Source organism: Myotis lucifugus, unplaced genomic scaffold (genome assembly GCF_000147115.1).
Source record: "Myotis lucifugus unplaced genomic scaffold, Myoluc2.0 scaffold_109, whole genome shotgun sequence".
NCBI classification, from domain to species: Eukaryota; Metazoa; Chordata; class Mammalia; order Chiroptera; family Vespertilionidae; genus Myotis; species Myotis lucifugus.
Genome location: NW_005871157.1, coordinates 562875 through 634048, shown reverse-complemented (window position 1 = coordinate 634048; position 71174 = coordinate 562875). Strand labels below are relative to the sequence as shown.

The following is a 71174-nucleotide window of genomic DNA, read 5'->3' as shown; positions in this document are numbered from 1 at the left end:
TGCAAGAAAAATAGGTGGGATGGAGACTATAATGGAGAGTTCCTGACTAGTCTGAAGGTCATAGCCATTACTCCACCCAGGTTAATTGTTGCCAAGCATAAATATAAACCCAGTGTAGCCACAGCTGATTTTTCAAGAGAAGCTGAAAATCTAATTGTTATATAAAATTTTGAAATTTGGCAATTGATTCAAAAATTAAAAAACCCAGCTTAAGGAAAAAAAATTATGTCTCTGATTGTAAACAGGCCACCAGTTTGTGATGCCAACTTTATACAAATCCTTTCATTTCTTTATGCCTCAATTTTCTCATCCTTAAATTGAAGAGATGAGACACGGTCTCTAAAGCCTCTCTCAGTTTTGACTCTAGATGAGTTATATGGCAAGGAAGACCTATTAATAACTTCTGAAATCTTTTTCCATTCTCTTCCAGGGGAAAAAAATAAATGTTACAAAGTCAATAGGTCTTACTAGTTGAAGAAGTATCTTTTCTCTGATAAAGTTTAACACTTTTAGAGGCATTAAATGAACTTACTTTTCTTCATTAGTCTCTGAAGACATCCCATCCATTTTTGAAGAAAACCTTTTCTGTAACAAACACAATATTAGAAAAGGTGAGAAAGAAGAGTAAGTACAACCCATGAAGAGATTAAGAGCAGATATTTTTGTTGTTAATCCTCACCCGAGGATATGTTTTTCCATTGATTTTCAAAGAGAGTGGAAGGGGGAGAGATTGGTTGCCTCTGGCACACACCCTGACAAGGACTGGGGACTGAGTCTGCAACTGAGGTACATGCCCTTGACTGGAGTGCCCTTGACTGGAATCGAACCCACTCTTCGGGCTGACACTCTAACCACTGAGCAACCAGCTAGTGCTAAGAACAGAATTTTAACTTCAGTATTACTTTCTGGGGAAAGACAGAAGGAAAAAAAAAAAAGGATGAAAAGCTACACTATGGGGCCATAAGACCAGAAATTTTGAGAAGTTTAAATTATATACTCTATTATAATCAACACTCCTGGAAAATTATATTTAAAATTATCTATATATATAAAAAGCCAGTGACCGGAACGCTGTAACCACCGAAACGACCGGTCGCTATGATGCCCACTGCGGCCAGCGAACTGGCCCAATCAACCTCTCCCACCCCAATCAAGGACGGGGCAGCTGGCCAACCTCCCCGCCCCCTGCGGCCCTTTCCCTGGCCAGCCCTGCCCCTGATTGCCTCCCCCCACCCCCAGCCCAATAGGGTGCAGGGCTGGCCAGCCAACTTCCTGCAGCCCCTCCCAAAGGCCGGCTCCACTTCTGATGGGCCCCCACCACACTGATTGGCCTGCAGCCCCTACCCCCCACCGGCCCCGCCCCTGGTTGCCCGCCCTACCCCAATAGGGTGTGGGGCCAGCTGGCCAACCTCCTGAAGCCCCTCCCCCAGGCTGGTCCTACCCCTGATGGGCTTGCCCACCCCGATTGACCCGCAGCCCCTTCCCCAGGCCAGCCCCGCCCTGATGGGGCCCCAATAGGAGCAGGCTGGCCAGACCCCATCCATGCATGAATTCGTGCACTGGGCCTCTAGTATTTAAGATAAAATCAGTGACTAACTCTGAATGGGATGATATGGACTTTAGTGGTTAAAATAAAGGTTTGCCCTAGTTTATAAAAATTTATGGATTACATAATAATTCAATCCCAAAATAAAGTTAATTAGGTATCAAACTAGATATGCATATTATGCATGTTTATCTTATGAAAATATAAATATTCAGCAAAACTATTTTATGACGTGAAAATAATGTTTTAAACAGTGCAGTTGATGCCCTAACCAGTTTGGCTCAGTGGATAGAGCATCAGCCTGCGGACTCAAGGGTCCCAGGTTCGAGTCTGGTCAAGGGCATGTACCTTGGTTGCAGGAACATCCCCAGTAGGGAGTGTGCAGGAGGCAGCTGATCGATGTTTCTCTCTCATCGATGTTTCTAACTCTCTATCCTTCTCCCTTCCTCTCTGTAAAAAAATCAATAAAATGTATTTTTTTTAAAAAAAATAAACAGTGCAGCTGATTACACTTACAATTCCACTCAATGAGTGATTGTCTTGGAAAAAGTGTGAAATAAGAGGCATAACCTGACATTTCCTCAATTGGTCTTAGCTCTTCCCTAGCCATTACTATATGAGATTTTTACTTTATGCATTAACTTTTAAACCTCACCCCTGGGTAAGAAAAAATTCCATTAAAGAAAAAAAAGAATACTAGAGATTTGACTCAACAATATTAACATTTCTATTACAACACTAAATGAATACCATATACTCAAACTGTTAGAATCCATGTTCTTATTTTAGCAATAAATAAAAACCCTGTTATTTAAAAGATATCTTATTTTATATGCTTTCATCCTATGTAACAAAAACAATTTAGGAAACGATTCTTCATAATGCACCTGAAATTCAAACTGAAATAAAAACGTTTATTTTTTAATATCAATTTATTCAATCAGCTATACATATATATGAGGGCATTTATTAGGATTTGATCTCTGACCCTCTCATTTTGTCCTCCATTACTTTATGCTCATCCATTCTTCTGGTATCACTTACCCCCTTGTTCACAGACAACACCCATATCTAGTTAAAGTAATATTTTTAAATTTTAGTTTTTTGTACATAGTATAAGAAGTTGATTGTACAAGATTAGTTTTTATAAAGCATCTTCAATTTCCTCATTTCCCCAAAGCAACCACTTTCACTACTTTAAGCTAACTATTTTGTATTTTAAAAAAGCTCTTTCCGCCCTGACCGGTTTGGCTCGGTGGATGGAGCGCCAGCCTGCGGACTCAAGGGTCCCGGGTTCGATTCCGGTCAAGGGCATGTGCCTTGGTTGCGGGCACGTCCCCAGTAGGGGGTGTGCAGGAGGCAGCTGATCAATGTTTCTCTCTCATCAATGTTTCTAACTCTCTGTCCCTCTCCCTTCCTCTCTGTAAAAAATCAATGAAATATTTTTTTAAAAAAATTAAAAAAAAAAGCTCTTTCCTTGCAACCACCTCCATCTAACATACACAAGCATCCACCCTACCCCACCATACACAGATAAATACAATACAAGAAAAGTTGCCCAGCCAGTATGGCTCAGTGGTGGAGTGTCAACCTATGAACCAGGAGGTTCAGGTTTGATTCCGGTCAGGGCACATTGATGCCCGGGTTGCGGGCTTCATCCCTGGTGTGGGGCATGCAGGAGGTAGCAGATAAGTGATTCTCTCTCATCATTGATGTTTCTATCTCTCTCTTCCTCTCTGAAATCAATAAAAAATTTTTTTTTAAAAAAAGAAAAGATTGCCCTAACCGGTTTGGCTCAGTGGATAGAGCGTCAGCCTGGGGACTCAAGGGTCCCAGGTTCGAATCCGGTCATGGGCATGTATGTACCTTGGTTGCAGGCACATCCCCAGTAGGGGGTGTGCAGGAGGCAGCTGATTGATGTTTCTCTCTCATCGATGTTTCTAACTTCTCTATCCATCTCCCTTCCTCTCTGTAAAAATAAATAAATAAATAAATAAATAAATAAATAAATAAAATATATTAAAATAAAAAAGAAAAGATTACACTACATTAATATAAAAATCCTAAATAAATAGCAAAAAGGAGCTAGCAATTTGTAAAAAGGATATATATCATGGTCATGTTGGTTTTATTCCAGAAATGCAAAACTTATTTAACATTAGAAAATTAATTTTATAATTGATCATACTAACAGATTAAAATGAAAAAATCATATGATCATCTTAACCAATAAAAAAATGTTTGATGAACTTTAAACATCCTTTCATGTTTAAGACAAAAGAAAAACTTAGCAAACTAGGAATAGAAAGTAAATCCGTTAATCTAATAAACAATATCTATTGAAAAAACAATAGCAAACATCAATTTAATAGTGAAACTTTGAAAACTTTCCCTTTGAGACCAAACAAGGGTGCCCTAGCAGGTGTGGCTGAGTTGATTGGAGCATTGACTGGTACGCTGAAAGGTGGAGGGTTTGATTCCAGTCAGGGCACATACCTACTAGTAGATACCTAGATTGAAGGATCTCTCTCTCTCCCCCCTCCTTTCTCCCATCCTCTCTCTAAGACCAATAAAAGAGAAAAGAGAGAAAGATTAAACAAGTATGACAGCTATTTCCACTTCTTATCCATCATCAAGTCTTAATAGTTCTATTTCCAATATATATTCCAAACCCATTCACTTCTATTGTTAGTACTACCACCGTAGTTCAAGCTACCATTATCACTCGTGTACAATACTGCAATATCCACCTCACTGGTATCCCTGTTTTCACTCTTATCCTCCCCTTCCCGCCCCCCACCCCCCGCTCATCCTTTTCCCACTTATTAGGCAGTTATCTTCCCCTACTTAAAACTCTTCCATGGCTTCCCATCATACTGAGATAAACTTCACCAGGACCTACCAAAGCTCTACAATACCTGATCCCTATCTGTCCCTCAGACTTCATACTGTCTCTCATATCACTGTCTTCCTTATTCACCATGCTGGCCACACTAGCATTTCTATTCTTGCACACACAAAGCTCTTTCCTGAGTCATTAAATTTATATTCTCCCTTGTCAAGAAAGCCAAGAAAAGCACGCTTTGTAGCACTGCATATGTCTCCTTTGTAATATTACCACACTGTAATTTAAGTCTGTTATGTAAATTAATTTATTCCTGTTATCTCCCCAAACAACCCTTGGCCCAACAGTAAACTATTTTTTTAAATGTATTTTATCGGTTTTTTACAGAGAGGAAGGGAGAGGGATAGAGAGTTAGAAACATCGATGAGAGAGAAACATCAATCAGCTGCCTCCTGCACACCCCTACTGGGGATGTGCCCACAACCAAGGTACATGCCCTTGACCGGAATCGAACCTGGGACCCTTGAGTCCGCAGGCCCACGCTCTATCCACTGAGCCAAACTGGTTAGGGCAACAGTAAACTATTGAGAATAGGGCTGGTGTCTCTTAAGTTCAGAGTCCAGCATAGTACCAATTTGCTGAATGAGTAATTAAGAAATAATTCTTAAAAGTTACTTTATGATCACTCACTTGCATATTTTTTCTCTTTTTGAGAATATTTTAAAATTCAGTAACATATTCAAATTCACAAATAATGATATTAAATACTATCTAATCAGAATCACCTAAACATCTTCACTGTTTAAAATTAGCATTGAGCATCATTCCTGTCTAATCTACAAACTAGCTGGCACTTATGTGGAGAGATTAAAAAATTATTTAAGTCTCCTTTTAAAATTATTCTATTTATCACATAACTATAAGTTCCAACTTCAACAGAAATAGGAGACCCTAGATTCCCATGTTAAGCCTCATTTATAAAATTCTGTTATAACCTGGCCAGCTTGGCTCAGTGGCTGAGCGTCGACCTATGAACCAGAAGGTCACGGTTACACCTGGGGTGCTACTGTATACTCAGAGGTGTCCTGAGATATTTTAAAGTTTGTGAGAAATGGCAGTTCCCAACATGTCAGGCACCGCATGAACTACTAGCTCAAAATAGTACCTATTCGTATTACATTAGTTTTGATAACATATAGGATGTCCCCCAAAAATGTATACACACTTTGAATGATTATAAAGTCAGAATTTATTAACATACAGTTCATTTTCAAAATTTAAAAGAATCTACATAAATGAGTATTTTTTTTTTTTTTGTCAATGGCTGTTTTTAAACTGATGACCATTCTGGTCCAGGCACTGCTGAGAACTTGAAGCAATGGAATCACAAACATCAAAAATCATTTCGTTGAGTATTTGTGTGTCCTCAATTCGTCGAATGTTGCCAGTATCCCCATAAAAAGTCTAGTGGATAAATTTTTTGTTGTTGTTCAAAGCTTAGTCTAACTTCACCCTTTATTTCAAATCAGTTAAATCTGAAAAGGACTGAAAATTAAGTGTTAAAGTGTAATCAGCTGTTAAAGTGTGAATAAATTTTGGGGGGCGACACCCTGGGAATTATAAAGGCAGTGTTTGTACTTCAACTGCGTTTTTAGACTTCCAGTAGCATTTTAGGATGAACTTCCTTTGTTCAAAGCTTAGTCTGGCTGAAAAGAAACATTAATTGAGCTATCAGCTGTTAAAGTGTGTATACATGTTTTGGGGACACCCTGTATTATTGCAAAGCTGGGTCTTTAGCAGATGCTGTGATATAAAGCAGTTCTTTTAATCAACGTAGTACAGGAAATGAGGGAGGCAGTGGCCGATCTAACTCCAAGATTTGAGAAGCTGTGCAGTGCTCAACAGGCACACATATCCAATCTATAATAATAAAAGTGTAATATGCTAATTAGACCAGACGTCCTTCCGGACCAAGCTACAGAGGGCAGCGGGTGGGGGGCAGCAGGTGGGGGCCAGGCAGAAGTGGCAGAGGCCCGAGGCCATCGTGGTGGTGGGGGCCAAGCTCCTTGCACGAATTTTGTGCATCGGGCCTCTAGTTAGTAAATAATTGTGATTAATAAAATTAAGCCCTAACTGGTTTGGCTCAGTGGATAGAGCGTCGGCCTGCGGACTGAAGGGTCCCGATTCCGGTCAAGGGCATGTACCTTGGTTGTGGGCACATCCCCCGTAGTGGGTGTGCAGGAGGCAACTGATCGATGTTTCTCTCTCATCAATGTTTCTAACTCTCTATCCCTCTCCCTTCCTCTCTGTAAAAAATCAATAAAAATATATATTTTTTAAAAGAATAAAATTAAAATATATTTTCCTTTAATTTATGCATATTATTAATTTTAAAAGGCTACTATGTAGTTAGGAAATACATTTGTTTCAACTTAATAGCAACTCTTTAAGTTGTCTGGACCTAACTATTTAACAAATGGAACCCATAAGTATTTCCTTTGGCTGAAAATTAAGGAACTACTAGTCTAAATAACCCAGAGGTCTGCAAACAAAGCTACTGGGCCAAATGAGGCCTTCAAAGTGGAGTGTGTGTGTGTTTGTTGTTTTTTTTACATTTTGAATGGGTTGTAGAAAACAAAACACAACAAATAAAAAAGAATATGTGACAGAGACCATGCCAGCGACCATGTAGTCTGAAAAGCCTGAAATATTTACTTTCTGGCTCCCTGTCCACTCCTGTACTTACACTAGCAATAACTAGAGTTAATGTGTTCCATGGTGACCAGTGACAGGCCCGCCCAGTGCTGTCCGACACAGTAGCTATTTAAACTTAAGTTAATGAAAATAAAATTTAAAATTCCCTCCTTCAGTCACAGGGGCCACATTCCAGGTGCTCAATAGTCGCATGTGACTGAAGGGTGCCGAGCTGAACAATGCAGATGTAAAACATTACCATCATCACGGAACCTGCTATTGGACAGCTGTCCCACCAGTATCCAGAGTGGCTAATACAGTCAGTCTCTTACTTATCATCAAAAACACCATCAGTACTACCAGGCCAAACATTTTTACTGTTTTCATCTCTTTGACATCTTGTAGAACATTCCCAGCCATCACACAGTCACGAAGAATTACACTGCTTTGAACTTGACCTTCAATTAGCAAAACCTTAGGGTACATTTACCTCCATACGTCATTCCTCCAAGGTACAGCTCAGATGCCGCTTTCTCCAGGACGCCTCCTTTCGTTTCCACAGTCAGAGGTATCAATCAGGCCCTCCTCTGTGCCCCACAACTGTGACTCGCCCTATGGTCCTTTACCTGGCTGGTACCCTAATCATTTGTGCACCCTGTTCCCTTTCTGGACTGTGGGCTCTTTTAGATTGGGGACTCTGAACCAGCTGCTCCCCGCCCTAGCCTAAGGCAATATGACACCCGATACATAATCTGAGGAATTCGATTGATCTACTTCAATTGAAATGAAAGCTTCAATCTTAGTATCTAGAGCAGCGGTTCTCAACCTGTGGGTCGCGACCCCTTTGGGGGGTCGAACGACCCTTTCACAGGGGTCGCCTAAGACCATCGGAAAACACATATATAATTACATATTGTTTTTGTGATTAATCACTATGCTTTAATGATGTTTAATTTGTAACAATGAAATTGGGGTCACCACAACATGAGGAACTGTATTAAAGGGTCGCGGCATTAGGAAGGTTGAGAACCACTGATCTAGAGCGCAAGTTCTGCTGAGTCTTCTCTGACATGTCTGTGAACTTATGGGCAATTTTCAAAGATTTTTTTTTTTCTTAAACTCTAGTACTAAGGTAAACAAGCAAGAAAAAGGAGCTTTCGCTCTGAGCTAATAATGAACAGAGGAAGATTTGTGAAAGCTTATATTTGGAGGACTAATACCGGCTTATTTGCTAATGTTATTTTATCTGCCGGAAACGGAGAGCCTGTTAGGTGCCGGTAGCACCCCAAACTCTGTAAATAAACCACGACAGGCCGAGAGTGTGAAATCACTCGCTGCTGTCACGTCACTTAAAGACAAAAACAGACGGAGTCGGAAACACGAACCTCGGGGAGCTACGCAGGGCAAGAGCGGCGGGTGCGAGACGGGCCGAGATCACAGACCGCAGGCCGCGGCGGCGCCGGGGACCCCGGGGTGGGGCGGGAGCTGCTCGTGGGGAGGGGCGGCGGCAGCAGGAGCGGGCCCGGCGCTTTCGGGGCTGCCGGGCTGAGAGGCGCGTCCCCGGCCTCCCGCCCCCGGACTTTCAGAGCCCTCAGACGATCCCAACTGCCCCCCGCCGTCCCCGCCGGGAGCCCGGAACGAAAGCCCGTTCTCCTTACCTGCGAGCCTCCCGCCGACAAATTCTCCTCAGACCTTTGGGGGTCCGTGGTCCTTAGGGAGCAGCTCTCCACGGCCTCGGCGTCTCCGCGCAACGCCGGGCAGCCTCCGGGCCGCATTCAAATCTAACCGCCCAGATGCTGCGCAAGCGCAAAGCCGCTCTATGCGTCGGCTCCGCCCCTTGGGCGCCGGGGCAGCCCCCTTCCGAAGGCTCCTTTAACCCAGCTTCCTTTCCAGCCTGCACGCCGATTTTATCTCCTTCGGGGTTTCTCGTTGTCTACCAATTTTTTTGTTGTTGTTTCCCTCATTGCAGACCTCCCATATCGTGGGAGCAGCCATCTTCTTCTGATTACTTGGTATAAAAAAGATCCGCGCTTTGCTTCCGTACAAAATGGCGGCCATCATAATATTGCGTCACTGGCCCTGGTATTACTCCCTATAGCTACCGGGAAGAGGTAGGCTTCTGGGACGAGGTGGCCGAGTGGTTAAGGCGATGGACTGCTAATCCATTGTGCTCTGCACGCGTGGGTTCGAATCCCATCCTCGTCGGAAGTAACTTTTGCCTCAGATTTGAATAGACGTATTTATTTGCGGAAATAAAATAGTTGAATAGATTCCAGTTGTGAGTTTACTAGTCCGTTTACTTTAGCACCACGAATCTCAGGTTTGAGATATTTAAAAGACAGCTTTTGGAGCGTTCTGAATTCACAGGTGAAGAAAAGGGAAGGAATACCGACAATGCAGCTAAAAATGCGGAGCCGTTCATCAATCTGGATGTAAATAACCCAGATTTTAAGGCTGGCGTAATGGTTTTAGCTAACCTTAAGACTCAAAATCATAATGATTGCCTGGTAATGCTTACGGCAATTCGCATTTTGGTGCAGGAGCGCCTGACACAGGATGCAGCTGCTAAAGCAAATCAAACAAAATAGCAATTGCCCGTTGCTTTAGATAAGCATATTCTTGGTTTTGACACAGGACATGCAGTTTGTTTTTTTCTTAAATACATTTTCATTGATGTCAGAGAGGAAGGGAGAGGGAGAGAAAGGTAGAAACATCAATGATGAGAGAGAATCATTGATCGGGTGCCTCCTGCACACCCCCTACTGGGGATCAAGCCCCCACCCCAGGCATGTGCGCTGAGGGGAAATCTAACGGTGACATCATGGTTCATAGGTCCGTGCTCAACCACTGAGCGACACCAGCTGGGCGGGGAAGATGCAGCTCTCAATAAAGCTGCTCAAATTCTGCAAGTGCTTCCCTGGCCAGGTTGCCGAGGTGGTTAGAGCGCCCTCCCCCTACACCAGTGGTTCTCAACCTTCCTAATGCTGCGACCCTTTAATACAGTTCCTCATGTTGTGGTGACCCCCAACCATAAAATTATTTTCGTTGCTACTTCATAACTGTAATTTTGCTACTGTTATTAATCGTAATGTAAATATCTGATATACAGGATGTATTTTCATTGTTACAAATTGAACATAATTAAAGCATAGTGATTAATCACAAAAACAATATGTAATTATATATTCAATATGTGTTTTCCGATGGTCTTAGGCGACCCCTGTGAAAGGGTCATTCGACCCCCAAAGGAGTCTCGACCCACAGGTTGAGAATAGCTGCCCTACACCAAGTTTACAGGTTCAATCCCCAGTCAGGGCACACAAGAATCAATGAATGTGTAAATAAGTGATAGACACTGATCTTAACCTTTCCCTGAAATAGGCTCTCTCTCTCTCTCTCTCTCTCTCTCTCTCTCCCTCTCTCTCTCTCTCTCTCTCTCTCTGACCTTTGCAGATGCTGTCCTTACTTCTCTCTGGAGCAGGCACCCACTCACCAATACCTCTTTCCCATCTACCCCTGCCTGGCTGGCTCCTGCTCCTCCTTCATCATCAAGCCTCCCCTAGTCCTGCAACCTAAAGCTTCCTCAGATTTCCTTTCAACTAGCCCATGTGTTCTCTTTTGCTTCAGGACCTTTGGTCCCCTTCTAGATGCTCCAGTAGTCCCTGGGTTTCCCCCAGCACTTGCCAGACAGTATTTAAATTGATCAATAGTGCTGCAGCCTCTAAAAACGGCATCATTTTTCTGAGTTTTGCCTGCTTCTTGCAGTGATAACTTCCTATAGAAAATTGATAGGCCTATCAATGTGCTGAGTCTCTACAAATAAAAAGTAAGTGGATTCTCTTCTCAAAGGAAAATCTTCAGCTGTGGAAGTTCTGAAAAGACAAAGCACTGGAAGTGTCTAGAGGTAAAAAAGAAAGAAAGAAAGAAAGAAAGAAAGAAAGAAGAGAGAGAGAGAGAGAGAGAGAGAGAAGGAAAGAAAGAAATTTTGAGTGAAAACTTACTTTTCTATACCTCATTTCTGTACGTGTTTTTATGTAGTTCATTTGTGGTGTCTTTCATATGAATTGCAGTAAGACTTGCTCCAACAGTCCATTTTTTTTTTTGCATTTATGGTCTATTCATCTATGAGAACCATTTTTACCTTTTTCTAAGAGAATCAAAAGAATCAACAACATGCTAGATTATTTAAAAGCCCCCGGGGAGTGTGGAGGGAATACTTGAATTAGTAATGGAAAAAGCAATTTATTATAAACTAAGGGAATATGAAAGTTAGAGGCGCCATCTACTGGACAGCAGCTACCGCAAGACTTGCACAAGATACGTAGTTCTAAAGGAATGGCTGCTAGGTTTGGAAAGATCTCCATTACTCTCCCAAATTTGTCAACAAACCGCAGCTCAAGGAAACCACTCTCCATCAACACCAGGGTTCTTCTCCCCAAGTCCTATCCTGAATCATTGCAGGACCCCCCAACCTCTGGAAGGCCACTGGAGAAAAAAACATTGCAGTCAAATGCATTACCAAGATACTGCAGCTCTCTTAACAAACACTTCAGTGCCCGGGAATAGTTCTTCATTATCCCAGTCCAGTTTCCAGAAGAAGATGCATTATGTTTGGAGAATGAGGAGCTCTGCTAAGAACCGTCCAGTATTTAGTTGATGATGGTCTGCAGCTGGGCAGGCCCTTAGGGTGTCAGAAGCCCTATATGACATAGCTCTGAAGAAATAATTGAAATCAATGATTTTTATGTGTTTGTTTGTTTGTCTACAGTTTTATTTAATTCTTGCAAGAAAAACCCAGACTCCAGGCTGCAAGACTTGCAAAGATTGATTCTGAGAGGCAGGCAATGACAGAAGTGAGTTCAGTCTGTTTCTTACCATTAGTAAGTGTGGTCCCACTGGAGAACCAGCTCTGGGAAAACAGCCATGACAAGGCCTGGAGAGGTTCAAGAATGAATCCAGGCTTTCTGCTTTGAGTCTGCAAGACCAACCCAAAACATTTATCTTTGCTCAATTCATTCCCTGAGCAGCATGCTATCATGTAAAAACATCCACCTTGCTATAACAGCTTCTGGGAATGTCTACTGAGCTAAAAATGAAATGATTTTTTTTTCATATTGAAGACCAATAGAGCAAAAACTGAAATCTAGTTTGTATTAACCTTGCTTAGGAAAGACAAAGTGAATAAACGCCAATAGGCTAGGGCAGTGGTCGGCAAACTGCAGCTCACGAGCCACATGCGGCTCTTTGGCTCCTTGAGTGTGGCTCTCCCACAAAATACCGACTTCTGCGCATGGGCCACGAAATTTCAATCGCACTGTACGTGCGCGCCCGCACGTGGGATTTTGTGGAAAAGCCACATTCAAAGGGCCAAAGAGCCGCATATGGCTCTCGAGCTGCAGTTTGCCGACCACTGGGCTAGGGGAAAAGGGGAATAACACTTTTGATATCCATGCTTTGTTTGCTGAGATAGCTATGGATAGTTAACAAGCAACAACCAATTACACCTTTCCTTCTCATCATTTTGAGGAGGAGGAGCAATGCCCTACATTTTAAATGTCATAGTAATTTTTTTCATTGGAAATCTCCAGAATGAAGTAAAACTGGCTTAAACCCAACCCCATAGGGTGAAGTTAATGTATGAAGGCAAGACCTGGGGGCATAATCTAATGATTCCATTGAGTTAGAAACAGAAGCAATAATTCCTTTTTTGATTGTGATACTATGAAGTAAGTTTTTCATATATCTCTTTGGACTAAATAAAATCCTTAACTCTTGAGTACTTTTCCCCCCTCTGCCTTTCTCAAAGATTGTTATCTGAATGTTTTTGACTTTTTTTTTTAATATGTATTTTACTGATATTTCACAGAGAGGAAGGAAGAGAGATAGAGAGTTAGAAACATCGACCAGCCGCCTCCTGCACACCTCCAACTGGGGATGTGCCCGCAACCAATGTACATGCCCTTGACCGGAATCGAACCTGGGACCCTTCAGTCCGCAGGCCAACGGTCTATCCACTGAGCCAAACCGGTTACGGCATTTTGACTTGTTTTTGTCAATTCTAGATCAGCTTCCCAGCCAGCGTGGCTCAATGGTTGAGCTTCGACCGATGAACCAGGAGGTCACCATTCGATTTCTGATCAGGGCACATGCCCGGGTTGCAGACTTAATCCCCAGTAGGGGCTGTGCAGGAGGCAGCCAATCCATGATCCTCTCTCATCACTGATGTTTCTATCTCCCTCTCCCTTCCTCTCTAAAAAAATCAGTAAAAACATATTTAAAAAAATAAATCTGGAATTTTTCAGCCCAACTTGTGGAAGCTGTACAACAAATATTCCGCATAACTGAATTGCAGCTTGGGTTCTTCATTGCCAGGATTCTCCTCGTTTCTGCTTCTTCTGGAGGGAGGCATATATTCCAATAATTTATCGGTTTCCTTAGATTTGTTTCTAACCTTTCCATGTCACCACAAAATGAAACTGTCTCCATCAACAGTGTCAATGACTTCAACTGTATATCAAGACTTTCCACTGGGGTAGTCAAGGACCTGAGGTCAGGGTGAACCTGCTCACAGAAGGCACAAACCTTGTAGAATGCACATTTTTAGAGAAGAGGGTGCCGCCTGCCAAACACACTGTAAGAGCCGATCCATACAGTCGGGATCTGCTGGGTTGAAGGTCTGTTCTAGGTCAGTCTGTTCAGTTACCAACTCTACAAATTGCTGTATTCCTTTCACTGTTTATTAGCTTTTTAACCCAGATAGTATCTTCATGAAAAGGGCAAATTCTTCATGAGTCACATCTTCTAGGACCTTTTTGGGTTCAGTTAGTATAAGTTCTTTTACTTCCTTTGTTAAGACTCCATCTGGTAAAGTCTTAAATTTTGTAAAGATTATGATTGCTCATACTCTAAGAATGTCCTCTCCTTGAAGAATTAGGCTGAATAAGCCACCTAAAGTTCCTTTTGCATCCATCTTAAATAAAGTTAACAAGGCATGTTCACGAAGTTAAATTCTGCAGTCATCTGCAAAAGTCGTATTAGAATATCTGCCACTGGGGGAAGATTTTCTCTAGTGGCAAATTGAGGAAGCTCTTAACTGCTTGCCAGCAAATTGATACATCTTCATTCTCACAAAGGACTGTGCATTGATAGCAGAAGCAGCCAACTCTGAAAAATGCTTAAAGAAGTTTGATATAAATTGAGCTACTAATCTTTTTTCTTTGGCACCACCTTTTACACCATCCAATATCACTTGATAGGTTTCCTTCCCCCACCCCCCCACCCTCAATCCTTACCCAAGGACATGCTTACTGATTTTAGAGAGAGATCAATTGGTTGCCTCCAGTACATGCCCAGATGGGGGATCGAACCCGAAACCTAGGTATGTGCCCTGACCTGGAATCAACCTGCAACCTTTTGGTGTATGGGGTGATGCTCTAGCCAACTGAGCCGCCCGGCCCATGTGCTCTGTGCCATTGGCTAGGATGCCATAATCCTGGTAAACCTCTTCCCTGGTCAGAATGGTCAACAGGTCCTTGTCGTTGCAGTCCTCACCAGTGCCATCACTGCCTCTGACGAGCCCACGAGCTGCACTATTAAGCTTTCAGCTGCAGCCAGTCACTTTACCAGGCAATTCCTAATTGTTCTGATGTGCTGAATGATGATAAAAATGTTGCTGTTTTGAAAACATGAACAAGCTTCAAATGAAAGGAAAAGAAGAGAGTATACAGAGTGTTTAGAGGAGAAGTAATATTATCTCTATTCTCAGAAGTCATGGGAAAAAATACACATAGCTACTTTAAGAATCCACAAAAAAATAAAAAATTATTAAGCTAATAAATCAGCAAAGTTGCAGGATATAAAATCAACACAAAATCAGTTGTAATCCGATACATTAGCAATGAACAATCCAAATATAAAGTTAAGAAAACAATTCCAGCCCTGACCGGTTTGGCCCAGCGGATAGAGCGTCAGCCTGCGGACTTAAGGGTCCCAGGTTCGATTCCGGTGAAGGGCATGTACCTTGGTTGCGGGCACATCCCCAGTAGGGGGCGTGCAAGAGGCAGCTGATCGATGTTTCTAACTCTCTATCTCTCTCCCTTCCTCTCTGTAAAAAATCAATAAAATATATTTTAAAAAAATAAAAAATAAAAAAAAAGAAAACAATTCCATTTAAAATAGCATCAAAAAGAATAAAATATTTAGGAATAAATTTAACAAAGGCGGTATAACACATACACTGGAAATGACAAAACATTGCTAGAGGAAAATGGGACTACATCAAACTTAAAAACTTTGTGTATCAAAGGGCATAATCAACAGAACAAAAAGAATGAGGATGGGAGAAAATATTTACAAATCATATTTCTGTAAGGGTTAACATTCAGAACATGTAAAGAACATGGATGGAATTTAACAACAACAAAATCAAATAACTCTACTAAAAAATGCACAAAGACTTGAATAGACATTTCTCTAAGATATACAAATGGCCTAGAAGCAAATGAAAAGATACTCAATGTCACTAATCACCAGAGAAATGCAAATTGAAATTATGATGAGATATTGCCTCACACCCATTAGATCCCTACTATAAAAAAAAACACACACACACACAAAAAACCCCCCAAAAAATAATATGTTGGTGAGGATGTAGAGAAATTGGAAGCTTTGTGCATTGTTAGGATTGTAAAATGATGCAGCTTCTATAGAAAACAGTATGGAAGTTTCCTCGAAAAATTACAAGTAGAACTATCACAGGATTCAACAATCCATTTCTGGATATATACCCAAAAGAATTTAAAGTGGGATATTTAAGAGGTATTTGCACAGGCCTGGCCAGCGTGGCTCAATGGTTGGGCATTGACCTATGAACCAGGAGATCATGGTTCGATTCCCAGTCAGGCCACATGCCCAGGTTGTGGGCTCAATCCCCAGTTGGAGGTGTGCAGGAGGCAGCTGAACAATGATTCTCTCTCATCATTGATGTTTCTCTCTTTCTCTCCCTCTTCCTTCCTCTCTGAAATGAATAAAAAAAATTTTTTTAAAGGAAAGGGTGTATGGGAAATCCTATTTCTTAAATTAGGACTCATTTTTAAAAATATATATTTTATTGATTTTTTTACAGAGAGGAAGGGAGAGGGATAGAGTTAGAAACATCGGTGAGAGAGAAACATCGATCAGCTACCCCCTGCACACCTCCTACTGGGGATGTGCCTGCAAGCAACCAAGGTACATGCCCTTGACCAGAATCAAACCTGGGACCTTTCAGTCCGCCAGCTGACGCTCTATCCACTGAGCCAAACCGGTTAGGGCTAAAAAGTATTTTTTTAAAAAGAGGTATTTGCACACCCATGTTAACAGCAGCACTATTCACACTAACAAAGAGGTGGAAGCAACCTGTGCCCATAAATGGACCAAGGGATAAACAAGATGTGATATACACACACAGTGGAGTATTATTCAGCCTTAATAAATAAGGAATCCTGTCATGTTACAACATGGATGTACCTTGAGGACACTATGCTAAGTGAAATAAGCCAACCACAAAAAACTAAAGTGTATGATTCCACTTATATGAGGTATCCAAAGTAGTCAAATTCATAGAAACAGAAAGTAGAATGGTGGTTGCCAGGGCCTAGGGGTAGGAGAGGAAAGGGAAGTTGTAAAATTTCAGTCATGCAAGAGGAGAAAATGCTGGCGATGTTTCACAACAATGTGAATATGCTCAACATTACTGAACTGTACACTTAAATTGGCTAGAATGAAATTTTTTACCACAATAAAAAATTAACTTTAAAAAATCTCATCACCACCCTGGCTGGTGTGGCTCAATTGGTTGGTGGTCATCCTGTGCACCAAAAGATTGCTAGTTCATTTCCTGATCAGGGCACATGCCCAGGTTGTGGGCTTGATCCCTGGTAGGGAGGGTGCAGGAGGCAGCCAATCAATCTCACATCGATGTTTCTCTCTCTCTCTCTCCCTCTCTCTCTCTAAAAATCAATACAGCATATTCATTTATTTATTTTTAAATCCTCACCCAAGGATATTTCTTCCATTGATTTTTAGAGAGTAAGGAGGGAGGGAGGGATGGGTAGGGGATAGAGAGAGAAAAACATCGATGTGAGACACATCAATCGGTTACTTCCCACACATGCCCCAAGCCACGGCCAGGGATGGAACCTGCAACCGAGATATGTGCCCTTGACTGGAATTGAACCCAAGACATTTTGGTGCACAGGCCAACGCTCTAACCACTGGGCCCACCTGCCAAGACCAAACCATATTTCTGATAAGGGGTTAATATGTAAAAATATAAGGAAGTCAACTCTATAGCAAAACAAACAAAACACCCAAATAAGCTGATTTAAAAGTGGGCAAAGGATTTAAATAGATGTTTCTCCACATAAGACATACAAATGACTAGGTTCAGAGAACTTTCAGGGTGGTGAACAAGAAGGCATCCACATATATAGGGGGTGGCATACCCTGAGCAATATGGGGTCAGAAGCATCCGTGCTCAAGACCCTTCCAGACCTTATCCTATATATCTCTTCACCTGGCCATCGATTTGTATCCTTTAATATCCTTTGTAATAAATCAGTAAGTTAGCAAATAAACTATTTTCCTGAGTTCTGTGAGCCATTCTAGTAAATGACTGAACCTGAGGAGAGGGTTGCGAGAATCTCTAATTTATGGTTGGTCAGAAGCACAGGTGATAAGCTGAACTTGAGACTGGCAATGTAGGATTGACCCTCTCTCCAGGCAGACAGTGTCAGTATTGAGTTAAAACTATAGGTCACCTAGCTGTCTCAGAGAATTGCTTGGCGTGGGGAAACCACCACACGTTTGAAGTATAGAGTATTCTATGAGTAGTGAGTAAAGGAAAACAAGATGTTTTTAGGTATCTAACACAGTCAAACACATAGAAGCAGAGAGTAGAATATGATATCAGGGGTTGGGAGCAGGGGAAGTGGGGAATTGCTATTCAATAGGTATAGACTTTCAGTTATGCAAGATGATTACATTCTAGAGATCTGCTGTTCAACATTTGTATTTATAGTTAACAATACTGTACTGTACACATAAAAGGGTATATCTCATGTGAAGTGTTATCACAAAAAAAGGAAATTAAAACTTTTATGAATGAAAGGACACTATCAATAAAATGTACAGAAAACCTATAAAATGGAAGAAAATATTTGCAAATCATATATCTGATAATGGTCTCATATCCAAAATATATAAAGAACTCATAACTTAACAACAAAAGGGAAAACAACCTAATTAAAAAATGGGCAGTCCTAGCTGGTTTGGCTGTGGATAGAGCGTCAGCCTGTGGACTGAAGTGTCCCGGGCTTGATTCTGGTCAAGGGCACATGCCTGGGTTGCAGGCTTTCAATCCCCAGTAGTGGGCATGCAGGATGCAGCCAATCAATGAATCTCTCTCATCACTGATGTTTCTATCTCTCTCTCCCTCTCCCTTCTTCTCTGAAATCAATAAAAAAATATTTTTTTAAAAAATGGGCAAAAAAGAGCCCTGGCCAATGTGGCTCAGTTGATGGAGCATCATCCCATATACCAAGAGGTCACTGGTTTGATTCCTGGTCAGGGCACATGTCCAGGTTTTAGGCTCAATCCCTGGAAGGGAGTATGCAGGAGGCAGTCAATTGATGTTTCTCTCTCACATTGATCTTTCTTTCTCCCTCTCTCTTCCTCTCTCTATAAAATCAATACAAACATTTTTTCATATGGGCAAAAAACCTGAATAGACATTTCTCCAAAGAAGATATATCAACGGCCAACAAGCACATGCAAAGATGCTAAACAGTATTAATCAACAGAGAAATCCAAATCAAACAAGATTAAAACTTCACTAGGGAAATGCAAATGAAACAGGATTATAAGACTTCACTAGGTTAACTATAATTAGAACAACAGAAAATGAGAATTGGTGAGGATGTGGAGAAATTGGAAACCTGTGTTGTCGATGGGAATGTAAAATGGCTCAGCCACTGTGGAAAAGTTTCATGACTCCTCAAAAAGTTAAACATAGAATTACCATATACTCAGCAATTCGACTCCTTGGTACATACTAAAGAACGAACTAAAAATACAAATTCGAACAAAAATTTGTACACAAATGTTCATAGCAGCACTATTCACAACAGCCAAAAGGTGGAAATAACCTAAATGTCCATTAACTGATGACATGTAGTGTACTCATACAATGGAATACTATTCAGCTGTAAAAAGGATTGAGGTACAGATGCATACTATAAATTGGATGAACCTTGAAAACATTATGTTAAGCAAAAGACATACACAAAAGATCTTTTATTGTATGATCCCATTTATTGTTTTATAATTTAAAAAAATGTTTTTATTAATTTCAGAGAGGAGGGGAAAGGGAGAAAAGAAAACATCAATGATGAGAATCATTGATCAGCTGCCCCACACTGGGGATCAAGCCTGCAACCTGGGCATGTGCCCTGACCAGGAATTGAACCATGACCTCCTGGTTTATGGGTTGATGCTCAACCACTAAGCCACACTGGCTAGGCGTATGATTCCATTTAAAATATATATTTTATTGATTTTTTACAGAGAGGAAGGGAGAGGGATAGAGAGTTAAAAACATTGATGAGAGAGAAACATTGATCAGCTGCCTCTTGCACACCCCCTACTGGGGATGTGCCCGCAACCAAGGTACATGCCCTTAACCGGAATCGAACCTGGGACCCTTGAGTTCGCAGGCTGACGCTCTATCCACTGAGCCAAACCGGTTAGGGCACGTATGATTCCATTTGTATGAAGTGTCTAGGGTAGGCAAATCCATCGAGACAAAAAGTAGATTAATGGACCCTGGCCTGTATAGCTCAGTGGCTGGAATGTCAGCCTATGCACCGAAGGGTTACAGATTCTATTCTGGTTAAGGGCATGTACCTGGGTAGCAGGTTCAATGCCCACCCTGGTCAGGGTGCATGTGGGAGGCAATCAATGTGTCTCTCTCATATCCATGTTTTTCTCTATCTCTCTCTCTCTCTCCCTCCTTCCATTTCTCTGAAAAATCAATGGGCAAAATATTCTCAGGTGAGGATTAACAGGGAGAAAAAGTAAATTAATGGTTACCAGTAGCTGGGAGGAAGGGGAAATGGGGAATGACTGCTTATTGGGTATGGGTTTCCTTTTGGGTGATGAAAATGTTTTGGAACTAGAAAAGGGTAATGGTTGCAAACACTGAATGTGCTAAATGCCACTAAATAGTATACAATTACGGTTAATTGTATGTTATGTGAAAAAAAAAGGCCCTGGCCTGGTAGCTCAGTTGGCGTCTCAATACACCAAGGTTGTAGGTTCGATCCCATCAGGGCACATACAAGAATCAACCACTGAATATATAAATAAGCAGAACAACAAATTGATGGTTCTCTCTCTCCCCCTTCTTATCTCTCTTAAAAAAAGGAAGAAGCCCTAGCTGGTTTGGCTCATTGGATAGAGCATTGGCCTGCAGACTGAAGGATCCCAGGTTCAATTCTGGTCAAGGGCACATGCCTGGGTTGCAGGCTCAATCCTCAGTAGTGGGCGTGCAGGATGCAGCCAATCAATGAGTCTCTCATCATTGATGTTTCTCTCTCTCTCTCTCCCTTTCCCTTCCTCCCTGAAGTCAATAAAAATATATATAAAGAAAAAAAGCAGTAAGAAAACCAGACACACAAGGTATAAGGTATAAGCAAAAGATATACATTTACAAACCAAAAAGTTCCCAAACTAGCTGGAGGTAGCAAGTATAAGCAGTTCCTTTAAGTGCCCAACTTTACTCCTTATAGAAACATTGAGTACCAGCCGAATGAGGTCAGTTCCTACTCCATGGCTTCTTCCAATCCAAGAATTAATCCCGCCATAGGCCACAGCTCTCAGTCCTCTTGCCAGTCATCCTGTGCCCAGGTAGGCATGGGTGAAAAGTACTCAAAACCTGGCCCTTTATAGCGCAGGGCGTGCAGAAACATCACAAGGTCCTGGGGCAGGGGGTCCTGTCGCACCAGTCGGCACTCTGCACAGAGGGGGTCTATTTCTTGATTCACAACATCTGTTTCAGCTGCATTCCCTGGTGCCAGGGCCTTTGTGTCCAGACCCTGAGGGGCTGCCTCAAGTACTCCATCCATCTTTTGAGCAGATGCAGCCAAGGCTTCTAGGTGGTCCTTGCCCAGCTCTGAGGAGGGAGCTGTAGAGTCTGTGAGTCCTGGGGACAGATCACCTTCACAGAGATCTAGCACGTCCAGGCTCTGTTTGGCTTGGTGTTCTGCAACCAGGTCCCGCAGCAGTTCCTCATCTGTCTTGGGAATGTGGCCACCTCGGCCCCGGGAGGGGCCCCAGGCCCCTGAGTTGTAGATGGGGTCATTAAGGATGGGGTGGCCCAGGAACTGGAGGTGGACTCGGATCTGGTGAGTGCGACCTGTGAGCGGCCGACACCGCACCACACTGGAGTGGCCGTTGTAGCTCAGTCTCTGGAACACTGTCTCACAGGGTTTGCCCCGAGTATCTACGCGGCACACCCCTACCTTGTAAGATACTACCAAGATGGGTTCCTTGCAGGTCACTTCCTCGGAGGGGAACTCCCCCTCCACCCGGCAGACATATTCCTTTTCCAGCTACACAGGAGGGAAGAGGGAGAAAATCAGCACAAAGCCTAAACTCATGAAGCCCAGACCCACTGCAAATGGTGAGGAATGCAACAGTGCCAGGCAGAAGAGGATGCAAACCCCACCGCCACCATTTGCCAGTTTCAAGATTTTGAGTACATTAGTTAGCCTCTTTAAATACCATTAACTTGTCTAGAAAAAGTAAGATTAGAAAAGCATTAACCTCAAAGGGCTGTTACAAGGATTCAGTAAGTTAGGCTCTAATGTACTTGGTACTTAGTCTGATATACAGTAAGCACTCAATAAATGTATCGTAATCAGATCCAGAATTACAAGGCTCAAGACCACAATCAGTACCACTTAATTATTCTACCCAAGCCTCTTCTAATTTCATTCACAATCTTTCCACCAACGAGGCTCTCCCCAAAACCTTGAAAACCTTGCTCAGCCTGTTGGCACTGTAAAACTTCAAAAGAACTGCCCTGGCCGGTTTGGGTCAGTGGAAGGAGCATCGCCCTGCGGACTGAAGGGTCCCAGGTTCGATTCCGGTCAAGGGCATGTACCTTGGTTGCGGGCACGTTCCCAGTGGGAGGTGTGCAGGAGGGAGCTGATTGATGTTTCTCTCTCATCGATACTTCTAACTCTCTATCCCTCTCCCTTCCTCTTTGTAAAAAATCAATAAAATATATTTTAAAAACCCCCAAAAAACTTCAAAAGAGCTAACTACCAAGATAGGCAGTGTATGCCATCTCTAAAAACCTCTTGAAACATAAGAGATAATAACCTGTTTTGGGTACTTTAGGTGTTGACCTCCCTGAAGGTAGGAAGCCTGGCCAGAAAAATACGAAGGCCCACTTCAGATAGAAGTCAGTGTTGCCCTTTTGACACAGCATTTGTGAGCCCAGAAAGTGACCTGGGTGAAACAAAAGCCAGGCTCACCTGCCGGTCCCGAACTTGCTCATGTATCCTCTCTGAAACAGCTGCTGTCTTGGCAAACATGAGGACCCCCGAGGTAAGGCGGTCGAGCCGATGCAGTGGGTGTAGCTCCTTAAGTTGGTGCTCCTTGCCCAGGATGAAGATGACCGTGTTGTGCCGGAAGCGGCCACAGGGGTGGACAGGAATGGAAGAGGGCTTGTCTACAACCACCATGTCTTCACTCTCAGCCAGCAGGCGGATAGGCTCTGCCGTGACTGGTGGCTCATGCCTGTGCACTGTGTTCCGCAAGAAGTCATTGTCCTGCCGATGACATAGGCAATTGTTCAGCCCAGGGACTAGCAACCTATAATCAGTCAACCTCACACACGGCTTCCTCTCTTATTTATTGACATGAAAGAATGGTCAAAGTATATCCTTACACAAAAAGCGGTATGCACAGTGCATATTCATTTTGTAAAAATGCAGACAGACAGACAGCAGGCACTGAAAAAGAACTAGAAGGATAAGGCACAAAAAGGTAAATGGTACTATCTCCAGGTGGTGAGATTATGGATGGTTTTTTATTTTGCTTATTTGTATTTTCTCTACAATAACGTTATATCTAAAGGTAATTTCACTGAACTTCACTAAGCCTTAGTTTCCTTATCTATAAAATGTGACAGCTAGACCAGACGCTTGCTTTTCAAAATTGGGATGGGAGAGAGGATTCAAGCCACTCATTCCCCAAATGTTGAGATCGCCTTGTCTCCCCTCACAACCTGGTGAGCCAGGGGTGTCTGGTACCTCTTAGCTGTGAAGGAATTTTAAAGAAGGGTCAAAAGCACTGGGCTAGACAGCTCTAGTCTTTATCCCGGACAGTTCACAATTCTATCATCTTAGTCTCTATAATAAATAATTTAAGTAGTTATAACAGCACAGGCTTTGGAGGTGGCACTGTTGCCTTACCTCTGTGAGGTTTACCTTAATTTAGTTTCCTCACAGGTAAAAATGAGGTGGCAATACCTACCCCACAAGGCGATCGATAAAATTAAATGTTATTAAAGTTCTCAAAATGCCTAACTCTGTACCCACTAAGGAGACATAAATGATAGCCTCCACTGTACTATTTGTACAGAGATCCACAATGCAAAATAGAACGTGACCAATGTCCGTGCCAGTGGCACAGACTGCACAAGAATTCCAACTTCTATGCTTTGGAAACAAGAAAACAGTGTTTCTGAAGCACTGAGGCTACTTGCGGCGATGGGGTGGGAGGAGAGGGCTTTGAGACTGTTTCAAGTGAAAATGAGAAAGCCTCGGAATTACCCCGATTTTACTCCAGTACCTATGGCCACTAACTCAGGGGAAAAAATCCCTGCCCCTTTCCTGGTCCCCTTCCGACCGGCCCATCAGGACTCCACCTTGAGCACGATGCTGAGGTCTTGGACCGGCTCCTCGTTGAGGCGCAGGCGCCCCGCTCGGACCGCAGCCTCGTAGTAGGCCAAGGGCTGGGCTCGGAACTCGGTACTGAAGACGTGCAGCAAGCTGCGGCCCACCCAGCGGCCTTTGCAGTAGGTTCGGAAGTCAAAGTAATAGGGCCGCACTTTGCGCAGGCCGCCCTCGAAGTAGTAGCTGGTCTCTGCAAAGTGCTCATCGCCGAAGCTCACCCCTGCCCGCCGCTTCTTCGGGGGCGGCACGACGCGCTCCCCGGGCGCGCCCCGCCGCTTCTTGCGCTTGCCCGGGCCCGGTGCTGCAGCCGGGGCCTGTTCCTCGCTCCCCGCCACCTGCTTCCCTACCCCCGGGGCCAACTCCACTCCCGCGGCTGCCGGCTCCGGGCGCCCTGGGGGTCGCTCGTCCCTGGCGTCGCCGTCCGCGTCTCCGTTTAGCTGAGCCGGAGCCCTCAGCTCGCTCGCCGCCCCCGCCCCGGTGGAGAGCATGTCCGCCATCCGGCCTCCACGGCACCCCAAGTCCTGGCAAGGCTGCGGCACGGGAGGCTCAAACTCCGCGGCACAAGACCCCGGAGCCACCTGCAGCCGCCCAGTCTCATAACCACGTGGGCGCCACTGCTGGGTCGCGATCTGAAGACGTCACTCAGCACCAGCCAATCGGCGAGGCCCAGTGCGAGGCGGGGACAGCGAAGGGAGGAAGTGAGTTGAATGACTGGCGTGGCGAGTTGAGAGGCTGACTCACCAAAAGCATTGAATTCATGTAGATATACTCAAAGTTCCTTGGGTATGGAAAGCTCCTGAAAGGAACATAGTGAAAACGAACAGACTTTAAAACAAAACGGAGCGCTGAATTCCGAATATGCTGGGAATATCTAAGCATTGTGTTGTATGCTTTAAAGAATGGAGCTCTTCCCAGCGTCCCTTGCATCTTGCACATTGGTGTATCCTCTGGGCTCTATCGGGCAGGCAAAGCCTTTGGCACCCGAGGCACACAGCCGAGGAAGCAAGCATCGTGTCTGACAAGATAGAATTGGAGGCATCTGATTCGGGGGCTCGCAGGGGGGGAGGTTCTTGTGCCAGTTCCCAGTCAGCAACGCCAGCTGCAGTGGCAGTGTGGTGTTATTGTATTTATATACCACATCTTCGTTATCCACTCACCTATGGGTAAACACTTAGGTTGCTTCCATATCTTAGCTACTGTAAATAGCCAAGTTTGGTGAGCAGGAAATCAGAAAAAAGGACATAAGTGAGTCGAGAGACCAAGGAGTAGTTTTTTTTTCTTCTTTATCTTTATTGCTGAAAGTATACATGTCCCCTGTTCCCCCCCCATTGACCCCTTCCTCCCCACTCCCACCCCCTCCCCAGGCCTTCACCCCACTATTGTCTGTGTCCATGAGTTATGCATATATGCATGTAAGTTCTTCAGTTAATGTCTTCCTCCCCCTACCTTTTTCCCTCTGAGATTCGTCGGTCTGGTGCATGCTTTCATGTCTCTGGATCTATGTGTATTTTGTCAGTTTGTTTTATTCATTCGATTCCACATATAAGTGAGGTCATTGTAATATATGTCTTACTCCGACTGGCTTATTTCACTCAGCATAATTCTCTCCAGGTCCATCTGAAATCCCTCTTTTTTACAGCTGTATAGTATTCCATTGGGTAAGTGTACCACAGCTTTTTTATCCACTCATCTATTGATGGGCACTTAGGCTGTTTCCAGATCTTAGCTATTGTAAATAATGGTGCTATGAAATAGGGGTAGGTATTTTCTTTCTGATTGGTATTTCAGGCTTCTTAGATATATTCCTAGAAGTGGGATCACTGGGTAAAATGGCAGTTCCATTTTTAATTTTTTTTGGAAACTCTGCCTGTTTTCCATTCCCACCAGCAGAACGTTGAAAAAAATGTAGTAGGGTTCCTTTTTCTCCACATCCTTGCTAGCACTTGTTTGTTGATATATTATGGCCATTCTAGCAGGTCATTTTAATCATACTCAATGGGCAAAAACTAAAACCATTTCCCCTAAGAACAGAAACAAGACAGAGTTTCACCACTTTTATTCAACATAATATTGGAAGTCCTAGCTATAGCAATCAGACAAGAAGAAAAAATAAAAGACATCCAAATTGGAAAGGAAGATGTAAAACAGTCATTATTCACAGATGACATGATACTGTACATAGAGAGTCCTAAAGATTCCACCAAAAAACTAGATTTAGTAAATGAATTCAACAGTGTAGCAGGATACAAAATTAACACTCAGATATCAATGGTATTTTTATTCACCAATAATGAACTCTCAGAAATAAAATTTTAAAAAAACAATCCCATTTACCATTGTAACAAAAAAAAGTAAGATAGTTAGGAATAAACTTAACCAAGGAGGTAAAAGACCAGTACTCGGGAAAATTACAGAACTCTGAAAAAAGAGATAGAAGGAAGATATAAACAAGTGGAAGAATAGGCCATGTTCATCTATTGGTAGAATTAACATAATTAAAATGTCCATACTGGCCATGGAGTGGTTTGATGAAGCATCCATAAGCCTATGAGACATCTGATTCTGTGAGTCAGATGCTGCCAGACTCCTGTTACATAGGATGGTAGTTGGAGGCCTCAGGATCCTTCTGTGGGAGATTCCACTCCCCCATTCATTCCCTGTAGATAAGCTGTCAAAATCTTGCCTGCTCTAAGTTCCTTTTTTTGTAACCTCCTTGCTTTCCACTTCCTTCTCTTTGCACATTCTAAGAATGGTTATAAATGCGAGCAATGGAGGACCTTGTAGTTTCCTTTCACATATTGGTAGTTATTAACACCATAGCCACATTAATTTACTTTGGACACATCTAGACACTCTATCATAAGCCAAGTTACTTCTACTGATGGTTGGCTAATGTCTTTCCGCACGTTCTTTCAGGAGTAACCAGCTCTGGAAATTGGGGTTTTAGGGGCGAGGAAGAGTTGCAGCTCAGCCTACTGATAATCCCTCAGATACCAAAGATCACTTCCTTTTAAAAAGAGTTTCTGACACACACCTCCCAAGACCATTCTCTCCTTTATGTACTCTGGCTACACTTCTGTTCTATCCTCTATAACTATTTGCTGTTATTTGTAAAGTTGTCTGCCCCATGACGCACCCTCTTACACTAAGCTGTGAAGACCTCCGGGACCCATACCGAGTCTATCTGCCTTGAATTCCCGCTTTAGACAGTGCTTAGAACACAGCAGGAATTCGGCTATTGACTAAATGAATGAGGGAAAGCTTCATCACATGAATGGGACAAGGGTCTCCTGTAAGGGACGAAGTCTCCTACCCCTTTAAAGCCCCAAAGTGCTCTAACTTGGGTAGCGAAGGGCTGAAAATTTTGGAGAGGAACACCGGCCCAGGCAATTGCTGAAGAGGTGAACTTGCTCGGGGAACCACGCCAAGTCAAATGCCTGGAAAACCGGGCTTCCTCGTCCGAGCAGGGGATGGGGGAGGACGCCGCCCGCGCGGCTGGAACACCAGGAAAAGGCGGAATCAATCAAGTCCGGGGAAAGCCGGGGCCGGGGTACGCGGCTCCGCCGTTTCCCGGCAACAACGGGCTCCGCCCCCCCCCTCCCCCCCCCCCCCCCCCCCCGCTTCCTTGCACTCAGCTCCTCACTTCCTTATCCACGCGACCTATCCACGCACAGAACATCGCCAGGTCGGCGGTGGTTGGAGGGTTTCCTGGATCCGTCACTCGGAGACTCCGCCCACCGTTTCTTCCGGCTGCCGGAGACGGAGCGGAGCGGAGGGTTTGCGGGCTGCCCGGCAGGCAGTTGCGGTAGGTGAGGAGGGGCGGGGGGCCCAGCATTTGTATCCGCGGTGCCGGGCCCATCCTGGAACGCCGCCCGGAGGCCTCGGAGCCTGACTCATCCCGCCCAGCCCGTCCTGGAGGCCGGAGTGACGGAGGCCCGTCTGGACACCCAAGTTCCCTGCGCTGTCCGGGACTTCCTAGGAGGGGAGGGGGACCGGGCTCCGGGGTGAGGCAATGTTTGGTGTGGGTGCGTTTGCCAGCGGTTCTCAACCTGTGGGTTGCGACCCCTTTGGCGGTCGAACGACCCTTTCACAGGGGTCGCCTAAGACCATCCTGCATATCAGACATTTACATTACGATTCATAACAGTAGCAACATTACAGTTATGAAGTAGCAACGAAAATAATTTTATGGTTGGGTCACAACATGAGGAACTGTATTTAAAGGGCCAGAAGGTTGAGAACCCCTGGGGGTGGGGGTTCATTGCGCCCCCTGGCATTAGTTCATTCAGGGCTGCCTTGACGTACCTGTCCCGTTTACTTCTGAGCCCTTGCGCTGGTTGGGCTCTCCTAGAATTGGAATTAGTCAAACCTTTCTGTTGGCAGCCTTCCTAGTCTCAAAGGCCCATCCTGTAAGACTAGATAGTTATGAAAGCCTCCAGGACCTACCTCTGCTAGGGCCACTTTCAGTATACTATTCCCAATCAGGCAGAATGATATCTGGTAAAAATACGGATTTTGGAGCGGCACCGGTCTGGTTTCCAATCCAGGATTCACCATATATCAGTAATTACCCTTCTGATCCTCAGATCCTACAGATTCTTCATCTGCACAATGATGAAAATGACTATTAGTGTTTCTACTGAAATAAGAACACAAGCCCAACTTCTGCCTCTAATGAGCAAATGGGCCTTTGCATATGACAGTGCTCTCTGAGAGACACTTTTCACCAAGCAGCACTTTTATTATCCTTGTGCATATGGAACTGTGCAAGACCTTTATTGCCTTATTGAAAACAGAATTTAATTAGCTGAGGACAGAATTGTTGAATCTGGGAGCTTTTTGGAGAAAAGTGCAAGCTGATTGTCTTCACTGGAAATGTCATGAAATGTGCACGCACCTGTGGTGTGTGTGCGTGTGTGTGTGTGTTTTAAAACATACAAAAGTAAAATTTGCCATTTTAACCATTTCTAGATATATAGTTCAGTGGCATTCACATTTTTATGCAACTATCACCATCACCCATCTCTAGAACTTCCCAAACTGGAACTCTGTACCCATTAAACAATAACTTCCATTCCCCCATTCCAAAAACCCCTGGCAACCACTGTTCAGTTTTCTGTCTCTATGAATTTGACTGCACTAGGCACCTTACATAAGTGGCATCATCCAATATTTATTCTTTTGTATCTGGCTTGTAGAAATTCCATTTTTAAAATATATTTTATTGATTTTTTTACAGAGAGGAAGGGAGAGAGATAGAGAGTTAGAAACATCGAAGAGAGAGCAACATCAATCAGCTGCCTCCTGCACACCCACCACTGGGGATGTGCCCACAACCAAGATACATGCCCTTGACTGGAATTGAACCTGGGACCCGTCAGTCCGCAGGCTGACATTTATCCAGTTAGGGCAGTGGTCAGCAAACTCATTAGTCAACAGAGCCAAATATCAACAGTACAACGATTGAAATTTATTTTGAGAGCCAAATTTTTTAAACTTAAACTATATAGGTAGGTACATTGTTATTAACTTAATTAGGGTACTCCTAAGGCTTAGGAAGAGCCACATTCAAGGGGCCAAAGAGCCGCATGTGGCTCGCGAGCCGCAGTTTGCCAACCACGGGAAGGGCGTAGAAATTCCAGTTTTGAAGACAAACTTCATTGTGAAAACAACTTGAGTGCAGAGCCAAAAGAACCCAATTACCTTTTTGTCATCTTTTTATCTCTAACACAGAAACCTAATAGAAGACATTTTAAGTTTTGTTAAAGTTCTTAAAAGCCTATTACCTTCAATGGGTAAACATATATCTGAATACTACATACTTATACTGTATCCTTAACGCCAGTCCTTGCTCACTTGAGCTTCTGTTTTTTCAGCTCAAATTCCAAATGAAAATGTTTGAAAGCATTGACTCTACAGCTACAAAATCTGGCCCGGATCTTTGGGCTGAAATCTGTTCCTGTTTGCCAAATCCTGACCAAGACGATGGTGCCAAAAATGCCTTCTCAGACTCCTTTATGGATTCTTATCCTGCAAACACAGGCCAGAGAGAGGCCCCGGACTTTGCTACTGAGCCAGCTATAAAGCCTTGGGCTCCCTTGCAGGATTCAGAAGTGTATTTAGCATCTTTAGGTAAGTTAGATGGCTTTTTAAAAAAAATCATAAACTGATGGTTTTAAAGATGCTTGTTGAAGTTCCTTTACATTAAACCTGGTTTTCTGTTCTTTTTTTAAATTCTCACCCAAGGATATTTTTTCCATTGATTTTTAGAGAGATTGGAATGGAGGGAGAGATCAGGAGAGAAACATTGATGTGAGAGACACATCAATTGGTTGCCTCCCACACAGGCTCCAACTGGGCCTGGGGCTCCAACCTGCAACCCTGGTATATGCCCTTGACTGGGAATCCAGTCGAAACCCTTCAGTACACAGGCGGACAGTCTAACCATTGAACCACATCAGCCAGTATGGTTTTCTCTTCTTTTTTTTTTTAAAGGTACAATTCAGTGGTTTTTATTATATTCAGAGTTGTACAATCTAACAGTTACCACTATCTAATTTTAGAATCTTTCCTTTTTCTTTCTTTCTTTTTAAAAAGACATGCTCAACCCTAGCTGATTTGGCTCAGTGGATAGAGCCTGGACCTGCGGATGGAAAGGTCTAAGGTAGCGGTTCTCAACCTGTGGGTCACGACCCCTTTCGGGGGGGTCGAACAACCCTTTCACAGGGGTGGCCTAAGACCCATCGGAAAACACATATAATTACGTACTGTTTTTGTGATTAATCACTATGCTTTAATTATGTTCAATTTGTAACAATGAAATTGGGGATCACCACAACATCAGGAACTGTATTAAAGGGTCGCAGCATTAGGAAGGTTGAGACCACTGGTCTAAGGTTTATTTCTACCTCAGTTGCTGGCTCGGTTTTCTGTTCTTAAAAAAAATTTTTTTGTCCTCAACACATGTATCTGTCAGGTGTAAGTAAGTATAGGGGTTGTTTCAGGTTGGTTGTGGGAAGGACCCCATTTTCCTTGTACATAGGGATTAAAATGATCTTTGCAATCTCTTACCTCTGTTATATCTAAATTCTGCTTTATGCCCTAGCTGGTTTGGCTCAGTGGATAGAACGTCGGCCTGGGGACTGAAGGGTCCCAGATTCAATTCCAATTAAGGGCACATACCCGGTTGCAGGCTTGATCCCCAGTAGGGGGCATGCAGGAGGCAGCCTATTGATCTCTCATCATCCATGTTTCTCTTTCTCCCTCTTCCTTCATCTCTGAAATCAATAAAAAAAATATATTTAAAAAAATTCTGCTTTATTTCTTGCCTACTATTGGTGGCTCATATATTCAAATAACTCAAAAATATCAAATCTTATGCTATCCTAAAAGAAAAGGTCATGGCCTAGAGCTACATGTGGATTTATGATGCTACAGTTTGAAAAACTGTTATAGTAGATAGATTGATTGTTGGAATGGGAGCATATTGACATAAAATTCATTCTGCCTCTTGTTAGCTATTTTATTTTTTTAATATTTCCTGAACACATCTTCATAGTCCTGTCTTATGGCCTTAAGTGTAAGTATTTAGAAATATACACGAAATATACAAGTATTTAGAAATATACTAAATATACAAGAAAGAGATTCAGATTGTTCTGGGCTAGGGGATGCTTTAAAATTGTAGTATATTCTTTTTTTTTTTTTTAATATATTTTATTGATTTTTTACAGAGAGGAAGGGAGAGAGACAGAGAGTTAGAAACATCGATGAGAGAGAAAACATCGATCAGCTGCCTCCTGCACATCTCCTACTGGGGATGTGCCCACAACCCAGGTACATGCCCTTGACCGGAATCGAACCTGGGACCTTTCAGTCCGCAGGCCGACGCTCTATCCACTGAGCCAAACCGGTTTCGGCGTATATTCTTATTATTAAACATTTATGAGACCCATCTACGTGTCACAAAACCAAACCTAGGAATAATTGTTTAAGGAAGGAAAGGCAATTCAGGAAGAAGAAGCTTTTAAGAAAGGATAGAAAGAAGAGTCAGAGTAGAGTTTACATAATTGCTGAGAAATATCTTGGAAAAACAAAAGGAATTTTGATAACTGTGTACTGGAGGAAAAGATATGAGAAAAACAGGTGGAATGATGGATAATGAGAAAGATGAGGGTGTAATGTGAGATTCTCAGGAAGCCACCAAAGATAGGCTATGACCATGGCTGAGGAGGTTGGCAGTTCTGTTTTGTGGTAGTCAGAACATCTGTTTAATGATGATAAGGAGAAGAAGCAACATTCTGAGAAAACTAAAAAACCAGATCCTTTGGCTTGTTGGTGCTCTGTGCCCAAGGGTTATAAGAAACTTTCATGGGTTACAGACATGGTGGCTGTTAGGATGGGAAAGCTGAGAACTATACCTGCAAGTCTGATGTTTGCATTTATATGTGTGCATGCAGCCAGAGAAGAGGAATCCAAAAAGGAGTTAGTGAAACCACCTCTCCAGTTTAAATATGTTGAAGAGCAGCTTGATAATTTACAAGTGGGCTTTGGCTCCATCCACACTGCAGCTGGTCCTTATATTGGCTGGTGCAAGGGTGTGTATGTCCTTGTGGAAAATGGGATAATGGATACAGTACAATTTGGAAAAGAGGCATATGTTTATCTTGAAGAAACCACAATGGAATTTTCTTCTGAAAACTGGACTAATTAGTTTCAGGATTGGCAGGCTTGGTTTCAGCAAGAAAAGGTTCTAGATTTAAGAAAATTTAAGAAAATTGGTTCTCCACTGGGACGGGCCACTTTAGGAGCAACTGTTCAGTCCGTAACAATTGCAAAGGTAACTAGAAAAAAGACATATGGTACAAGCCAGAAAATTTGTGACGCAGGTAAGTCATTATGGAAAACAAACAAACAAAAACACCAAAAAAGAATCACTTCCTATACCTAAAGAAAAAACAAAGCTAGGAAGCTCTACTGAAATAGAAATACCCGCAAAAACAACTCACAACTTGAAACATTCCGTTTCTTTGCCATCAGAACTCGGCTCTGAAATGAAGACCAAATCAGAATTCACCTCAGGTGCCACACAGTTTATACCTAACATGGATCACAAGCAGTCCCCTCTAGAAGGTGTAGATATGTACAGCAGTAGAAGCTGAACTAGTCTAATAGAGAACTACAGATGTGTGAAGTTCCAAATAATGACAAAAAAGATCATGTAATAAGTAACTGTGACACATAGAGTACAACTTAAAGCAAGTTTATCCTTTAGATCTTCTAATGGATAGTTTGGCCAATCACATAAGTGTTTATAACACACACAGCAAATACAATTCAAATACTATTAAGTGATTGGTGAAGAGGCAGTAGTATTAGGATGCATTTGATGACTTTCAAGGGTGTTTATAAAAACAACAAAAAATAGAGTGAATATGTGAACATTTATGAGACTAAAATTTGAAGAAACATGTATGTGTATATATAAAAACTTATACATATACACAGGTATATGTGCTTTAGTTTTTTGTAATTAATGTCAGCTAAATTAGAATGGTGTATGGAAGGATGTGTTTTTTATTTCCCAGAGCTGGAATAAAATATCCATATTTTATGGCAAAAGAAGCTTTCATGGATTCAGTGATAATTTTGATTGGTTCAGAAAGTTAAAATTCCCTTGATATTTTCTAAAATCAGATAAGTTGATGATGATTAAAATTTCCTTTTCTGAGGAAAATAAGAACCATTTCTGGCTCCTATGGCAGAGTTTGGGAGACAATGGCAGGCAGGTTTGGAGTATGTAATGGCACCTGCTTCTGCCTGCCCAACTTAGGTCACACCTGATCATGGACTCAGCACACTCAGAGAGGGGAAGACCTTTTCCAGCCCAAAAGAGCACCTTCTACCTTGACAGCCAAGGCCAGACAATATAAAGATTGTTTTTATTGCCAAATAAACTATATCAAAGATAATTCACGCTGAAACTGGTTTGGCTCAGTGGATAGAGCGTCGGCCTGCGGACCGAAGGGTCCCAGGTTCGATTCCGGTCAAGGGCATGTACCTGGGTTGCGGGCACATCCCCAGTGGGAGATGTGCAGGAGGCAGCTGATTGATGTTTCTCTCTCATCGATGTTTCTAACTCTCTATCTCTCTCCCTTCCTCTCTGTAAAAAAATCAATAAAATATATATATATTTAAAAAAAAGATAATTTACTAAGATCACCAATTAAAACCTTAGTCAGTTCAACATGAGATATACACAATTCTTTTCATATCCTCAAGGAGAAAAAAAATTCCTCAAATATTTTACAGGTGTTCTACATGGGTGAGCGCTTGGAGGTAACTTGCATCAACAGAAGGTACTTATTGTTGTTTTTTTAAAAATATATATATTTTATTGATTTTTTACAGAGAGGAAGGGAGAGGGGATAGAGAGTTAGAAACATTGATGAGAGAGAAACATCAATCAGCTGCCTCTTGCACACCTCCTACTGGGGATGTGCCTGCAACCAAGGTACATGCCCTTGGCCAGAATCGAACCTGTGACCCTTCAGTCCGCAGGCCAATGCTCTACCCACTGAGCCAAACCGGTTAGGGCAGTACTTATTGTTTTGATCAGTGGATACCAGCTGATATGGCTTATCTATAATAATAAAAGGGTAATATGCTAATTAGACTGGACGTCCTTCCAGACACTATTCTGGACGTCCTTCCTGACGAAGTCAGGGCCAGAGGGAAGCCAGCCCAGGTCCCGGGTGCCTGCCTGCGGCTGGAGGAGGGAAGCCTGGGTCCCAGGTGCCGGAGGGAATCCGGTGCCATCCGGTGCCAGCAGCCGGGGGAAGGAAGGCCTATTCTTGCACAAATTTTCGTGCATCGGGCCTCTAGTTTAAAAATGAAAACAGGATTGTAAATCATAAAGTTTCCATTGGTTCTGGGCTTGATGTTCACCATCCCCAAAAGCTATCATTTACCCACTTATTATAGTTTAAGGCAAGACTAAACAAAGGCAGAAGGTACATGGTGATACCCTCTCTTGTATTCTACAGAAGGGGATATCTGTTCTCAACAGTTACACTTAAAATGCAAATAAGAGTAATTAAACATCTATCATCAGGAAGCCATATGGACCACTCTCAAAGAGATTACAAGATGTTTGTTTTTATTCGGCTCCAACATCCAGGCCCGAAGTTGAGCAACTTTAAAAAATGTTGGGAGATTCCTTCTCTTTAATCAAGAATTTAATCACACATAGAAATCTTACAAGTCTCTTATTGAGTTCTTATCAAGTCAATTTTAATGTCTAATGAACCATTGGATCTCTCATCATTTTCTCTAAGTCTTTCTCATGAGGTTTGGCAACTACTTTATGTCACTGTAACAAAAAGAAAAACCATTTACTCCTCAGAGAGACTATTTTCAAGGAGTTAAAAAAAGATGATAGTATACACATGTCAAGCCAGGGAAAACAAGCATTCCTTAGAGAGATACCTGCTGGGCTTCTGTGACTTCAAAGAAAACATGCCATCAATTTATTATGAGAACATATGGCTTTTCCCTTTTCTGGGGTTAAACATTTATTTGTTGCAATGTAGAGTGAAAACATTGTGCAGGAAACGGAAAATTGTACATTTCTCTTTAGCTGCCCTCCTTAAAAAATTAGGGTTTTGTTGTTGTTGTTTTTTGTAGAGAGTGTGGATGTACTCATCAGTCAGAGAATTTTTGAAGTTGGCATTTGCAATTAAAATTTAGTTTCATTTCATATCACCTTCCTTGTTAAGCTCCATTTCTTCTCTCTTTAGAGAATAAACTGAGAAGAATCAAAGGTTTAAATCAGGAAGTGACTTCTAAGGACATGCTTCGAACCCTGGCCCAAGCCAAGAAGGAATGCTGGGACCGGTTCCTCCAGGAAAAGTTAGCATCAGAGTTCTTTGTGGATGGACTTGATTCTGATGAGAGGTAATTGATTCCCAGGCCAGTTCTAGGCGACAGTCTGTTTACTGTGGGCATTTCTTTTTCTCTAAAGAATTCAGGGAGAGTGACATCTGAGTTGAGATATTAGTTGGTATCAACATCAGCATTTCTGAGTTAAAATCATCCTTTGTCAATTTGCTCTATTTGCTCTTAGTACAGCAGCAGATTTTTGAGAAAGGGTATTTTTGCTAAAAGGCAAATACTCCAGCCACATCTTGATCACAGATTGGATGTAGTTGAGGATAAACCATTGCCGCCTTTTTTAAAAAAAATTTTTTTATCCTCACCCTAGGATATATTTTTTATTGATTCTCAGAGAGAGAGGAAGGAAGAGAGAGAGAGAAACACTCAATCAGTTGCCTCCCATACATGCCCCAACTAGGAATTAAACCCGCACCCTAGGTATGTGCCCTGATCTGGAATCAAACCCGCAACCATTTTGGTGTAGAGGATGATGCTCCAACCAACTGAGCCACCTGGCCGGGGCCATTGTCTGATTTTTAAGTGCAAGTACATAAAGCACTTGAGAAAGTAGTAATCAGTCAACACCTGGAACTATGTCTTCTTACCTCCGAATCTCTGTTGTCTTACAGAGTTTCTGTCATTTTGTAGCCTCTCAAATGTGTGTAGACTAAATGAATGATTTTCTTAAGCATCTACTGAGTGAAGGCACTGTGCCTGGTGTCCTGGTGGAGGGGAGATGTAAGGAAGTTTAACATCCTCTTTTTTTGTCCTTGTAACTAGTTGGGGAGAGATGACACATAGGTATAAATAATATGAGGCAGCATGAGAGAAGAGGCAGGTGAGAAGAAGCGACAGGACATGCTGTAGGAGTTGAGAGACCATTGAGCTCCCTTTGGGCTCTGGTGTTTGTGCCAAGGGAGGAGGTAGGACTTGAACAGTACCTGCAGGTGGGCCCGATGCAGAAAGGAGAGAGAGCATTCTGCCACAAGGCAGGGAATGCGTGACACCGGGAAAATGGCTCTGCCACTTAGTGGTGGTATGTTCTTGGGTGAGTAAACTGTGTGTGCCTCAGTTTCCTCCTCTGTGAAGCACAGGAAACCTCATAAGGTTATGGTGAAGGTTTAATGAGTTACTGTGTGTAAAGTTCTTAGAACAGTGCCTGATACATGGTAAGTGCTATGTAAGTGTTAGCTATTATTAATATTATTCTTCCTAACAGAATCTTTTTTATTTATTTATTTTTAAAGACTAGTTTATTGATTTTTAGAGAAAGAGGAAAAGAGAGGGAGAGAGAAGCATCGATGGATGTGAGAGCACATATTGCTGCTGAAATTGTGGGCAATATATGATAAAAACTTAATATGTTTTATTTTTAATTTGCAAAGTAGCTTCACTTACATTATCTTAAATACCAAATCAGCATTCCCCGAGATCCTTCAGAAATCGGTGTGGCATCTAAGGTCAGGCCAGCTACCTTCTCAGGTTCAGAAAAATAATACAAGTTTTGCTCTTTTCTGTATCTAAAGGCTCAATCCAATTGAGCTTTAAACTGCCCCAAATACAAAAGACTTGAAAATACACAGATTCCTGACTCACTAGTAATTTGGTGTTTTCTCTCCCCTTGAATATTTCCTTCCTTTCCAGCTCTAAGAAGAAAAAAACTTTCTCCTGCCTAATTCTCAACTAAGAATTCTTTTTCTTTGAAATCAGATCAGCACCAAGGCTCGTTAACATTTCTGTGTATTTATCAATAGCTAAAATAATGTGGTTTTCCCTTCTCTATAGAAATAATTGAGCCCGGCTGGCATGGCTCAGTGGTTGAGGGTTAACCAGGAGGTCATGGTTTGATTCCTGGTCAAGGCACATGCCTGGTTTGCGGGCTTAATCCCCAATAGGGGGGCGTGAGGAGGTGACCAATCAATGATTCTCGCATTATTGATGTTTCTAGCTCTCTCTTCCTCTCCCTTCCTCTCTGAAATCAATAAAAATATATTTTAAAAAAGAAATAATTGAAATAATTCTATGAAAAGTGTGGTAGGTGAAGATTAAATGCCTGTGCAGCATCTGAGTCCCCTGAGCTGGGCTGTTGTTCCCCCAAGCCTACATCGGTGGGAAAGCTTCTATCATTGTTCAGAGCACAGTATATATGCATTTGTTTTCAAACTTCAAAGTTTATGTTTTAAACAGAGGCCATTTTGTAGGGGATTGTGTGGTTCTTCACCTACATGATGGCCAGGAAGGCCACCCTCTTCATGCTTTTGGCAAGGGAGTCATGGCTGAGCAATCCAACTGTGCACAACACGAATCCCCACCCCTGACAGATGTCTTAAATCTGCTGGTTATGGCTTTATTTCTTGGCTTAAGACTTTGTGCTGTTGAAGAGCATAGAATGTGGTTAACATTATTTCTGGTCATTTATATTTTACTGTGAATGTCTGATGGCTGTAGAGTGAGAATCCTGTGTACTTGAGGAAGGTGGCGGGGAGACCACTCCTCCCTTCCCCACAGATCCAAACCAAAAAGGGCCTTCTGGCTTGGTGGCCATTCCTTTATGGGGACATTGCTGTTCAAGTGTTTCCATCCTGGGGACTTGTTGTAGGGGGAACTAAACAAACAAAAAGCCCACAAACAAGCAAAATTGCTCTCAGTGCAACTAAGCATCATTGAGTCTCAGACTATCTCAGGTCTGACATTCCAAGACACTCAGGTTTTTGCCTCACTAATAATTTGGTATTTATTTGAGTGTTTTCTCCCCTTGACAGTTTCTCTCTTTTGAGGGGAAACAAAAAGACAGGACTGAGGCATTAGCTCTCCAGCTGTTCTCATCAAGCCTCAGAGGCTCTGCATTCCAAGGGGTTCCGATGCTGCTTACAGCCAAAGGGCCCACCAGGGGGTAAATTATGCCTGGGAGCTGCCAGGATGCACAGCTGTCAGAGGAGTATCGTCTTCTCCCCACGTTAGCAGTGAAAAACAATTGTAGGAAGAAATTGGTTGTGGGTGGGAAGGCAGTGCTTGAGTAACTGAGATAATCATTAAGTAATTAACCATCCAGGTCTAATGCAGTCACCCTTTTCTCTTGCTCTTTTCTAGCACCTTGGAACATTTCAAGAGGTGGCTCCAGCCAGATAAGGTGGCCATCAGTACAGAGGAGGTCCAGTATCTGATTCCTCCAGAGTCACAGGTGGAGAAGCCAGTGGCTGGGGACGAGCCAGCGGCAGCGGAACAATAAATTACAAGTAGACAGACAGACAGACACAGATAGACAGGTACACACACACACACACACACACACACACACACACACACACACTTGCGTGGAGCAGCTGTCTTGAGTCCAGAGCGAACAGTGGGGAGCTCAATGGCAGTATCAGCAAGGAGAAAACTCTGGAGGGGCAAAGCCCAACCTTCCACTCCACAAAGCAAACAGCTGTGGGTACCCGAGGACTTGCTTGGGGCTGGAATGTGTGTCTGTCTTGGATGAAGTGACTGACCCAGCGCACGCTAGATCAAAATACCGGTTTCCTGTATGTCTCACAGCTTGCTTGAGCTCTGGTGGTGCAGGTGAGAAGTCTACTGAGAATCTAGTGAAGGACCCAGATGTAAATGTATGTGGAGCAGCTGATGCCCTTGTGTATTATGTTTAAGTTAAGTGAGCCATATTTATCCTTGCCTCTTCTGGATTTTCCTACCTGTGTCCCAAGCATTCCCTGGGTAACTTGACAGGGGTGAGTGGGGCCAAGGAATGTGAAGTCTGCCTCCTTAAATCCAAGCCCCATTTGGGGCTTCTCTAAGTCCATAATAAATATGAGGACTTTAGCAAAAGAGCCTGTGCTTTTCCTTTGATTTGTTCCTTGTGGGGGAAATGGACAAAAGAAATGTGAAAAGGTGGGTGTTTTTCTGTGTGTGTGTGTGTGTGTGTGTGTGTGTGTGTGTTTAAATTTCACGAGTGGTTTCTCCCCTAACTTCCTCCTGCACTTATAAAGGGCTAAGTTCCAAATTAGACTTGCAAATATGGTTTTGGTATTTGATACCACTGCTTGAATGGTTCCCTGCTTGCTACTTGTAGCAGCTTTTTTGGATGAGCCTGTGCTTCCCTCCTTATTTATGGTGCTCTTGTTCAGATGGTGGTGTCCATATAAAACTTTTCTCATCAGAACAGCTGTATGTGTGGTGCAATTGACCTGATTCCTCCTTGAGAGATGCTCCCAGGCAGTGGGGAGGTAAAAACAAAAGCATGCCAATGCAGATGAGCCGGTAACTTTTGTCAGCCTTCTGTTTTTAACATGTGCCCTCTGACAAGCCAAACCTCAGTGCTCTGAGGGGTACATTTCTGAGGCCACGGCTCCATGGGGCTTCTTCCTGGGTAACAGGTTCTTAGTCCCTAATGATGAGCAGGTGGCCATACAAATCTTCAGAGAATATTTGTTTTTTTTTAAATTGAATTTATTGAGGTGACATTGGTTCACAAAACCATACAGGTTTCAAGTATACAACTCAACAAAACATTATCTGCACACTGCATCGTGCACCTATCACTCAAAGTAAAGTCTCTTTCCATCCCCATTTATCCCCCTTTGCCCACCTCCACTTACCCCCTCCCCCCTTTCCCCTCTATCAGCACACTCTTGTCTCTGTGTGTGTGTGTATGTATATATATACATACATACATACATACTAGAGGCCCAGTGCACGACTTCATGCACCAGTAGGGTCCCACAGCCTGGCCTGTGGGATTGAGCTGAAACTGGCTTTCCAACATCCCCCAAGGGGCATTGGATATGTGAGAGGGTGCAGGCCAGGCCGAGGGACCCCCACTGGTGCACAATCAGGGCCAGGGAGGGACACAGGAGGTTGGCCAGCCGGGGAGGGACCACAGGAGGGTTCCAGGGCGTGTCCTGCCTGTCTCAGTCCCGATCCGCTGGACCCCAGCAGCAAGCTAACCTACCGGTTGGAGCGTCTGCTCCCTGATGGTCAGTGCACATCATAGCGACTGGTCGACTGTCTGCCCCCTGGTGGTCAGTGTACATCATAGCCAGCGGTTGAGCCCTCTGGCAAATCCAGTGCCCCTCGGGGGATGTCAGAGAGCCATTTTCAGCCCGATCCCGCAGGCCTTAGCATATCATTAGCATATTACGCTTTGATTGGTTGAACAGATGACCAGATGACCAGACACTTAGCATATTAGGCTTTTATTATATAGGATATTTGCTTAATCCCTTCACCTTTTTTCATCCAGCCCCCCAATCCTCTTTCCTTCTGACAGTTGTCAGCCTGTTCGATGTATCCATGCCTCTGTTTCTATTTTGTGAAGGACCCAGTTTATTTTGTTCATTAGAGTCCACATATAAGTGAGATCATATGTTATTTGTCTTTCTCTGACTGGCTTATTTCACTTAGCATAAAAATCTCCAGGTCCATCCCTGGTGTCACAAAAGGCAAAATTTCCTTCTTTTATAAGCCTGAGTAGTATTCCATTGTATAAATATACCACAGCTTTTTTATTTACTCATCTATTGATGGACACTTGGGCTGTTTCCAGATCTTAGCTATCTAATAAAAGACAAACATGCAAATTGACTGTACCTTCGCTATGCCTTAACCCACACCCACCAGCCAATCAGAGAGACTATATGCAAATTAACCCAACCAAGATGGCGGCCGGCAGCCACGGAGCTGGAGCGAGCAGGAGGCTTGGTTGCCCCACTGATGGAGGAAGCCAAGCTTCCCGCCTGCCGTGGCCGGCTCTGAGCTCCACTGAAGGCAACAAAGTTTCAATTATAGAAGATAAATAAACCCCAGATACCTGCTTTCAGCTGGCCGTGGCCACGGAGCTGGAGCGAGCAGGAGGCTTGGTTGCTCCAGTGATGGAGGGAGCCAAGCTTCCCGCCTGCCGCAGCCGGCTCTGAGCTCCACTGAAGGTAACAAAGTTTCAATTATAGGAGGTAAATAAATCCCAGAATAAAAAAGAAAAAAAGGAGAGGCTGGGAGCTTCTGTCGCCAGGGGGCTTGGCCAGCCTGAAAACAGCCCTCAGCCCCTCACCCAGACTGGCCAGGCACCCCAGTGGGGACGCCCCACCCTAAAGGGGGTGTGGCCTGCCTGAAAACAGCCATCAGCCCCTCACCCAGGCTGGCCAAACCTCCATGGGGTGAGGGTCCCCACTGGGGGGGGCTTGACCAGCCTGCAAACAGCCATTAGCCCCTCACCCAGGCTGGCCAGGCACCCCAGTAGGGACCCCCACCCTGAAGGGGGTGTGACCAGCCTGCAAACACCCATCAGCCCCTCACCCAGGCTGGCCAGGCACCCAGCGGGATCCCCACCCTGATCCGGGACACCCTTCAGGGCAAACCAGCCAGCCCCCACCTGTGCACCAGGCCTCTATCCTATATAATAAAAGGGTAATATGCAAATTGACCCTAACAGCAGAAAGATTGGGAATGACTGGTCACTATGACACACACTGACCACCAGGGGGCAGACACTCAATGCAGGAGCTGCCCCCTGGTGGTCAATGCGCTCCCACAGGGGGAGCTCTGCTCAGCCACAAGCCAGGCTGACGGCTGCCAGTACAGCGGTGGTGGTGGGAGCCTCTCCCGCCTCCTCGGCAGCACTGAGGATGTCAGACTGCAGCTTAGGCCTGCTCCCCGCTGGCAAGTGGACATCCACTGAGGGCTCCCAGGCTGCCAGAGGGATGTCTGATTGCCAGCTTAGGCCCAACCCCCCGGGGAGCGGGCCTAAGCCAGCAGGTGGTCATCCCCGAGGGATCCCAGACTGAGAGAGGGCACAGACCGGGCTGAGGGACCGCCCCCCCCCCCCCCAGGGCACAAATTTTTGTGCACTGGGCCTCTAGGAAATAATGCTTCAATGAACATATATTCTTTCAATTGAGTGTTTTTGTTGGTTTGGGGATATTCCCAGAAATGGGATTGCTGGGTCAAAAAGCAGTTCCATTTTTAATTTTTTGAGGAAACTCCATACTGGTTTCCACACAAGCTGCACCTGTCTGCATTCCCACCTGCAGTGTACTAGGGTTCCCTTTTCTCCACATCCTCTCCAGCACTTGCTGTTTGTTTATTTATTGATAATAGACATTCTGATTGGCATGAGATAATATCTCATTGCGATTTTAATTTGCATTTCTCTGATGATTAGTGACACTGAGCATTTTTTCATATGTCTAATGGCCATCTCTACTAGTATGTCCTCTTTGGAGAAGTGTCTATTCAGGTTCTTTGCCCATTTTTAAATTGCATTTTCTTTGTGTTGAGTTTATAAGTTCTTCTTTTTTTTGGTATCTGTTATTTTTATGTTTTAGAAATTAACCCCTTATCAGATATGTCATTAGCAAAAATGTTCCCCCATTCCATAGTTTGCCTTTTCATTTTGTTGATTTTTTTTTTTTTTGGCTATACAAAAGCTTTTTAGTTTGATGTAATCCCATTTGTTTATTTTCTCCTTTTTTTCCTTGATCAAGGAGATACATCAGCAAAAATATTGCTACAAGAAATGTCTGAAATTTTACTGCCTATTGCTTATTTCTAAATCAAGTATTTGCCTTGTTTGAAAGGATGGTAACCACCCAAGTAATTCTGTATCCTTCTCTAATTATATGAATAGTTCTGTTGTAATTTCCAGATATATTTCCCCTTTTTTTCTTTTTAAAAAAATATATTTTTATTGATTTCAGAGAGAAAGGGAGAGGGAGAGAGAGATAGAAGCATCAATGATGATAGAGAATCATTGATCAGCTGCTTCCTGCACACCCCTCACTGGGGATTGAGCTCATAACCTGGGCATGTGCCCTGATCAGAATCGAAACGTGACCTCCTGGTTCACAGGTTGACACTCAACCACTGAGCCACGCCAGTCGGGCTCATTTTTTATTTATCAATTACAGTTGATATACATTATTAAATTAGTTTCAGGTGTACACTCCAATGATTAAACATTACATACATTACTAAGTGATCATCCCAATAAATCTCACACCCATCTGATACCATACATAGTTATTAGAATATTATTGACTGCTAGAGGCCTGGTGCATGGATTCGTGCAGTGGTGGGGTTCCTTTGCCTGGCCTGCACCCTCTCGCAATCCAGGACTCCTCAGGGGATGTCAGACTGTCGGTTTCGGCTTGATCGCCACAGGCCAGCTGAGGGACCCCACCAGTGCACGAGTCCATGCACTGGGCCTCTAGTATGCATATGAGCTCTTTGGTTAATCTCTTCCCGCCCTCCCTGCACTCCCTTCCCTCTGAGATTCATCAGTCTGTTCCATGTTTCCAAGCCCGTGCGTTGAGCATCTGCCCCCTGGTGGTCAGTGCATGTCATAGCTACCAGTCAAACGGTTGCTTAGGCTTTTATATATATAGATTATTTCCTATGTTGTACTTTACATCCTCATGACTATTCTGTAACAATCAATTTGTACTTCTTTTTTTTTTAATATATTTTATTGATTTTTTTACAGAGAGGAAGGGAGAGAGATAGAGAGTCAGAAACATCGATGAAAGAGAAACATCGATCAGCTGCCTCCTGCACACCCCCTACTGGGGATGTGCCCGCAACCCAGGTACATGCCCTTGACCGGAATCGAACCTGGGACCTTTCAGTCCGCAGGCTGACGCTCATGACTATTCTGTAACAATCAATTTGTACTTCTTTTTTTAAAAAAATATATTTTATTGGTTTTTTACAGAGAGGAAGGGAGAGGGATAGAGAGTTAGAAACATCCATCAGAGAGAAACATCCATCAGCTGCCTCCTGCACACCCCCGACTGGGGATGTGCCCGCAACCAAGGTACATGCCCTTGGCCGGAATCGAACCCAGGACCCTTCAGTTCGCAGGCCCACGCTCTATCCACTGATCCAAACCAGTCAGGGCAATTTGTACTTCTTAATCCCAACCCATCTGACAACCATCAAAATGTTCTTTGTATCTATGAGTTTGTTTCTGTTCTGCTTGTTTGTTTATTTTGTTTTTTAGATTCAATTGTTGATAGATATGTATTTATTGCCATTTTATTGTTCATATTTTGATCCTTTTTTTCCCTTCTTTTTCTTAAAAAGACCCTTTAACATTTCATATAATACTGTTTTGATGGTGATGAACTCCTTTAGCTTTTTCTGGTCTGAGAAGCTCTTTATCTGTCCCTTGATTCTAATGATAACTTTGCTGGGTAGAGTAATCAAATTTGTAAGATCCTGCTTTTTGCCACTTTGAATATTTCTTGCCAGTCCCTTCTGGCCTGAAGGTTTCTGTTGAGAAATCAGCTGACTGTCTTTTGGGAGCTCCCTTGTAACTAACTAACTGCTTTTCTCTTGCTGCTTTTGAGATTCTCTCTTCATATTTAAACTTTGGCATTTTATTATGATTTCTCTTGGTGTGGGCCTCTTTGGGTTCATCTTGTCTAGGGCTCTCTGTGCTTCCTGGACTTGTATGTCTATTTCCTTCACTAAATTAGGAAAATTTTCTGTCATTTTTTCAAGTCAGTTTTCAATTTCTTGCTCTCTTCTCCTTCTGGTACCCCCATTATGCGAATGTTGGTACCCTTGAAGTTGTCCCAGATGCTCATTACACTATCCTAAATTTTTTGAATTCTTTTTTCTTTTTGCTGTTCTGACTGGGTGTTTTGCTTCTTTATATTCCAAATTGCTGATTTGATTCTCTGCTTCATCTACTCTACTGTTGATTCCCTGTGAGTTATTCTTCATTTCAGTTAGTATATATTTCATTTCTGTTTGGTCCTTTTTATGCTATTGAAGTTCTCACTGAGTTCATTGAGAATCCTTACAACCAGTGTTTTGAACTCTGCCTCTAGTAGATTGTCTCCATTTAGTTTAGTTATTTTTTCCTGGCGTTTTGTTCTGTTCTTTCATTTGGGACATGTTTCTTTGCCTTCTCATTTTCTCAGCCTCCCTGTATTTGTTTCTATGCATTAGGTAGAGCTGCTATGTCTCTCAGGCTTGGTAGAGTGGCCTAAAGTAGTAGGGATTCTGTAGGGTCCAGTGGCACAGCCTCCCTGATCACCCAAGCTGGGCACTAGAGATGCATCCCCTGTGTGGGCTGTGTACACCCTCCTCTTATAGTTGAGCCTTGATTGCTGTTTCACATCAATGGGAGGGATTTACCCTCAGGCCCATCAGCTGCAAGGACTGGCTGAAACTACTGACCACTAATCTGACTACCGTGGAGGATCAGCTGTGCAGGGGCCCACCACACAGAGCAGGACTTACTTCAGCAGGGCTCTGGTGCCCACTGAGTTCGCCCCTTGAGTGTGTCACTTGTGCAGGTGGTTGGGTGGTGCTTTGATGTGGTCTGAAGCTGTCCACTGGGTGTCCTGACTCTGGGGCCTCCCAGGAGGTATAGGTCAAGGTCAGCAGCCACTTGTGTTCTCCCCAGGGACATACAGGGAGGACATACAGGGCTGCCTGGCATGAGCTGCAAAGAAATATGCAGATGGCTGCTACTTGTGCTGGGCTTGGTAGTGCCTGGCCACTTATTGAGAGGTATGGGGCATGCTGCTTGTTTGAGAGATTTTAGGAAAATCTGAAGCATGAGCCAATACAGGCCATTTGTATGGAAAAGCCACTGGAAACCACTTGGGTGGGCCCAAAACTTGGGTGGGGCAGGGCCTCAAGGAATCACCAGGATGGGGCCAGGTTGTGTGAGCCAGGTTGATGGAGTCTCAAATATGGTGCCCACCTGCCAGCTCTGTGGGTAAGGGCTCAGAAAAGGAACAATGGCCTCTGCCAGTGCTTCTGTCTGGGAGAAAGCTTCCCCAAGCTCTTGCTTGATGCAGGACAATTCAGTTCCTGTATGTCCCTGGTGCCTTTTGAGCCACTGTGCCAGCATTGGGGCTCAAAGCAAGTGAGTCCAATTAAGTCCATGTGTGGGCCCTTTAAGAGGAATTGCCTCGGATTCCATCAGCCCTCCATCTCCCTCACCCTTAATCCCTGGTTTTTACAGACAGAGTTATGGGGGCTTCTCTTTCTGACACAGGAATCTGGGGCTGGGGGGCCTGGTGTGGAGCTGGGACCCCTCACTCCTCAGGGGAGACCTTGGCAGCAGAGTTATCCCTCCCAATTTTTATCCCCTACACGTGGGTGTGGGACTAGCCCCTTCTGCGACTCTCCCCTCCTACTACTAGTCTTGCTGTGTCTTCTTTAATTCCCTAGTTGTAGGACCTCCATTCAACCAGATTTCAGATGGTTCTGAATGATGGTTATTCTGTAGTTTAGTTGTAGTTTTGATGTGGTTGTGGGAGGAGGTGAGATCAGTGTGTACCTATGCCACCATCTTGGCCAGAAGTCCAAAAGACTAAGATTTTTCTTCTCCTGGTATGATAAACAACTAAGGAAAAAAAGCAATAAAGTCTCAAAACATTCTCCCAAAGAGTAGCTGATCATAAGATGGATAGGGAATATTTCTGTACCAGAAAGTAGTGTTTCTGTAATTCAGGCAAGAATCTAGCTTTGCCTTTTCTCTACCTCCCTCCCATTTTCTCTTTAGGAAACAGAAATTTTAGTATGAGAAGGTGGGGAGTTGATTTAAAAGAACCAAAAAGAGATTGTAGGACTGAAAGGCTTTTAGCCCCACATGAAAACCTGGATGAGGTATGAGGAGAAGCTCCCAGATCTCTGCTTACCTTCTTGCTTCACTCTTTAATAAAGATAGATTTCCACAGAAGGGAGTCCAATATGTTGTAACTATGGTTTCTTAATTGCTTTAGAGGTGACAATTTAAGTGATGGCTCTAAAAGAAGGTGAAACTATTTACCAAAAATAAATTTGATATTAGTTCCCAAAGCTAACTTATTAAAATAGATTTACCTTTGGCTATTTAAGTGGCACTAAATTTGAAACCAAGAGTCTTGGGTGCTATCTTTATCTGCCTGTGGCTTACTGTGCGGTCATAAATAAGTCAAGACCTCTTTGTGTTCCAGTTCCCTTTCAGAAATTGGACCAACCATAGGAAAAATGGTATTGGCCAAAAATACTGATCTGTTTCCTTTGACCCTGGAAACTCCCAAAGAACTCCAGTGAGGACTTCCTCAAACCAGTAAAATTTATGACTTGAGAGAGCCTTTTTTATCACACCAAACTTTCTTCCTTCCTCATGTCCTTAGTGAAACAGAAAGTTAGAGCAAATGGAGCAATAAATATTGCTAAACCTTAGAGCCAGGGAAGGACAATTACCAACAAGGGCAAAGCAGTAATAACTTGGTATATCCAGAGAAGGTTGAGTTGGAGCCAAGGAGATAAGCTAAGTGACTGCTACTGTTCTCTTCCGGCACATGCACTCATCACCCAGGGCTTGGCAAGATTAGTGCTGGAACAGCACAGGCTTGCATCCAGTACCTGCTCCAGAAATAGGCTCTAGATATAGGCCCAGCAAGTAAACAAATACCCTATCAGTTGTTGCTGAGGTGTCCTTCTCAGGCAGGCCTGCCCATAGGACTATTGCTGAAAGAGGAAGACAGCCTGGAGCCACTCCCTGGCCCTGTCTTGAAATGAGTCCCTAAGGCTGAGAATAGCTCCAGTCACCTGAGACAGTAGGTATTTTCCTGAAAATTCCAAACTGTTCCAATCAGCTCTGGCCCTACTTCAGTTACAAGATTCAAGCCAGGCTTGGCTGGTGTGGCTCAGTGGTTGAGTGTTGACCCAGGAAACAAGAGGTCAATGGATCAATGCCTGGTTAGGGCACATGCCTGAGTTGTGGGCTTATCCTCCAGTAGGGGGCATGCAGGAGGCAGCCAATCCAGGATGTTTCTCTCATTGATGTTTCTATGTCTCTATCCCGCTCCCTTTCTCCCTCTCTAAAAATCAATAAAAACATATATGTTTTTAAAAGATTAAAGACAGGACACTGCCATAACAATCTTAGGCTTGTGAGAGGGCTGTTTACTTGAACCCAGAAAGGGATTATTGAAGGCACAGATTCATTCCTCTAACCAGTATTTGTTGAGCCCCTGCCATGCTTCAGGCACTGTGCATGGTGGGGAATAAAACAAAACCAGGCGCAGTGGTGGTGGAAGTGGGAGCAGAGCTGGCGTCTTGGAGAGCGCTGAAGAATCTGCTGGAATTGGAACTTGGACTTCTCTGTCCCTGTTCTCCCTTGCGTCTCCTTCTTGGTGAGAGCCCTGGTGACACGCCCGGCTCAGAGCCCCCAGTGGAGCAGTCGAGTTTGAAGGATGACCTCTAGGAAGAAAGCGTTGCTAAGGTTATCATCCTGGAAGATTCTGGAGTTGGTAAGATATCACTCATGAACCAGTGTGTGAAGAAGAAATTCAGTAGTCAGAAATTCAGAAATTCAAAGCCACAAAAGGAACAGACTTTCTGACAAAGGAGGTGATGGTGGGTGACAGACTAGTTACTATGCAGATTGGGACCTGCAGGACAGGAATGGTTCCAGTCTCATGGTGTGGCCTTTTCCAGCGGTGCAGACTGCTGTGTTCTGGTATTTGATGTGACTGCCCCCAACACATTCAAAACCCCTGACGGTTGGAGAGATGAGTTTCTCATCCAGGTCAGTCCTCGGGACCCTGAAAACTTTCCTTTCGTGGTGTTGGGAAATAAGATTGACCTTGAAAGCGGACAAATGGCCACAAAACAAGCACAGGCCTGGTGCTGCAGCAAAAACAACAGCCCCTACCTCAAGACCAGAGCCAAGGAGGCCATCAGCGTGGAGTAGGCATTCCAGATGATCGCACGGAATGCACTTAATAGGGAACAGAGATGGAGCCTTACTATGAATTTTCTGAACCCACCAAACTGGACAAGAATGTCCAGGCCAAAGCCTCAGCGGAAAGCTACCGTTGCTGAATGGGCAGTGAGAGGAGAGCACAGAGCCCTTCACAAACCAAGAACACACTTGGGACTTCCAACACAAACCCCCTCTCCTCTTTCAAACAAAACATAAAGTGATCTCTCATATCCAGCTGCCAAAAGAAACCGCACCAGACACACTCAGCCCTCCATACAACACACACACACAGATCTGACACAAGCAGACAGACTCCAGCAGCCCAGGCCTGTGATGGCTCCATCAGGCCCACCCACGGCATCAGCCCTCATGTGGCAACAGGATGGGCCAGCTGTAGAAATTGTTCTGGTGTAGAGTCAACATCAGAAGCTTATTCCTTTTGTCCACCAGGGAGAAAGAACTGTTTACAGTTAATCTGTGCCTAATTAGTTATCTGATTTTTTTAATGGTCTTGTGATGTTTTTACCCCATCACTCCCTCCTCTTGTGAAGGCCACCACTTGGAAAGGCTGGTGCCCTATGCTTCACTACAGGCTCATACCCAGTATGATCAGGCTGGATTTTGTATGCATCTGTTGATGCTTGTTACTTTTTTTTTTTTTAAATAACAGCATAATTCTTTTTTTTTTTAATATATTTTTTTATTGCCCTAGCCAGCTTGGCTCAGTGGATGGAGCATCGGCCTGCGGACTGAGGGGTCCCAGGTTTGATTCCGGCCAAGGGCACATGCCTGGGTTGCGGGCTCAATCCCCAGTGGGGGTGTGCGGGAGGCAGCCGATCGATGATTCTCTCTCATCATTGATGTTTCTGTGTCTCTCTCCTTCTCCCTTCCTCTCTGAAACCAATAAAGAAATATATTTAAAAATATATATATATATATATATTTTTTATTGATTTTTTACAGAAAGGAAGGGAGAGGGATAGAGAGTTAGAAACATCAATGAGAGAGAAACATTGATCAACTGCCTCCTGCACACCTACTGGGGATGTGCCCGCAACCAAGGTACATGCCCAAACCTGGGACCCTTCAATCTGCAGGCCGACGCTCTATCCACTGAGCCAAACCGGTTAGGGCAATGCTTGTTACTTTTAACTAATCAGACCTTTTTACAGTATCTATTATATAAAACTTCTTAGAAAAGAATTTTATAGTACATGTTAATATGTGCAACCAATTAAAATGTATAAATTAGTGTAAAGAAAACAAACAAAAACAAAACCACATCTTCCCACATGGAATGATGAAGGGGAAGCTATGGCCTAGCTAATTAGTGCTGTAATCACTACTGTTGTAGAGCCCAGGTGTGAGCACAGGGTGCTTTGAGAGTATATAGCAGTGGTTCTCAACCTTGGCTGCACATTAGAATCACCTGGGAATCTTTTTAAAATTCTGATTTCCGGGCCTCATCCTCTGGAAATTCTGTTTCTTTGTTACTAATGTTGTGGCCCCACCCCATAACAAAGAAACAGAATTTCCGGAGAATGAGGCCCAGAAATCAGGATTTTAAAAAGATTCCCAGGTGATTCTAATGTGCAGCCAAGGTTGAGAACCACTGGTATACAGTGGGGCCTTGACTTTGTTCAGAGACTGAGCTCGTTAAGGAGCTTGTTAAGGAGCTCGTTAACTCAAATTACTCTATCAACTCAATGCAAAAAATCAGCCGAGAGACAGCTGGTATCTCAAAAAACTCGTTAGTCGGAACACTCATAAGTCAAGGCCCCGCTGTATAGGAAGGCGATATGAGAGCTCTAGGAAGTCAGTGTGGTAAGGAGAGAGGCCATGTTAGGAAGCTGAGTCCAGAAAAATGAAAAGTAGAGAGAATAAAGGGATAGAGCATGGAGGCAGAGAAAAGTCCCTGAAGAGGACAGCAGCATATACAGCTAGAAAGATGTTGATGGCTGCCATGGGCTTGACAAGATTGAATTGATTAGACCTCCTTTGGGGGTCTAACGACCCTTTCACAGGGGTCGCCTAAGACCATCAGAAAACACATATATAATTACATATTGTTTTTGTGATTAATCACTATGCTTTAATGATGTTCAATTTGTAACAATGAAATTGGGGGTCACCACAACATGAGGAACTGTATTAAAGGGTCGCAGCATTAGGAAGGTTGAGAACCACTGGATTAGAGGAACACAAATTCACATTTGACAATGCTATGTCTCCATGAAATAATACAATTAGAGGGCTCGTGGTTTTCCCTTTTAATTTTTTAGCTTGATTTCTTTGAAGTTAATTTTTTCACTCTTACAGAACAAATAGAATCATGTATTTACCAAAGATGGGTATATCAATATATCACAGCCCACACCTTGATCTTGCAGGGAGATGAGGACACTCCTTCATTGAGATATTGGGTCAATATTCCCTTTCCTTGAACCTGGGGAGACCTATGCAATGCCTTGCTAATAAAGTACAGCATACATAGTGTGACCTCTGAAGCTAGATCATACAAACATCCCACCTGCTTCTCTCTCTCTCAACATGCTCCTTGGTGGTTTTAACCAACAGGTAAGGAGTCTGACTGCCTTGAAGCCCCCACACTAGAGAGGCCATGCAGATAGAGGTGCTCCCAGCAGGTTACCCCCTAACCGTCTAAGTCTTCCCACCCAGACATCAGACATATAAATGATCCAATCATTTCAGGCCCTAGTCTTAAAGCTGCCCCAGCTGTCTCTGCAAAGCCCTGAAGATTCCAGAACAAAATACATTTCATGGTTTAAGCCACTAAGTCTTGGGTTGGTTTGATACTCAACAATAGATAACTGGTACACCATGACCTAGGTTTCGGATTTTATGTAGCTAATTCCAGGTATTTGCATCCTTTTTAGTTTCTGATGGTGACAGAATTTTTATATTCCGTGTGGAGAGGAGCAAAATTGCAGGGGCCCAGCTGTGAGGTGGCTGCAGTTGTCTGAGAAAGAGATGATGGTATCTTGAGGACTTCTGTTTCTACTTAGGATGAGGAATGCTGCAAGAAAATATCACTCGCATCCTAACAATGAGAAATAGCCAAATAGTCTACAAAACCATAGCTTTTCTCGAGCCCCAGAAAGCTGAGGTCACGAGGCAACCAAGTAAAGCTCTTCAAGGAGAGAGAGACACACATGGCCTGTTTAAACTTTAGCAGACCTGCATGAAAGAGGTGGCTGTCATACAAGCAGATAAGAAGAACCCAACACAAATTGAACACAATTTAAAAGGCTACACGTGGGCTAGTGTGCACGTGCAGGGGATAGTTCGTACTCACAGGCAAGCTTTTTGCCTCAGGCCTCCCCCGAGGTTCTGAGAAAGTGTGGGAGCAGGGCAAGAACTGGCAACGGCCTGTCCTTCTTGGTGGTGCAGGCATGTAGGAACTGATGAAGGCAGCTGCTGGGGAACGAAGACAGCCTCAGCTGCTTCCGCAGTCCTCCTCTCTCGGAAGCAAAAGCCTTAAACCACTGGGGGAGGGGCAAATTCTTGCTTCCAGGGAGGAATAAAAGCAAAACTCAGCTGCTTCTGGGTGAGGGGTAAAAAGCTTCTGGAACACAGGCAAAGGTCCGTTGCTTCTGGGGAAAGAACAGAAGCAAAAGCCCTGTACCCCAAGGGGAGAAGCAGGAAACTCTTGGGCTGAAGATTCAAGCAAAGGTCTTCTCTGCTGGGGGAGAGAGCGGGGAACTCTGGCCACCCAAACCAACCCTAGAGAAAAGGCCGCGTTTGGCGTCACAGGGAGTAGGGGCGGAAATACCGAGAAAGCCCCTCCCCCGAAGCGCAGGAGCATGGGACCAGCCTAAGACAAGCTGAACCGGGGTAACAGACACACGCCCTCCACCTCCACGCCCTGCCCCTCCAGGAGCCTATCACCAAACAGCGGTCTACCACGGGTGGAGGGCAGGCATGCAGGGATGGCTGGAGAGCTGAGGGTGGAGCGGGAACACAGAAAAACCTTCTGACACCCCAGTCCCCACTCTACGTTTCACCACCGGAGAAGCTCGAAGCCTGTGTTGCACTGAGGTAATGATAACAACAAAACCCAAACCCTGCCTGACTCGTAACGAGGTTGACTCAACACTCCCCAGACCAACAAGCTGACAGAAGAGGCACGCCCACTTCCAGGCATAAATACCTTTTACCTCGGTCTCTGCTGTTCCACACACGATGGGCATTCAGCAAAAAATTTATGAAACACACAAAAAGGCAAGAAAGGAAAAACCGCACTCCATTGTCAAAGGATAAATCCGTAGAACGAGAGTCACAGATAGCACAAACACTGGAACCACCAGACAGGGACTTTAACATAATAATGACTAATATGTCTAGTGGAGAAAGGTGGGCAACTTGCATAAACAGATGGGGACTTTCAGTAGAGATGTGGAAACGGCAATAAAGTCAAATGGAAATGCTAGAAATAAGCCATGATATCAGAGATGAATTCCTTTAATAGGCTTTTGAATAAGTAGGCACAGCTGAGGAAAGAACCAGGGAACTTGAGAAAGGTCAATAGAAATCATCCAAACTGAAACAGAAAGAGAAAAAGAAGCGTGTGTGTGGGGGGGGTGGGGGGTTGGGAGTGGGAACAAAACCAAGCTTCCAAAAGCTGTGGGAAAATATAAAACAATCTAATAAACGTGTACTTTGAGTCCCAGAAGGTAGAGACTGGAAATGGGGCAGAAGAAATATTGGAAGATTACAACTACATGCGTGTGGCAGTGAAGTGATATGGAAGCATTTAGGGGGAAGGACCACTGGAACTTGGTAACTGAGTGGAATGAAGGGTGAGAGAGGGGGGAATGAAGCATGGCCTCTGCATATGGCAGAGGGTAGTGTTGGGTGGTTAGCAAGTGTCAGTGCCAGGACTCAGGGCCAGGCCTAGCTCTCCCCAGAGCCCGTGCTCTTTGTTGCTGCGCAATACTGCCGCCTACAGGCCAGACTGGAACGACAGTGGATCTCTGCGCCTCCAGCCCCCACTCTCCAGCGTCAGGCTTTAGGAAGGCCATCAAGCCCCCCCACCCCCCACCCCGTGAGTCAATGTGTGGCTGAGAGATACTCATCTTCCATTCTCCCCATCTCTCTTTCTCAAGAGCTATGTGTCACAGATTATTTTGAAGTAAAGGTTTTTTTCCTCCCCAAAAGACAGACTCTCTTCTCCCTTCATGTTGACCTAACATGCTTTTTAAAAAAATTCATTTCAGAGAGGAAGGGAGAGGGAGAGAGAGATAGAAACATCAATGATGAGAGAAAATCATTGATTGGCTGCCTCCTGCACACCCAGCACTGGGGACTGAGCCCTCAACTCGGGCATGTGCCTGACTGGGAATCAAACTGTGACCTCCTGGTTCATAGGTCAACGCTCAACCACTGAGCCACGCCGGCCGGGCTATCGGTAGATCTTTCTAATAGCTGTCCAAGAGTAGACAGGCTGCCTTATAAAAGATAGTGAGTTCCCTGTCACTGGAGGTGTTTAAGCAGATGTCAGAGAGGTTGTAAAGGGGATCCCTGCATTGCACAGAAAGCTAGATCAGGTGACCCCCGCGGTCCTTTCCAGTTAGGAAAGTCTGTGTTGTCCATTGGAGACCCCCCGGGGCTTGCTTCTAATACGTCAGCTCTGGCCTCCTAGATGACAATGACTCCTTCCAATAAACACCCAGTCACCTACCAGTAAGCTGTCAGAGGCACAGCCCTCTAGCACTTCCATCTTAGCCCAGCCTTGAGGGGCAGACACTGGCTGGGAAGAGCACAGAAAGATGGTGCTGTTTTATGTCCTCTGAACACATTCAATGTGACAAGGACTTGGATGGAGGCAGTTTACTTTGGGGGGAGAGCAGGAATGAGGGAGCAGGGAGAATGAGACAGAGAAGGGTGCGTTGAGTAGGACTCAGTCCCCCTGGGGTCACCCTGAGGACCATAAAGATCTCAGCTCAGAATTTCCCCATCGAGTGACGAGTGACGGGACACCTGGAGTGTAATCCCACCAGTGCCCACCTCTCATTGGTTGAAGTTTGCCCTTTGGGAGTGTTAAGCTCCTACTACTTCCCACCTGCCCTGGAGGGGCTGAGAAGAGCCTCCGGCAGAGAAGGGAGAGGTGGGAAGCTGTGAGCGTGCACCAGAACCATCCACCGCAGCTGCAGTTGGACCCAGAAGGGGCTAAAGGGATGTGGGCTTCAATAGTGTCTGCCATAGTCCCTTTCCTGCCCAGGCCAGCACCCATCTCCCAGGGATATGGGACCTTTGACTTTCACATTCCAGTCTCTGTGACCCAGTGTGTTCACCGGGTTGGCTAGTTCAGCATAGCCTTGTCTGACTGTCCCCCATAACTCTCTTGCGCTCCAGTCTCCCTTCGGGGCCCAGCTCCCTCTCTGGGCCCTGTGGGCGGAGGGCACCAGGGCAGTGGGCTCTCCAGTCTGCCACCTGCTCTATTCTACACCCACACATAAGTTTGGAAGATGCTTATATTAGGGACACTGGCTTCATTATCCCCTCCACACTGTGGTCAAGGTCAGGATTAGTCAAAAGTTAGATGGGCTCCAGAGTTTTCTCTGCGGATGGTCTCGTTATTTCTTTTTTTTATTTTATTGATTTTTTTTACAGAGAGGAAGGGAGAGGGATAGAGAGTTAGAAACATCGATGAGAGAGAAACATCGATCAGCTGCCTCCTGCACACTCCCTACTGGGGATGTGCCCGCAACCAAGGTACATGCCCTTGACCAGAATCGAACCTGGGACCCTTGAGTCCGCAGACTGACGCTCTATCCACTGAGCCAAACTGGTCAGGGCATCATTATTTCTTAAGAATAAAAAGCTAAGAATGACCAGGATTCCAAAAGACCCTAAGGGACCTCACTCGGAGCCTCGGGGTGACTTCCAAGATGGGAAATCATTGCACGAATGTTGGAGGCGGGACTCCTGGCCAGACGGGGAGGACCAGTCCCTGCTGGCCCACCACTCCCCTTACTTCTCCTCTGCCCTGCCTTGGTCAGAGCTCTGAGCCTGTCTCTCTCCCTCCCGTTGCTCTCTCACCCTCTCACCCCTACACTCCTGTCTGGTACTCACTGACTTTCCATTCGGGGTCGTCTCTCTACTTTCATGTTAATTACCTCCAGGGGCTTGATGATCTCTGATATTCACACTCATTGCTCCCTAATTTTGCCTCATTGCTTACCATCCTGTTCAGTGTTCTGGTGCCCATTTCACCTCCTGGGAGAGGTGAGGCTGAGAACAGATGTTTATGATGAGTTTGGGGTAAAATGGAACCAACTGCCTCCCCAGGGCAAGGAGGGGTTTGTGGATGTTGAGATTCCATTTTACCTGTTTAGCTTAGGGCAGCGGTAAGGAACCTTTTTTTCTGCCAAGGGCCATTTGGATATCTATAACATCATTCGCTTAATATAATTCACCTAATGTAAATTTATGTTGCTATGAAAAAAGCTCCTAGGTTTATTGAATTTTGAGTCCCGCCTGTGGTTGCCTTGGCAGGGCCAGACCAAATGATTTCAGGGACCAGACGTTCCCCACCCCTGCCTTAGGGCAAGGCCTGTCCTAAGGTGGCAAATGTTCTCCAGCCAGAGGAAGAACGAGACAAAAAGAAAGCTCTTGGATACAAGCCCTGCTCAGAACAGGTAACTGACTGGATGGGAAGGAGGGCGTGTGAAAGCTGACTTCTCTCACCTCGTCCTCTTCTCCTCCTCCCTCGGGCCCCCTCCGTTATTCTAAGTTTGGGGTTCTCTCTCCCTATGTCCTCATGGGTCCCCTGTGTCCGTCTTTGTCTCTTTTTCTTTCTCATTTCCATCTCAGACTCTGTTTTTGCTTTCTGCATCCCTCAGTCCTGCATCATGGAGGTTCTGTTACCACCTCACTCTCTGGCATCTTCATAGTTTCTGTGGCCCTCAGTATACCTGTTTCTCTTTATCTCCATCAGTGTGTGTGCCTCGGACTTGGCCTATTTTTCTGTGTCTCTGTCTGTCTGTCTGTATTCCCGGAAGCCCTATAACTCTTGAATGCCTGGCAGGAGTGGCTTTTCTGAGACTAGAGCCGGGGACAGCCACCAGAGAAGTAGAGGTGGCTAAGGACACTTCCATTCCAGCAGTCGTCATGGTAACAGTCAGGGCGGGCCAGGAAGGGGCCATGAGGAACCGCGTGGGCTTGACCTTTCTGTGGTGTCAGGTTTGAGCGGGAGCTGGGGGAAAACAGCAACAACTGCTTCCCTCCGGCCCAGCCCTCAGGCTCACGGGCTGCGCTGGAAGGAGAGAGGGAGCAACTTAGAACTGGGACAGCTGGCGACAGAGTGAAAGGCCAGAGGGTTAGCCATAGCCACGTAGAGAAGCATCCGGAGAGAGGGACAGGAGCACAAGCAAGCACGCACGCACATGCACACGGTCCCGGGTCGTCACCAAGACTCCCCCTGTGAACTGACCTGTGGCGGGCACTAGATGTCCTTCCTGGAGGCCTGGCTTGCGCTTCACTGGCCCCCGCAGCGCTGGGTGGGCGGTTATTAAAGGTCAGTCCCCTCACTCAGGGCTCCCTCCCCGCAGACTCCTTCAGATCAAATGTCACTTTTCCCATGCTGCGAAAACCTTTGTTGCTCTAAGGAAAATATGCTAAAATAAAAAGAGCCAAATGATTATTTCAAAAATAGAAATATTATAAATGCAAAAATCCAAAGAGAGATACTGAAAATAAAAGGCATTCTAACCCTGCCTCCGCTTCCCCCAGCTCTAAGGGGCCCTCCGCAGTTGCTTCCCATACCTGCCAGGTCAGGGGGCGGAGAGGAGGACGGACCCCGTGTCCATTTCCCTGACACGGCACCAGAAGGGACGCCAGACCGGTTGTGGCTTGTGTGTGAAGGAGGCCTGGACTCACAGCCCCCCTCCCCGCTCATACACTCACTCACCCCTTCCCTTTTTCCTGTTGGAGCAGACATGCAGGCCCAGGAAGAGGGGCCCACAGGCACCCTGCTAACCCTGTGACGCCTCAGGTCAGCTCCACAGAGAACACAGCTCACCTGTGGGTCGCATTTCCAGGCCTCCCAGTCATGACCACACAAGAGATCTCAAGCCTCTTGGACACGCTGCTGGGGAAAACAAGACCACAAACTCGGAATGAAAAATAAGGGCTTGTCAGATACTGGAAATCCGCACCCAGGGAAGACACGAAGGGGTGCTCACCAGACCAGAGGTGAATTAACACGCCAGCGTTCCAGGCGTTCTTTTATACAGTAGACCCCCCCCCACCCCCCCGGGAACTGCTGCTTTGGCAATCAGATACCTTTCTTTCACTCACAGGCTTATGTGCTGTGGGCCTCTCTTTGGGAGCTGATTGACATCACCTCCTAGTTACGCTCCTATAGAACGATCACTGTACTTGCGCGTCCAGAGCAGTGGGCAGAGGGCAGGTGGGCAGAGGACAGGAGGGCAACTGGTGCTCTGACACCCCAGGCATGAGGCCAGGCTGCACCCTAGGACACACGCACTGCACACTCCTCTCCCTTAGTTGTGACTGTTTCCCCGTGTGGGACCCAGCCCAGGGCCAAGTCCCTTCTTCTTTGTTCTAGGCCCTTTCCCTGCAGTTCAGCCTTTGCTATGTCAGCCCCTCAACTCAGCCCCGATCCCCCTCCGCTCAGCACCTGGGGTTGGGACAGTTCCCCAGAGATGCTGGTCAAGTCTCAGACCGTCTGCCCAGCGCCTGAAGTGGTGCAAGCTGGTGCATGTGGGCAGCTTGGCCTGTGACCTCCGATGGCTTCCTTAGAGTCCATCCTTTCGGTCTCCATTCATGCGCCGGGCCAGGCCGGCCACGACTTCTGCATGCTCACTGGGCTATTTCGTGCCCCATGCTTTTGCTCAGTCTATTCCCTTTGCCAAAAACATATTTTCTGGTAGATCCATGTTCCATTTAAAGGCTCAGCTCGAATGCCGCCGTACCGGTCAAGTTCTCCTCAGTCTATCCTAGCCTACTCTGTTGCCCATAGAACTTTTTTTTAAAATCACTATCATAGGGGCCATGTTTCTGTTTTCACATAGGCTCCGCCACTAGAGGGCGTGCCTTCTGGAACAGACTGGGTCGTATTGATCTGTGGATCTCCAGAACGCCAGAATCTGGCTGTGTCCCTCGCTGCATACTTGTTATTGCTGTTGACCACCCTCTGCCCCCCACCCGCCCTGCAGGGCAGACTCTTGATCTGGGGTGTGAGCCAGAGAAGGTCCCAGACTCCCCAGAGACAACACCATACCTGCGTGCAATGAGTAGCGGATGGTATGTGCCTCTGCTTCCTGGTCAGACCAGGGCCCCACCCTGCTGCAGGTCCTGTAGTGCCAGGCTGGTTGCAAGACACCTGTGAAAAAACCATGGCCTGGCCCATTGGCACCCCACGGAGACAGAGCAGTAACACCTGGTTAACATCTGGATGCTTTTTCTCTAGCCCTTGGCGGCTGTTTCCTATAGCTGTCCCCTCACCTTATGGCTTTACTGACTCCTCTTGCTGCACTAAAGAGAGCCCTGGAGAGCAGGCTCCAAGTGGGAAGAGAGGGCTGGGGGCATCCTCCTGTCTTCCCTCTCCCCCTCCTCCTGGCTGGCTGCAGCTGTGCTGCGTGATGTGGAACAGCACAGTCTTAATTACTGCTCAGCCCTGCTCATTAGCGCTCTAGAATCCCGAGAAGCCCGGAGCTGCAGTGGGGCCAGGGCTCAGATTTCCTGGGTGATCGCTAGTCCCACTTCTTGTGGATTGGGGCTGTGTGACTTGGGATTCCTTTTTGGGCCCCCAGAGAGAGATGCCATTCCCTGGGATGGGGGAGGGCGGGAATTGCAGGAGGAGAGGGAACTCTGGGCCCTCCCGGGCTCTCACTTATGTGCACAGAGCGTCTCAGGAACAGCATATGGCGGGACATGTGAAACTCCACTGCAAGCAGAGAAAGATGAACAAATGATTAAATAAAATAAATGTGCTCAAAGCCAACACGCTGATGACTTCTCTGTCTTCAAAGGGATTTAAGCAAGGAGCCTGGTGCATTATTCAGCCAACCTTTCTTTATTTCTTTTTAAAATAAAGAATCATGAAGGCCTGGCCTGGCATGGCTCAGTGGCTGAGCGTTAACCTATGAACCAGGAGGTCACGGTTCGATTCCTGGTCAGGGCACATGCCCGGGTTGTGGGCTTGATCCCCAGTGTGGGGAGTGCAGGAGGCAGCCAATCAATGATTCTCTCTCATCATTGATGTTTCTATCTCTTTCTCCCTCTCCTTTCCTCTCTAGTCAATAAAATCAATAAAAATATATTTAAAAAAGAAAGAACCATGAAGTGCTTTAGCACTGAACAAAGGGAAGCTGAGTGAAGGAGGAGAGGAGGAGTGGACCCTGGACATAAAAATGCACAGTCCTGGCTCCAATAGCTGGGAAACTCCTTCACAAAAAATCAACTTAAAAACACCCTATGAGCCCTGACCAGTTTGGCTCGGTGGCTAGAGTGTCGGCCTATGGACTGAAGAGTCCCAGGTTCGATTCCGGTCAGGGGCATGTACCTTGGTTGCGGGCACATCCCCAGTGGGGGGTGTGCAGGAGGCAGCTGATGGATGTTTCTCTCTCATGGATGTTTCTAACTCTCTATCCCTCTCCCTTCCTCTCTGTAAAAAATCAATAAAATATATTTTAAAAAAAAACACCCTATGAGATCAAATGGGAATATACATGAGAGTACTTTTTGAACTGTAAAGGGCTTTAGAAATATAAGGTGTTACTTATGTAATATTTCTGCTCAGTGCAGACTATAAAACAGATGCTACAGGAAGGCTGGAGATTTATGATAACGTCTCCTCCCTCACAAGGTACTTACACAATTTGGGCTGTTTCATTTAATTAGTCATTGCCTCTCCTATAGACGACCGCAGAAGCCTTCTAAGGGGCCCCCCCTGAGTTTCCATCAGCATGGTCCACCCTGTTCACTCTGCCCTGGTGATCCCCTGAGACGCCGCCCCGTCTTCCACCTTCTTGCTCGTTCCATTAATCTTACACGCCACTGCTGGGTTCATTTTCCTGACGCAGAGCTCTGATCAAAAACTTGCAACGTTCCTCTTGCCGACTGCACAGAGCCTGGAGACCTTGGCTTCGCAGTCAGGATCCTCCGTAATCTGGCCCCACATAACTTTCCCAACCTGATTTCCCTCCTTCCATCCTGGCAGACTTAGGCTCAGGAAGATCGAGTCACTTACCCAAGACCACACAGATACCACGTGGCAGATCCTGAAATCAAAGTCTCAAACCCTGGACACCTCACCCCCAAACCCATGCTCTTTCTATCTGGCCCATCACCTTTTCACTACGATGGATACAGCTGCAGTGAAGATCTTACCACAGTGTTCTTTCTTTTTTGGAAACATTACCCCAGGACAAATTCCCGGAGTGGGATTGCCACGTTAAAAGACATTAATATTTTTATGGCTGCGTGAATTAACATACGCTTTGCAAAAGGGCTGAGCCAATTCACATTTTAGCTAATGATACATACAAGTTTCACCAGACCCTCCTTTCTGCTGGGAATAACCTTTGAATACATTTCTAATTGAATAAGGTATTTCTTTGTTTTAGTTTAAATTTCTTTGACTATTGAGGTGGAATGTTTTCCATGCATTGACTTACAATTTGTATCTTGTCTTGTGTGAATTATGTGTTCATATCTGTGGCTCATGTAATTACTAAAGTCTTCATGTTTCAGAAGTTGCAATGTAGTAAAAATAAAAGAAAAGGCAATCTTGAAGGGCAGAGATGGTAGACTTGGTGAAATCAGAGCAGAGGTCTCCATCTGATAAAGCATGCAAATAGGCTGTATCTTGAGTAAATCTCTAAAACAAAATTGAGGTCAGCTAACTTAAAATACTAGACTACACTTAATGGGAAAACATAGGAGATGGCATTTCCTGAACTCAGACTATACTTTTCCTGACCCTGTCAATATGTCATAACACTAACATTCATCCTTTAATTTCATTCCGGGAACAGTATAATTGTCCTAAAACAGCAATGCCTTATTTTTTTTAATGTTGTTTTAAAAATTATTTTATTTATTTTTAAAATATATTTTTATTGATTTCAGAGAGGAAGGAAGAGGGAGAAAGAGTTAGAAACATCAATGATGAGAGAGAACCCTTGATTAGCTGCCTCCTACATGCCCCCCACTGGGGATCAAACCCTCAACCCGGGCATGTGCCCTTTGACCAGAATTGAACCTAGGACTCTTCAGACCATAGGTTGACGCTTTATCCACTGAGCCACACCGGCTGGGGCAAAACATTATTTTATTTTTTGCCCAGCCAGTGTTGCTCAGTGGTTGAGCATCAACCTATAAACCTGGAGATCACGGTTTGATTCCCAGTCAGGGCACATGCCTGGGTTGCAGGCTCAATCCTCTATGTGGGGTGTGCAGGAGACAACCAATCAATTATTCTCTCTCGTCATTGATGTTTCTGTCTCTCTCCCTCTCCCTTCCTCTCTGAAATCAATAAAAATATATTTAAAAACAAACAAACAAACAAAAAATTCCCAACTTTCAATCACTGATCTCAGGGCCTGCATCTTATTCAGAACTGTCCTGTTGCTTCAGCCTATGCCATCTTTAGGGGCATAAATCTCACCTGTGTACTGCCTGCTGTGTATAAGCAGCTTTCTTTGTTTGCTCCAAAATGACTTTGAGGCAGCAGATTGGCATTCATTCTGGAATGAGTCATTGTTCACCCTGTTTATGCTTAGTATACTCTTTTAAACTTTGATCTTATCTCTCTTTGGAATGATCTTTTCAAACTTGGGCTCTTGGCCCTTCTAAATGCCTGCTTTCTAATTACGTAGTTAGAATGAATCATAAAAGTTATTTTATTTGTTTATTTGTTCATTGATGTGATATTCACATGTTCTTATCTTCTCCAAGTCTGCTCAGATATTACCTCCTCAATGTGCCCTACTCTGATTACTTAAAATTGAAACATCCCCTCCTCATGTACCCCCTTGTTCTCCTTACCCTGCTCCATTTCTATTTTACTTAGCAACTCCTAACAATATATACTTTTTATTTATTACTAGAGGCCCGGTGCATGAAATTCGTGCAAGAGTAGGCCTTCCTTCCCCCGACTGCCGGCACTGGCTTCCCTCTGGCACCTGGGACCCGGGCTTCCCTTGCTGCCCCAGCTTCCTTTGGAAGGTCTTCTGGAAGGACATCCAGTCTAATTAGCATATTATGCTTTTATTATTATAGATGCGTATTCCTTATTGTATAGCACCTTCCTCCAGAATGTGAGCTCCATTTTCTCTATTGAATTGCTGATGTGTCCCAAGAATCTAGGACAGCGCCTGGGGCATAGGAGGTCCTCCACAAATACAGTGTTTGTTAAAGGAGAATGATGTGAGCTCCTGCTATGTGTAAGACACTGGGCTAAGTATGTCAAGGCCTCCAAAGATGAATCTGCTGTGAGTTCTAGCCTGGAAGAGCTGAGAGTTTAGCCTTAGAGTTGAGACATGGAATTAATAACTACAATACAAGATCGAAGCAGCAGAACAGAAAAAGAGCTGGGCAGTTAGAGGAGGAGAAAGAAAACTTTCAGTCATGAAAAAGCTGAGGGAAAGCATGAGCAGAGGCATGGGGGTGGGGGCGAGGGATGGGGCGAGGTTGATGAATCAAGGAGACTGGAATTGAACCCTGAATCTGCCCTAATTGAATGAGGTTGGAATGTTATAAGCAACTCATCTGCAAATTGGGGGTAAAAATATTTATTGTAGTAGAATTGTGAGGGTCTAATAAGATAATGCCTGTGCATGGCCTATGGTGAATAGCACCTGGAACCAAGTTCATGATGAACTAATATCAATCCCCTTCTTCCTCTTGGGTAGGCCTATCAATAGGAAAGCATAAGTTATGACATATAGTGGAATAATATATCATTGAAATGATAGTTACCAGGGTTGTGTAGTAGCATGGAAAATAGCGTATGGCTGACATTGAGTGAAAAAATGCAGATTACAAAATTGTCCATGATGACAACTGGCTAAAAATAATTCAAAACCTACAAAAAAAATACATTCTTGGGCTAGTCTGGTGGGGATGAGAATTAATTTACCAAATGTGCTCCTCTGATTTTTGTAATTATGATTTTTTTTTGGTCAGCAATTATTATTTTTTCTTTATTGATCTTAGAGAGAGCAAGGGAGGGAGAGAAACATTGTTGTGAGAAACATCAATTGGTTGCCTCCCATATGCACCCCAACCAGGGATCAAATCCTAGGTATGTGCCCTGACTGGGAATAGAACCTGCAACCTTTTGGTGTACAGGACAACACTCCAACCAACTGAGCCACACTAGCCATGGCAAATTTTTTTGTAATCCTCACCTGAGGACTTTTAAAAAACATCATTTGAGGGTCCTGGCCGGTATGGCTCAGTGGATAGAGCGTCGGCCTGCGGTCTCAAGGGTCCCAGGTTCGATTCCGGTCAAGCACGTGTGCCTTGGTTGCGGGCATATCCCCAGTGGGGAGTGTGCAGGAGGCGGCTGATTGATGTTTCTCTCTCATCAGTGTTTCTGACCCTCTGTCCCTCTCCCTTCCTCTCTGTAAAAAATCAATAAAATATATTTTTAAAAAAACATCATTTGAGAGGGAGAAGAAGAGGGAGAGGGAGAGAGAGAGAGAGAGAGAGAGAGAGAGAGAGAGAGAGGAACATCGATGTGAGAAGAGAGAAACTTTTATTGGCTTGCTCCTCTATGCACTCATGTGTCCTGTCCGGGAATCGAACCCACAACCTTTTGGTGTACAGATGTCATTCTAACCAACTGAGCCACTTGGCCAGGGCAGCAATGCATTTCGATATATTTCAAATTTACGAAAAGTTGCACAGTACATATAAGGAATTTCCAAACACCTTTTACCCAGAATCACCAATTATTTGCCTCTCTCTCTCTCTCTCTCTCTCTCTCTCTCTCTCTCTCTCTCCCTCTCTCCCTCTCTCTCTCTCTCTCTCTCCTTATATGTATGCATTTACTAAAAATAAAGGCATTCTCTGCCCTAGCTGGTTTGACTCAGTGGATAAAGCGTCGACCTGCGGACTGAAGGGTCCCAGGTTTGATTCTGGTCAAGGGCACATGCCCAGGTTGTGGGCTTGATCCCCAGTAGGGGGCATGCAGGAGGCAACCTATCAATGATTCTCTCTCATCATTGATGTTTCTATCTCTCTCTCTTTTTCCCTTCCTCTCTAAAATCAATAAAAATATATTTAAAAAATAAAGACATTCTCTTATATAATCACAGGATAGATTTCTTATTATTTTAAAAATAAAAAGGTCGATTGCCGAAACCGGTTTGGCTCAGTGGATAGAGCGTCGGCCTGCGGACTGAAAGGTCCCGGGTTCGATTCCGGTCAAGGGCACGTACGTTGGTTGCGGGCACATCCCCAGTAGGAGATGTGCAGGAGGCAGCTGGTCGATGTTTCTCTCTCATCGATGTTTCTAACTCTCTATCCCTCTCCCTTCCTCTCTGTAAAAAATCAATAAAATATATTTAAAAAAATTAAAAAAAAATAAAATAAAAATAAATAAATAAATAAATAAATAAAAAGGTCGAGAGAATATGTCTTCTTTTCTTAAGATCCTGGACCACAATCTCACTAGGTTCAGAATGCAATCTCTGAGCTTCTCACATCTCAAAACACCAGTAAGCCTGCAGGTCAGTCATGCCCCCGGGGGGCAGGCCCCCCCCCCCCCCCCAAAACACCCGGCTGAGGGACCGGTATCGTGCCCCTCCCCCCACCGCCCAGGTTGTATGGAGGAGGGGTGAGAAGGAGCCACCTCTGGAGAGGCTCCTTTCCGGGACTGGGATTCTGCACGTACAGGGCCACGGAGGTTTCTGTGACCCCGGAAGCTTGTCCCCTTGAGCCCAGCTTCCCGGGGATGGAATTTCAAGGGAAAGTCACTTAGCTCCCGACTGGCTTCCCGCTCCCACCAGAGTCTGCTGAAATGTTTCTTCAAACCACTGAGTTCTAAGGACCAAACTGCAAGCGCTGGAGCCAGAAGTGGTTAAATCAGAGTCAGCCCTTAGAACTCCGAGGCTTAGAGACACCACTGTACAAGGAGGATTGTTTCAGGGGCTGCTTTTTGTTGGGGGAAAGGAGTCTGTGCGGAGGGCCTGGGCAGTGACTGCAGTAGCAGCCAGGGGAAGGATGGGAGAGGTTTCCCAGGAGTTTGTGGACAAGGCCTGCACACATATAATCAGTCATACACCCTCCACCAGCACCCGCTTCCCTTGGTCCTTCTGGCTTCCCTTGGTCCTTCTGGGCTACCACACGCAGGGCGTTCCTCTCTCCATATTTGCAGCCTCTGCCTCATGCCCAACCAGGACAGGCACAAGCAGAACAGATCCCACACCCTGCAGCCCACAGGAAGGAATTTAGCATCATTCCTGGCTCCCACCTCCATCCCAACTGGTCTGGCTCCGGCCTTGACACCCAGGCCTGGCCCCACCCCAACCCCAGGGTTAATAATGGCTTTGTCCTTGCTATTCTTCCCTCCACCCTGGAATGCCCTTCCTCCCTGGCTCTTAGCTTGTTAACCCTGTGATTTGGAGGAGTCAGCCTCTCTGGACCTGCCTCCTCATCTATAAAAAACACAATGACACTTACCTCAGAGGATGGTGATGAGGGAGAACAGAGACCTTGCATGTGAAATCACATGACTAGCTGGGGCAAGTGCTAGTCAAACCTAAAGCTTATCCATTGGAGCCTCCAGCGTTTGACCTGGCTTAATCTATACTCTGCAAGTGCCCTGTGCTGAGGGTCACAAGCTGCTCCGTCAATATCGACGGCTGAGGCTGATTTTTATTGAAAAGGTTATTGCCCATTTTCACCTATCAGATTGACAAAATTACTTATAGACCAAAAAAAATATTGTTTTTAAAAAACTACTATATGGTCCAGCAATTCCACTTCTGGGTATATGTCCAAAGGAAATGAATGAGATACCTGCACCCCCTTGTTCACTGCACCATTATTTACAATAACCAAGACATAAAACAACCTGTCTCCATCAATGAATGAATGTATAAAGAAAATGTGCTAGCCCTGGCTGGATTGGCTCAATGGATAGAGCGTCGTCCTGTGGAATGAAGGGTCCAGGTTCGATTCTGGTCAAGAGCACATGCCCCAGTTGCCGGCTCGATCCCCAGTAGGGGGCGTGCAGGAGGCAGCTGGTCAATGATTCTCTCTCATCATTAATGTTTCTATCTCTTTCCCTCTCCCTTCCTTTCTGAACCTGCCTCCTCATCTGCTGTTCAGTTGATTTGCATATTAGGGTTTTATTATATAGGATTATATCCCAAAATTGGAAAAAAAAATAAAATTCTATTACATTCTAATTAAAAATGTATTTTAAAAAAGAGAAAATGTGCTATATGTATACAAAGGAATAGTATTCAGCCATAAAAAGAGAAAAAATCCTACCATTTGCAAAAACATGGATGGACCTTGAGGGCATTATGTTAAGTGAAATAAATCAAACAGAGAAAGACAAATACTGTATGATCTCACATATGTGTCAAATCTAAAAAAATCAAACTCATTAGAAATAGATAACAGATTGGTGGTTACCAGAGGTACGGGTTGGGGATGGGGAGTTAGGTGGAGTTAGCCAAAAGATACAAATTTCTAGCTATAAGATGAGTTAGTTCTAGGAATGTAATGTACAGCATGTAGACTAGTAAACAACCTTGTATATTTAACAGTTGCTTAGAGTAGACTTTGAAAGTTCTCACCACAAGAAAATAACTTGTAACTATGAGAGCTGATGGACGTTGATTAAACTTATTGTGGTGATCATTTTGCAATATATACATATATCAAATTATTATGCCATACATCTAAAACTAATACAATGCTATATGTCAACTAAAGGCCCAGTGCATGACATTCGTGCACTGGAGGGGGGGAGTCCCTCAGCCCGGCCTGCACCCTCTCGCAGTCTGGGACCCCTCGCTCCTTACAGACCACCTGCAGCAGAGGCAGGAGAGGCTCCCGCCACTGTCACTGTGCTCACCAGCTGTGAGCCCGGCTTCTGGCTGAGCAGCACTCCCCCTGTGGAAGTGCACTGACTACCAGAGGCAGCTCCTGTGTTGAGTGTCTGCCCCTGGTGATCAGTGCGTGTCACAGTGCGTGTCAACCACTGTTCGGTTGATTTGCATATTAGGGTTTTATTATATAGGATTATATCCCAAAATTGGAAAAGAAAAATATAATTCTAATCTTGCTCCTGCTTAAAACTCTACATTTCCTCCCATGGCTCTTTATATGGCCTCCAATGTCCCAGGTGCTCAGGGTCCATCACCAGCCCTACCGTCTCCACATGCTGTCCTCCAACCACAAAAAAATCCCCTTCAGTATCAGTTATCACAAACACCCAGGGAGGGTGATAGAAGTAGCTAGAGGACTTTCAATAGATTCCATATTTATCAGAGTATAAAATACATTACAGTGATAAATACACTAATGTTCTACCAGGAAAAAATAATGACAGATTATTATATAGTGGCATGGAAAGATTTTATGCTTTTAAGCAAAAGCTGCAAGTTGCAACATTATTTTCAATGATCAAAAACTGCCTAGCAGCCCTAGCCAGTTTGGCTCAGTGGATAGAGCATCGGCCTGCGGACTGAAGGGTCCCAGGTTCGATTCTGATCAAGGGCACATGCCTGGGTTGTGGGCTCAATCCTCAGTGTGGGGCATGCAGGAGGCAGCCGATTAATGATTCTCTCTCGTCATTGATGTTTCTATCTCTCTCTTTTTTCCTTCCTCTCTGAAATAAATAAAAATATACTTTTAAAAAACTGCCCAGCATATAGTAGGTAATAAACACATACATATTGAATTGAAAGAATATGATCTCAAACTGTTTTCAAAAGAAAATGACCATTCCCACATTTGTAAACAAGCCCATATATTTTCATGTGGCTAAAAAAGCCCTTGAAGGACAGTGACCAGTATAACGGTGCTTTCCCCTGGGTATGAGCAGCTTTATGTTTCCCTGGCTCTGGTCTATAGAAGCAACATCATGAGAGGTGGGGCTGCAGGGGGCAGCCCACACATACACCTGGCAGCTCACAGGTGTTGTTGGTTGCCTTTAGTCCTGCTCTCTCCATAGAAAAGAACAGTAAAGCCCAACCACTCCCAACCCCCCTCAAGGTAACTTGCAGGGTCATAGCGAAAAAGGCCAAGGACAAGATGTCCAATTATTCAGAACACTGTTTTATTTATATCTAAGGAGAGGCGCCTGCAGAGGCCTGGGCCTTGTGCAAGCCAGACATTGTGGGTGGGTGGCTTCTAAGGCTTGGAGCACCCAGGCCAGCGTCAGCCAATATGCCCAGAGCAGGGGGTTCATGTTCCAGCGGCTAAATCCTGAAAGTTCTGGTCTCTGTCTCAAAGCTTAAGGGGTAAAAAGAGATGTCAGGCAGGGTCAGCTCAAGGGACCATGTCGGCCCTGGGGGACGGGGGCAAGATCAAAGAAACACCTGGATGTGGGTGAGAGGTCACTTAAGAGAACAGGCCGGCCTCCCTGAGGTTTTGGAAATGGTTACAAAACAGCAGGACTTTGGAATAGTCAGAAAGAATTTTTCAAAATGTAGGAGACACAACATGTTTGGGGGACTTTTAGAGAAAGACCCACAGTTCGCTTCCAATTTACCAGGATGAAGTCTGTCTTAGTCTGTCCAGGCTGCTCTAACACATTACGGTAAACTGGGTGGTTTAAACAGCAGACCTTCCTCCCAGTTCCGGAGGCTGGGAAGTCTACGATGAGAGTACCTGCATGGTCAAGTTCTTGGTGAGAACTTTCCGGTTTGCAGACAGTCACCTTCTATAGCCTCAGGTGGTGGAGAGAGTGTGAGCTCTGGTCTCTTCCTTTTCTTATAAAGATACTAATCCCACCATCACAGTGGGGGTTAGGGCTCCAACATGCAAAGTTTGAGAGGTATACAAACATTTAGTCCATAACAGGGTTCGAGCCATAACAGGGTCCGAGTGACTGCAGTGCCATCAAGACGGCTTGCAAGCACTCCCAGGCAGGAAGCAGCCTGGGACCTGCGGAAGGGCCAAGAGCCAAAGGCTGACCAGCTGCCTCCAGGTTCTCAGAGGCAAGGCAGTTCCCAGTGGTTCCCCCACCAGGCTCCAATGGATACGGCCTTTCAGAAAGTGAGGTTTGGCCCTGACCCGTTTGGCTCAGTGGATAGAGAGTTGACCTGTGGACTGAAGGGTCCCAGGTTCGATTCCGGTCAAGGGCATGTACCTTGGTTGCGGGCACATCCCCAGTAGGGGGTGTGCAGGAGGCAGCTGATCGATGTTTCTCTCTCATGGATGTTTCTAACTCTCCATCCCTCTCCCTTCCTCTCTGTAAAGAATAAATTA

At 44.7% G+C, this 71174-nt stretch overlaps 3 protein-coding genes, 1 non-coding gene and 3 pseudogenes across 5 annotated transcripts in view; 4 read left to right on the top strand and 3 right to left on the bottom strand.

Annotated features, from left to right (window-relative positions):
- The window catches only part of KNL1 (kinetochore scaffold 1), a 61890-nt gene extending 61308 nt beyond the window's left edge, over positions 1-582 (bottom strand). The window contains exon 1 of the mRNA XM_023757468.1: positions 533-582. Within this exon, the coding sequence (XP_023613236.1) occupies positions 533-567 (35 nt within the window). The 5' untranslated portion in view covers positions 568-582. The remainder of the gene's footprint in view (positions 1-532) is intronic.
- An 8626-nt stretch (positions 583-9208) lies between these two features.
- On the top strand, positions 9209-9290 carry TRNAS-GCU. Its single transcript has one exon. It is a non-coding gene; the product is annotated as a tRNA-Ser (tRNA).
- A 4069-nt stretch (positions 9291-13359) lies between these two features.
- Positions 13360-20986, bottom strand: LOC102418777 (annotated as a pseudogene).
- On the bottom strand, positions 20805-24692 carry RPUSD2 (RNA pseudouridylate synthase domain containing 2). Its single transcript, XM_006093023.3, has 3 exons — positions 24061-24692; positions 22664-22960; positions 20805-21733 (listed from the first exon to the last, which is right to left on the bottom strand). Exons 1-3 carry the CDS (start codon positions 24583-24585, stop codon positions 20999-21001), a joined length of 1557 nt encoding a protein of 518 aa, XP_006093085.1. The 5' UTR covers positions 24586-24692; the 3' UTR covers positions 20805-20998.
- Positions 24693-27804: 3112 nt separating this feature from the next.
- CCDC32 (coiled-coil domain containing 32) lies at positions 27805-39846 on the top strand. 2 transcript variants are annotated; one of them, XM_006093020.3, is made up of 4 exons: positions 27805-27893; positions 29965-30220; positions 35887-36043; positions 39113-39846. In XM_006093020.3, exons 2-4 carry the CDS (start codon positions 29977-29979, stop codon positions 39249-39251), a joined length of 540 nt encoding a protein of 179 aa, XP_006093082.1. In that variant the 5' UTR covers positions 27805-27893; positions 29965-29976; the 3' UTR covers positions 39252-39846. The 2 variants fall into 2 exon arrangements, with proteins under 2 accessions (XP_006093082.1, XP_006093083.1); XM_006093021.3 differs by having other exon boundaries at positions 27828-27897.
- Positions 32472-33681, top strand: LOC102434404 (annotated as a pseudogene).
- Positions 39847-49215: 9369 nt separating the features above from the next.
- Positions 49216-49859, top strand: LOC102418466 (annotated as a pseudogene).
- The last annotated feature ends 21315 nt before the right edge of the window (positions 49860-71174 follow it).

Coding starts and splice junctions, on each gene's coding strand:
- RPUSD2 (XM_006093023.3), bottom strand. CDS start 24,585: ATGGCGGACATGCTCTCCACCGGGGCGGGGGCGGCGAGCGAGCTGAGG. Junction 22,961..24,060: donor ACCTCAGCATCGTGCTCAAG/GTGGAGTCCTGA, acceptor TGTCATCGGCAG/GACAATGACTTCTTGCGGAA. Junction 21,734..22,663: donor AGCAAGTTCGGGACCGGCAG/GTGAGCCTGGCT, acceptor CCTCCTGTGTAG/CTGGAAAAGGAATATGTCTG.
- CCDC32 (XM_006093020.3), top strand. CDS start 29,977: ATGAAAATGTTTGAAAGCATTGACTCTACAGCTACAAAATCTGGCCCG. Junction 30,221..35,886: donor AGTGTATTTAGCATCTTTAG/GTAAGTTAGATG, acceptor TTCTCTCTTTAG/AGAATAAACTGAGAAGAATC. Junction 36,044..39,112: donor GGACTTGATTCTGATGAGAG/GTAATTGATTCC, acceptor GCTCTTTTCTAG/CACCTTGGAACATTTCAAGA.